General features: G+C 42.3%; 1 protein-coding gene and 1 pseudogene across 2 annotated transcripts; both read right to left on the bottom strand.

Annotated features, from left to right (window-relative positions):
• Positions 1 to 13,644: 13,644 nt before the first annotated feature.
• Positions 13,645 to 14,474, bottom strand: LOC145535508 (heterogeneous nuclear ribonucleoprotein A/B pseudogene; annotated as a pseudogene).
• A 13,123-nt stretch (positions 14,475 to 27,597) lies between these two features.
• LOC145535888 (uncharacterized) lies at positions 27,598 to 47,768 on the bottom strand. Of its 2 annotated transcripts, XR_014075526.1 has the most exons (5): positions 47,457 to 47,768; positions 46,902 to 47,292; positions 31,398 to 31,443; positions 30,071 to 30,229; positions 27,598 to 28,175 (listed from the first exon to the last, which is right to left on the bottom strand). XR_014075526.1 is itself a non-coding variant. In XM_081564232.1 (4 exons), exons 1-4 carry the CDS (start codon positions 47,560 to 47,562, stop codon positions 27,771 to 27,773), a joined length of 948 nt encoding a protein of 315 aa, XP_081420358.1. In that variant the 5' UTR covers positions 47,563 to 47,768; the 3' UTR covers positions 27,598 to 27,770. The 2 variants fall into 2 exon arrangements, 1 of the variants encoding a protein (XP_081420358.1); XM_081564232.1 differs by lacking the exon at positions 30,071 to 30,229.
• Between the last annotated feature and the right edge of the window lie 9,901 nt (positions 47,769 to 57,669).

Below are 57,669 nucleotides of genomic sequence, written 5' to 3'. Positions count from 1 at the left end.
GAGCGCCGAAGAATTGATGCTTTTGAACTGTGGTGTTGGAGAAGACTGTTGAAAGTCCCTTGGACTGCAGGGAGATTCAACCAGTCCATCCTAAAGGAAATCAGTCCTGAATGTACATTGGAAGGAACGATGTTGAAGCTGAAACTCTAATGCTTTGGCCACCTGATGTGAAGAGCTGACTCACTTGAAAAGACGCTGATGCTGGGCAAGATGGAAGACAGGAGGAAAAAGGGACGACAGAGGATGAGATGGTTGGATGCCATCACTAATTCAGTGGACACGAGTTTGGGTGAACTCCAGGAGTTGGTGATGGACAGGGAAGCCTGGCGTGCTTCAGTCCATGGGGCCGCAAAGAGTCACACAGGACTGAGCGACTGAACTGAACTGAACTGATTGATAAAAATGCTCACCAAAAAGCATCTCTTTCCCTTAGTAGTAACTTCACTAAGGACTCTAGCCTCAGTTTCTCCATCTATAAAATGGGAATGTTGACAACACCTTCCTAGTTGATTTTTTTTTTGATTAAATGAAGCAGAGCATGTAAAAACCCAGGACATTGCTTAGTAGATCTAAATAAATATTTATTTTTTAAATATATAGATATGAAAGCAGGTCTATTCCCCCAATAATCTAGATAGAAAGTGCCCTTTCCCCCAGAGTTTTCTACATATAGACAAATACGCTCAACAAAAAGCATCTCTTTCACTTGCTATTAACTTCATTAATGCCTTTGTGCCTCAGTTTCCTCATCTTTAAATTGAGAGCATTGATAACACATTCCTCATTTATTTTCTGTTCAATTAACTGAAGCAGAGCATGTAAAACACCCAGGACATTGTTTAGGGGATCTAAGTAACATACTTAATTCTTTTCTTTTAAAGAGTGAATTGAAGTCAAGTTTTATATCACCCTCAATCTAGATAGTTAATTCCCTTTACCACAAATTTACAGTTTCCATAAATATGCTCACCTAAAAGCTTCTCATTCACTTTGGTAACTTCATTAATGCCTCTGTGCCTCAGTTTCCTCATTTATGTAATGGGAATGTTGATAGCACCTTCCTTGTCAATATTTATTTAATTAAATGAAGCAAAGCATGTGAAACATCCAGGGCATTGCTTCATAAATCTAAGTAACACACTGAATTTTTCTTTTTTTCATATAGAATTGAAATCAAGTGCATTTACCCAACAATCTAGATTGACAGTGCTCTTTCCTACAAAGTTTACTAAGTATAGATAAATACACTCACCAAGAAGCATCTCTGGCACTTACTAGGAAATCATTAATGCCTCTGTGCCTCAGTTTCCTCATCTATAAAATGGGAATGTTGATAACACATTCTTCATAGATTTTTTTAAAAATTAAATGTAGCATAGCATCCAGCCAGTCCATGCTAAAGGATATCAGTGCTGAATATTCACTGGAAGGACTGATGCTGAAGTTGAAACTCCAGTACTTTGGTCACCTGATGCGAAGAAATGCCTCTTTGGAAAAGACCCCGATGCTGGGAAAGATTGAAGGCAGGAGGAGAAGGGGACCAGAGAGGATGAGATGATTGGATAGCATCACTGACTCGATGGGACATGAATTTGAGCAAGCTCCGGGAGTTGGTGATGGACAGGGAGGCCTGGCGTGCTGCAGTCCAAGGGGTCGCAAAGAATTGGACACGACCGAGCGTTTGAACTGAACTGAGTGTGTAAAATACCCAGGGCATTGCTTACTAGATCTAAATGAATTGCTTTTTCTTTTTATTAGACAAAATTGAAATCGAGTATTTTCCCCCAACAATCTAAATGAACAGTGGCTTTTCCTACAAAATTTGCTAAGTATACATAAATACGCTCACCAAGAAGCATGTCTGTCACTAGTGAATTCACTAATGCCTCTGTGGCTCAGTTTCCTCATCTCTAAAATGGGAATGTTGATAACACCGCCAAGTAAATGTTTCCTTTAATTAAACGAAGCAGAGCATGTAAAACACCCAGGGTAAGCTTAGTAGATATAAGTAACATACTTAGTTTTGATTTTTTTAAAATATACACCTGAAATCGAGTAGTTTCCCCCAACAAACTAGATACACAATGCCCTTTCCCGCAAAGTTTACTAATTATAAATACGTTCACCAAAAAGCACCTCTTTCAGTTACTAGTAATTTCATTAATGCCCCTGTGCTTAGTTTCCTCATCCATAAATGAGAATGTTGATAACACTTTCCTTGTAGATTTTCTTTTAAGTTAAATGAAGATGAGCATGTAAAACACCTGGACATTGCTTAGATTTAGGTAACATAAATCATTTTTTTTTGTACAAAGAATTGAAAGCAAGTATATCCCCCCACCAATAATCTAGATAGATGATGCCCTTTCCCACAAAATTTACTGAGTATAGACAAATACACTGTCCAAAAAGCATCTTTCAGTAACTTGTAACTTTAATAATGTCTCTGTGCCTCAGTTTCCTCATTTATAAAATGGGAATGTTGATCAAACCTTCCTTGTAGATTTCCTTTTTAATTAAATGAAGGAGCACATGTATACACCAAGAACATTGCTTAATAGATATAGCAACATATTTAATTTTTTGTAATCGATAGAATTGAAGTCGAGATTTTTTCCTCCAACAGTCTAGATAGACAAGGCCCTTTCCTGCAAAGTTTACAAAGTATAGATGAATACGCTCACCAAGAAGCATCTGTGTCACTTACTACTAAGTTCACTACTCCCTCTGTGCCTCAGTATTCTCATCCATATAATGGGAATGTTGATAACACCTTCCTAGTCGATTTTTTTAAATTAAACAAAACAGAGCAAGTAAAACACCCAGGACATGGCTTAGTAGATCCAAGTAACATACTTAATTTGATTTCTTTTAATATAGACCTGAAATCGAGTGTTTTTCTGAAAAAAGCTACATACAGAATGCCCTCTCCCACAAATTTTACTAAGTATAAATAAATACGCTCACCAAAAACATCTCTTTCACTAACTAGTGACTTTATTAATGCCTCTGTGCCTCAGTTTCCTCATCTATACCTGGGAATTTCATTTTAATTGAATGAAGCAGAGCTCGTAAACCACAGTCCATTGCTTAGTAGATTTAACAGGCATACTTCATTTTTCTTTTATAAGAGAGAGTTGAAATGATGTTCTGTCCCTAAACAATCTAGATAGACACTGCCCTTTCCCAGAAAGTTTATTAAATAAAGATAATTACGCTCAGCAAAAAGCACCTCTTTCACTAACTAGTAACTTCGTTAACAACTCTGTGCCTCAGTTTCCTCTTCTATAAAATGGGAATGTTGATAACACCTTCCTCGTAGATTTTCTTTTTAATTAAATGAAGCAGAACATGTAAAACACCCAGGACATTGCTTAGTAGATCTAGGAAGCATACTTAATTTTTTTTTAATAGAATTGAAATAGAGTTGTTTTTCCCCATTAATCTAGATAGACGGTGCAGTTTCCCACAAAGTTTACTAGGTATCCATGCATGTGCTCACCAAAACACATCTCTTTCAGTTACTAGTAACTTCATTAAGGCCTCTGTGCCTCAGTATCATCATCTATAAAATGGGAATCTTGATAACACCTTCCCTGTAGATTTTCTTTTTAATTAAATGAAGCAAAGCACGTAAAACACCCAGAACATTGCTTAGTAGATCTAACTAACATACTTAATTTTGTTTTTTTAAACAGAATTGAAATCGAGATTTATTTTGCTCACAATCGAGGTAGTTAATGTCCTTTCCCAAGAATTTTACTAACTATCGACAAATATGCTCAACAAAAAGCATCTCTTTCAGATACTAATAAGTTCATTAAGGACTCTGGGCTTAGTTTCCCCATCTATAAAATGGGAATGTTGATAACACCATTTTTGTGGATTTTCTTTTTAATTAAATGAAATATTGTGGGTAAAACACCCAGGATATGTTTAGTAGATCTAAGTGACATACTTAAATTTGTTTTTGTTTTTAATAAAGATAAATGAAATCCAGTTTTATATCACCTGCAATCTAGATAGTCAATACCCTTTACCACAAAATATACAAAGTTCGGATAAATACACTCACCGAAAGCTTCTCATTTACGTTGACAACTTCATGAATGCCTCTGTGCCTCAGTTTCCTCATCTATGAAATGGGAATGTTGATAGGACCTTCCTTGTTGATATTTATCTCATTAAGTGAATCAGAGCGTGTAAAACACCCAGGGCAAACTTAGTAGATCTAAGTAACATACTTAGTTTTGATTATTTTTAAATATAGAACTGAAATCGAGTATTTTTCCCAAACTAGATACACAATGCCCTTTCCCACAAAGTTTACTAAGTCTAGATAAATACGATCACTAAAAAGCATCTCTTTTCACTAACTAGTAAGTTCATGAATGCCTCTGTGCCTCCCTTTCCTAATCTATAAACTGGGAGTGTTGAGAACATCTTCATCGTATGTTTTCTTTTTAATTAAGTGAAGCAGAGCATCTACCACACCCAGGACATGGATTAGTAGAACTAACATACTTAATTTTGGTTTTTTTAATAGAGAGTATCGAGACAATTTTTTTCCCAACAATGTAGATAGATAATGCTTTTCCAATAACATTTACTTGTATATATGGTTATGCTCACAAAAACGTATATCTTTCACTTCCTAGTAACTTCATTCATGCATTGTGCCTCAGTTTTCTCATCTATAAAATGGGAATGTTGATGGCACCTTCCTCATAGAATTTTTAAACTAAGTTAAGCAGAGCATGGAAAACACCCAGGACATTGCTTTGTAGATCTCAATAGCATACTTAATTCTGTTTTTTTAATAGGCAGATTGGAAATCAAGTTTTTTTCCCTGATCATCTAGATAGACAATGCCCTTTCCACAAGCTTTACAATGTATACATAAATTCACTGACCAAAAGAACCTCTTTCACTTCTTATTAACTTTTTAATCCCTCTGTGCCTCAGTTTCCTCATCTACAAAATGGGACTCTTGATAACACCTTCCTCATATGTATTTTTAAATTAAATGGACCCAATCATGTGGAACACTAAGGACATTGCATAGTAGGTCTATGTAGCATATTTTATTTTTTACATTGAATTGAATGTTTGTTTTTTTCACCATCAATCTAGATAGTGACATTCTGTGAAAATTTTACTAAATATCCATAAATACATTCACCAAATAGCATCTCTTTCACTTATTAGTAAATTCACTAATGCCCTTGTGCCTCAGTTTCTTCGTCTATAATTCAGGAATGTTGATAACACATTCCTAGTTGATTTTTTGTAATTAAATGAAGCAGAGCATGTAAAACACCCAGGACATTGCTTAGTAGATGTAAAGAACATATTTACTTTTTTTAAAATAGAATTGAAAGCGGGTTTTGTCCCCCAGCAATCTAGGTAGAAAATGCCCTTTCCCATGAAGCTTTCTAAGTATAGATACATAGGCTCACTAAAAAGCATCTCTTTGAAGCACTATTAACTTAATTCATGTCTCTGTGCTTCAGTTGTGTCCTCTTTAAAATGGGCACTTTGAAGAGAATTTACTTGTAGATTTTTTTCCTTTCAGTTAAATGAAGCAAGCATGTAAAACATCCAGGACATTGCTTAGTAGAGCTAAGCAATATATTTCATTTAGGTTTTTTTTTTTAAAAGAGAATTGAAATCGAGTTTTATATCCCCCACAATCTAGATGGTTAATGCCCTTTCCAACCAAGTTTAAAAAGTTCCAATAAATATGCTCACCAAAAAGCATCTCGTTCACTTTGGCAACTTCATTAATGCCTCTATGCCTCAGTTTCCTCATCTATGAAATGGGAATGCTGATAACACTTTCCTCATCTATTTTTATTTAATTGACTGAACCAGAGCACGTAAAACACACAGGACATTGCTTCATAGATCCAAATACTGCACTTAATTTTGATTTTTTAAAATACAGAATCGAAATCGAGTATTTCAATGTGTGAAACTTCCTGCAATAATCTAGATACTAAGTATAGATAAAAACGCTCCCCCAAAAGTATCTCTTTCACTTATTGGTAACGTTATTAATGCCTCAGTGCCTCAGTTTCCTCCTCTATAAATTGGGAACGTTGATAACACCTCCTTCTAAATTTTCTATTTAATTAATTAAAGCAGAGCATGTTAAACACCCAGGACACTTCTTATTAGAACTAAGTAACATACTTAAGTTTTTAAAGTTGAATAGTAGTCAATATTTTTCCCCAAGAATCTAAGGAGACAATCCCCTTCCAACAATATTTACTTGTATAGATAAATACGCTCACCAAAATGCATCTCTTTGAATTACTAGTAATTTCATTAATGCCTCTGTGCCTCAGTTTCCTCATCTATGAAATGGGAATGTTGAGAACACATTCCTCGTAGATTTTGTTTTTAATTAAATGAAGCAGAGTATGTGAAACACCCAAGACATTGTTTAGCAGATCTAAGTAACATACTTAATTCTGTTTTCTTTTTAATAGAATTGAAATCGAGTTTTTTTGCGCACAATCTAGGTAGTTAACGCCCTTTACCACAAAGTTTACAAAGTTCCAATAAATACGCTCACCTAAAAGCTTCTCATTCACTTTGGTAACTTCATTAATGCCTCTGTGCCTCAGTTTCCTCAACTATGAAATGGGAATGTTGATAGTATCTTCCTTGTCGACATTTATTTAATTTTATGAACCAGAGCATGTAAAACACACAGGACATTGCTTTGTAGATCTAAGTAACATACAGAAATTTGATTTTTTTAAAATATATAAAGGAAATCAAGTATATTTACCCAACAATCTAGATAGACAATGCTCTTTCCTACAAAGTTTACTAAGTACAGATAAGTACGCTCACCAAGAACCATGTCTGTCCCTTACTACTGAATTCAATAATGCCTCTGTGCCTCAGTTTCCTCATATATAAAATGGGAATGTTGATAACACCTTCCTGGTAGATTTTTTAAAGTAAATTAAACAGAGCATGGAAAGCACCCAGGACATGCTTCGTAGATCTAAGTAACATACTTAATACTTTTTTTTTAATAGATGGATTAGAAATCGAGTATTTTCCCACCAACAATCTAGATAGACAATGCCCCTTCCACAAACTTTAAAATGTATACATAAATTTGCTGACCAAAAAGACTCTCTTTCACTTATTAACTTTTTAATCCCTCTATGCCTCAGTTTCCTCATATATAAAATGGGAATATTGATAACACCTTCCTCATATATATTTTTTAATTAAATGGACCCAAACATGTGAAACACTAAGGACATTGAATAGTATATCTAAGTGACATAGTTGATTTTTTTATATTGAATTGAAATTGAGTTTCTTTCATGAACACCCTAGATAGTCAATAACCTTTTGTGAAAATTTTACTAAATGTCTATAAATATGTTCATCAAATAGCATCTCTTTCACTTATTAGTAAATTCATTAATGCCCCTTTGCCTCAAAGTCCTCATCTATAATTTGGGAATGTTGATAACACCCTCCTAATTGATATTTTAATTAAATGAAACAGAGCAATTAAAACACTGAGATTATTGTTTAGAGGAGCTAAGTAACGTACTTAATTTTGGGTTTTTTTAAATAGAATTCAAATTGAGTTTTATATAGCCCACAATCTAGACAGTTAATGCCCATTACCACAAAGTTTCCAAAGTTCCGATAAATACACTCATCAAAAGCATCTCATTCACTTTGGTAACTTCATTAATGCCTCTGTGCCTCAGTTTCCTCATCTATGAAATGGGAATTTTGATATACCTTCCTTGTCTATTTTTATTTAATTGACTGAACCAGAGCATGTAAAACACACAGGACATTGCTTAGTAGATCTAAATAGCATACTTAATTTGATTTTTTTTTGGAATGGAATTGAAATCGAGTAACTTTCCCCAGAAATCTAGATACACAATGCCCTTTCCCACAAAGTTTAATAAATATAGATTAAAGATGTTCACCGAAAAGCATCGCTTTCACTTACTGGTAAGCTCGTTAATGCCTCAGTGCCTCAGTTTCCTCATGTGTAATATGGGAATGTTGATAACACTTTCTCTGTAGATTTTTGTTAACTAAATTAAGCAGAGCATGTAAAACACTGAGTACATTGCTTCAGAGATCTAAGCAACAAACTTAATTCTGTTTTTTTAAATAGATTGGAAATCGAGTTTTATTTCTCTGACAATCTATGTACCAGTGCCGTTTCCACGAAGTTTACTAAGTATACATAAATTTACTGATGAAAAAGTATCTCCTTCACTTACTATTAACTTCTTTAATACCTCTGTGCCTCAGTTTCCTCATCTATAAAATGGGAATGTTGATAAAACCTTCTTCATAGATTTTCTTTTCTATTAAATGGACCAAATCATGTAAAACACCAAGGACATTGCTTTGATCTAAGTAACACACTTAGTTTTGTTGTTTTTTTTCAATACAGAATATTGAAAATGAGTTTTTCCCCAAGAATCTAGATAGATAATGCCCTTTCCCACGATGTTTACTAAGTAGAGATTAATACGCTTTCCAAAAAGCATCTCTTTCAGTAACTTGTCACTTTAATAATGCCTATTTCTCAGTTTCCTCATTTGTAAAATGGGAATGTTGATAACACCTTCTTCGTAGATTTTCTTTTTTTTTTAAATTAAATGAAGCAGAGCATGTAAAACACCCATAACATTGCTTAGTAGATCTAAGTGAAATACTTAATTCTTTTTTTAATAGATAGAATTGAAATCGAGTTTTTATCCCCCCAAATCTACATAGGCAACTCAACCTTGAAGAGTGGGGCAAGGGGCCGTTCCTTTGACGGTGAAGGTAACTGTGGAGCTCTGCATACAGGGCTGGACTCAGCTCCGCACCTCTGGCTACAGGCACCCTACAATGGGGCATGTTTGCCCTTTACTTGGGCCTGTGTTGTAGATCAGGAAGAGTTTCCATCTTCCCCATTGCTGCCCTTCTCTCCTGCACCTCATCTCCCTCCCCTCCCTGCTCTCCACCCCACCCCTCCTCTCCCCTCCCCTCCCCCTCTGTCTCTCCTCTAACTTCTGGAATTCCCTTTCTCCACTGAGAAGTGCCACACGAAAGCCAGGCCAGACTGAGGGTTTAATGGTTGTACAAGAGCTGTTTACAGGTGTCTTGGGGCACGTGAATATCCTGAATATTAAGAAGAGCTCCCAACCATGAGTGCTGTACTTGAGGTTGTACTTGATTTATCCTGTTTCTACCTGCTCCCTCATCACTATCATCATCCCCCTTTTAAAAGAAGTCAAACCGGGGTGGAATTGCTCAGTGTCACTCCGTGACAAGCTCTGCGCTGGCCTGATGATGAAGTGGTTCCACTCACTGCGCTTTCACATGTGGCCCCTCTTCTACCACTGGGTTGGAATAGAGAAGGAGGAGCAGGTAGACAGAGCTGGGGCTGCTCTATCAGCCAGCCTGCCTTTGAGGGGGATGGGGATTTGGTCAGACAGCCTCTTAGGTACCTTAATCCTGGAGGACATTAATCATTTTTGTCATTAATTCTCTTGATAATTCTTTAAACCTCTCTTTATGTCTCTCTCTCTCTGTCTCTCTCTCTCTCTTTTTCCATGCTGCATGGCATGTGGGATCTTAGCTTCCGCCACCAGGGATTGAACCGGTGTTCCCTGCAGTGGAAGTACAGAGCTTAACCACTGGACTGCCAAGGAAGTCCCTCAAGTATGTCATTCTTAATGACACTTTAGTGCAGGTGTGGGGGAGAGGAGGTGACATTTGTGTGCACATCACTAATGCGCTCTTTGGAAGCTTGTCTTTGGGAGGAGTAGTTCCTTATATTGTGGGCAGTAACGCTTTGGCATTGAAGATTCCCAATAAAACTTTATTTATATTTTATGCAGAAGAAAACAAGAAAAAAAGAAGTCTGGTCATTCAAAAGAAAGATCCAAGGAAAGGAAGAAGAAAAAGTCATCTAAAAGAAAACACAAGAAGCATTGTGACGATAGTGACAGCGACTCTGATTCTGACAGACTCCAGTGGTGAGAAAGCCAATATCATTCTGCCCACCTTGCTTTCAAGAAGTAAAACTTAATATTAGAAGAAGGTTCTTAATAATAGCCAAGAGTTTTGTTTTTTTTTTTCTTTTTTTAATAGCCAAGGGTTTTGAACACGCACTGACTTTCTGTCAGGGACCCTGCTAGGTGCCTGATATCACCATTGCTGTGTGCTCCACACAGTCACTGTAGGACGCATCTTAGAGTTGGGGAGACAGAGGGCCCGAGCAGGTTATAAGTACCGCCCGAACCCAAGGTCACACAGGTGGGATTCAGAGCTAAGCGGTGTGACTCCAGAGTGGTGGTGTGTAGCTGCACAAGGCCTGTGGCACCCAACCAATTGGGGTCAGTCCGTGAGACGTGTGGTGCCAAACCAGGCCATAGGGGGCTGCATCAGCCCAGTGGAGCGGCTCTTTTGAGAGATTCTCACATTCAGTGGGCAGCTTTGTGCGATTTTCAAAGAGGCACAACATAGGGGACCCTTCAGGCCAGCAGCTGATTTCTGGAAGACACTTCCTATGGGGCTGCATCACAACAAAGCCCCCTTTTTGTGCCCTCCCCTGGCTGGCGATCGACAGAGGGTGCCTCCTCTGGGGACACATTACAGACAGACCCCCTTCCCCTGATGTTACCTTTCTTCCTTCCTGCTGGAAGACTGAGTTTTCCTGAAGCACAGATCTCAGCATGGCAGTCCCTCTTAAAATCCTCCCATAGCTCTCCTTGGCCTCAGGGTCAAGTCAGACCCCTGTTGATCGGTGGATCTCTCATCACACGTACACTGTCGCTCTCCTGAGAGTGACTTTCGTCTCCTCATCTTGCACGTCCTTTCTCCTGACTCTGCCATGTGGTACAGAGTCCGGCTGCCTACAGTGCCGGTCTCTGCTTGCACAAGGCTTGGCTACTCACTGCATGGATGGACACGCATTACTTTTGTAATAAAACTGACTTTAGAAAGAACTGGCTTAAGAGTCACCTTTTCATGGTCAACCATTCCTCACCCACCCTCCCCAAATCAGCCTGATGGTGAGACTCCTCTTGTACCCAGAGCACCCCCTCCCTCCCTACTTCCCTGTCACTCAGATTCTCCTGACCCCCTTCCCTCTGTCTCCTCCACTAGATTGAGCTCCTGGAAAGCATCCCCCCAATCACACACAGCATGAAGATACTCAAACATCCCTGAAAGTGAAGGGAGTAGTGTCATTAATGCCATCTACAGTGCTTGTCACTCACTCAGGTATAACATCTGTTAGCATTTTGACATTTGCTTCAGATAGGGATTTTTTCTTGTCCTTGAGATATTCCAGGTAAAATACACTAAGTATTTCAGTATGCAACTCATTAAAAAATGGCATTTTCATAACTACAATAGCATTAACTCAGCCAATAAGTTAATAATCCCTTATATCATCTAATACCCAGTGTAACTTTAATTTCTATGCTTCCACTGCCTAGCACGTTTCATGATGTAAATGTTTGAATGAAAGAATCTCTGTGATATAACAAATTGGGCAGCAAAAGCATATCTATCAGGTCAAAGATATTAACGTTTTAGAGCTAAACGTTTTATCAATTGTAATGTGTTTAAATTTTCAGGTCAAGATACAAAAGGAAGGCAAAAAAAAAAAGCCCAACAAAAGAAAAGGAAACACAATGACCAGGTTTTTTTCTTTAAGTTTTATTATGGAAAAGGTCAAATATATATACAAGCATGGAGAATAGCGTAATGGTCTACCATGTACATACCACCAACTTGAACAATTATCAGTTTACGGGAAGTTGTCAGCATTCCCCATTTATTGTGAAACAAAACCCACGTATCATTTCATGTGTAAACAACTCACTATGTTTCTCTAAAAGATAGACATTTCTTTTTTCAACATAAACTTATTACCATTACTGTGCCCAAAAATTTGAAGGTAACTCCTCAGTTCATTTTTCTTTTTGTTTGTAGCCTGGCAGTGTCACATGAGGAAGACGGCATGAAGAAAGCCGAGGTCTCGTTGCTTCTTTTCAATAATCCATTCATCTGGACTATTAAGCAGGGCCACCCTCTTGCTTCCCGCAGCACTGAATGGAAAGGTTCCCTTTCAGCGTTTAATCGTCAGGCACTGGGGTCCTCTCAGTGATTCTGAATGAGACAGAATACCTTTGAAGGCATGATTGTCACTCCTGAGCCAGGGATGACACAATAATATGGCTCCTGTGGTGGGGGCAGGGGAGAAAAGGGAGAAGAGCCTTTCTGGGCTTGATGGAGTCTCCTGTGCTTCCTTTGAAGCAGCAGTTCCTTTGGGCCAGAATGGTTTGTTCCCTTCTATCCTCCACATAAAGGAAGAGCAGTGAACAGAATTTGGAGCATCTAGAACAAAAGTAGGGGAATGTTAGGATACTGCCTTCCCAGAAAATCCTATGAACAGTAGTTTCTTAGGAAGATTCCTTTAGAGTCCAGGCTCGTGCCTGAACTCTTCATCAGGAATGGAGCTCGGCCCCGTTTTGCAGCACAGCGTTCTCTCACTCGAGACTTTCCCCACCCCATCTTTCACCTGCATGTGTCTGAGAAGTGACGGCCTAGTGATAGTGACTCAGGGATGTCACCTCATGAAAAGGGACCAGGTTGACATTCCTTACCAATTCTTTTTTTTTTCTTTTTGACAACAGTTTTATTTATTAACTTTTGGCTGGGCTTGGTCTTCATTAGTTCTCATGGGCTTTCTCTAGATGCAGCAAGCAGGGGCTACTCTCTAGTTGTGGTGTGGAGGCTTCTCATATGATGGCTTCTAATTGCGGAGCATGGGCCCTAGAGCATGCAGGCTGCAGTAGTTGCAGCCCTCAGGCTCAGTCGTTGTAGCACATGGGACTTGTTACTCTGTGGCACGTGGGATCTTCCCAGACAAGGGATCGAACCCGTGTACACTGCATTGGCAGGCCAATTCTTAACCACTGGGCCACCAGGGAAGCCCTCAGCAACTCTTATCCATACAGTACTAACTCCATTTGGCAAATAGAAATAGGTAAACAAGAGAATTCACATCTTTTCTGAAAATACCCCCAAAACGGCCTATAAAAACACAGTGTTCTTTTTTTGTTGTTTTTTTTTGGTTTTTAAATTTTTATTTCAAAAGCTTGGATAGCTTCAATATCCAGGTCGTGGCAAAATCAGGACATGTATAAAATACCTTACAATACGTTAGATTCCCAAAAGGTACCAAAAAGTACAGTAAAATTAACACTTCCATTATAGGAAATGTATGACACAAATAATATAAAACTAAAAGGTGAAAAAAAGGTGACACTGGTTTTCTAAGGTACAATTTACTCTTTACAACCAGGGTCCACAGGTCCAGGCTGCAGAGCGGCAGCAGGAAGCAGACCCTCCAATCTGGTTCTGGGTAACCCGGTAATAAAAATCAGCCCATAATGCCGCTCTGGCCTCTTGAGAAACCACACGCTGCCTAAACAACTAGAGCTCTGGAAATACTCAACAGGAGAGTGATTTCCAGGGAGGAAATTTTAAATAAGATGCACATGGGATAGAAAGTTTGCCAAGTTAAATTTGGTATATAATCTTGTTCACTCGATACCAAAACAAAGCGTGTGTGGTCAGTCAGGCACTCCTGCTGAAGCCTCAGTATGGCTTGTAGTTATTCTGATGGCCACCGCGTCGCTGGCTCTTCCCGTAATTTGTACTATCCTGACCTCCACTTCTGCCGCCGCCACCACTGCCTCGGTTCCCTCGATTGCGATTCCCACCACCCCCAGAGCCATACTGCTGCTGTTGATACACCTCTTTGGGCTGAGCCACCTTGATTTCACACTTACTTCCACTGATGGTGTGGAACTTTTCCTCCAGAACTTTCTTCACAGGTTCTGCTTCTTTAAAGGTGATGAAAACAAAGCCTCGTCTTTTGTTCGACTTTGGATCCATTGGAAGCTCAATGGCTTCAATCTCCCCAAACTCGCCGAAGTACTCCCTTATCTTCTCCTCAGTGGCTTCAGGATTCAGACCCCTTACAAAAATTTCCTTTACTGGGTCTTTCTTGATGGCCATGGCTTTTTTGGGGTCAATGACACGGCCATCCAGCCTGTGCTCCTTCTGGTCTAGAACCTTCTCTACGCTGGCTGCACCTTTGAAGAGGATAAATCCAAACCCTCTTGACCGGCCAGTGTTGGGATCCATTTTTATTGTACAGTCAACGACCTCTCCAAATTTGGTAAAATAATCTTTTAGATCCTTTTTGCTGGTATCCCAGCTCAGGCCACCAACGAACATTGTTCCCGCGTCCTCCTCATTCTGGCTGGCGTTGGTCTGGTCGCCCTCGGCGCCGTTCTGGTTGCTGGCCGGCGACTCGCCTTCAGGGGCAGCCTCATGTCCGTTCTCCATGGCTCCATCGTCTCCATGGGCTGCTCTTTACCCGCTTCCCACATTCTAGGCCGAGGCACGCGGCTCCTCGAAATTGCCAAAATGTGACACAGGCAAGAAGTGAGCAAGTGCTCTTGGACAAATGGCACCAGTACACTTGCTAGATACAAGAGGGCCACAAACCTCAATGTGTAAAAAAGAAACACATTATCTGCAAAGTGCTGTAAGTCAAGCACAATAAGTGAAATATGCCTGTATACGCAATGAAATACATCCAGCCACAAAAAAGAAATCTTGAATATGCTACAACATGGATGAACCTTGAGGGCATTATGCTAAGTGAAATAAGTCATAAAGATAGATACTGTATGACCTCACTATTACATGGACAACTATGAAAACAATCTGCCAAAAAAAAAAAGGAAAAACTCACACAAAAGAAGAGATTGGTGGTTGCCAGAGGTGGGAGAAATGGTCAAGGGGCTCAAAGGTACAAACTTAAGTCACAGGGGGAATGTGTAATGTACAGAGTGGTAACTACAGGTAATAATATTTGTATTTTCTATTTGAAAGTTGTTAAGCGAGTAGCTATTAAAAGTTCTCATTATAAGAAAAATTTTGGTGTGGTGACGATGTTAACTAGACTTCTTGTGATCATTTCACAGTATATAAGATAACTGAATCACTGTGTTATACACCTGAAACTAATGTATGTCAATTCCATTCATTACAGTCGCTCAGGCATGACCGACTTTTGTGACCCATGGACTGCAGCACGCCAGGCTTCCCTGTCTATCACCAACTCCCAAAGTTTCCTCAAACTCAGTCCATTGAGTCGGTGATGCCATCCAACCATTTCATCCTCTGTCGTCTACTTCTCCTCCCTTCAATCTTTCCCATCATCAGGGTCTTTTCCAATGAGTCAGGTCTTCCCTTCAGGTGGCCAAAGTATTGGAGCTTCAGCTTCAACATCAGTCCTTCCAATGAATAATCAGTACTGATTTCCTTAGGATTGACTGGTTTGATCTTCTTGAACCCCAAGGGACTCTCAAGAGTCTTCTCCAACACCACAAAAGGATTAATTCTTCTGCTCTCTGCTGTCTTTATGGTCCAAATCTCACATCCATCCATGACTACTGGAAAAACCATAGATTTGACTAGACGGATCTGTGTTGGCAAAGTAACGACTCTGCTTTTTAATAGGCTGTCTAGGTCGGTCTTAGCTTTTCTTCCAAGGAGCAAGTGTCTTTTCATTTCATGGCTGCAGTCACCATCTGCAGTGATTTTGGAACCCTAGAAAATAATGTATGTCAATTGTACCTCAATAAAAAAAAATTATTATAACTGTGGAGGTGGGGGTCACACGAAAGCCTTTTCCCAGGATGTCTGGCAACTATTACCAAAACCATGACAATTAAACCACACCATCTACTCAGCATCTTAGTTACTGGTGTTTACATTGCATTTAATCATTTGGAAGTTTCCAGACCACAAATTGTGACAGTATAGCCTCCTCTGCTTTCCTGACTCCTCATTTTTGCTCTGTAATTTTAGGATTTAGGATCCTTCCTCTACATGAGTACATAAAGACCAGTGTAATAGAGCTCGTTTTGAAACAAAGTGTTAGTCACTCAGTCGTGTCCAAATCTTTGCAATTCTGTGGACTGTAGCCCACCAGGGTCCTCCGTCCATGGAACTTTTTAGGCGAGAATAGTGGAGTGGGGTGCCATTTCCTCCTCCAGGGCATCTTCTCAACCCAGGGATTGAACCCAGGACTCCTGCATTGCACAAAGATTCTTTAGCTTCTGATCCAACAGGAAAGCCCAATTGAGCTCATTTTCAGTTCAGGTCATTCGCTCAGTTGTGTCCGACTCCTTGCGACCCCATGGACTGCAGCACACCAGGACTCCATGTCCATTTTGGGAGAATTCAAACGGACCACGGTACCTCCCTAACAACAAAATGTACCTCCCTAAACAACCAGAGCCCACAGTGGGCTATTGGGCCAGCATTAGGTCTCTATTCCCAGTAGTGGTTACAGAAAGCAAGTCTATTATATTTGCAAAAGAGAAAGGGAAAAGCACATATTAAGTGTTTCTTCTTGGGAGTTCCCTGGTGGTCTAGTGGCTAGGATTCTGATCTTTCACTGCCATGACCCAATTTCAATACCTGGTCAGGGAACTGAGATCATGAAAAGCATGAAGTGTAGACCAAAAAAACCCCAAAAGCCATCAGTACAAAAAATGAATTTCTTCTCATCAGTGGAAATAATCATCTGTAACTATGTGGTGATGGACAATAACTACACTTGTGGTAATCATTTTGTAATGTATGCAAATAACAAATACTATGTTATACACCTGAAACTAATGTATGTCAGTTATACCTCAATTAAAAAAAAACAGAGAAAAGGAAGTTCTTGCGTATTCATGCTGTAGCTTGGAAATAGATGAGAACATTTTCTCGTTTCCCTTGTTTCTTGTGGCTCTTTCACACTTCAGATGTCCACTAACAGATCACTATGTAAACCAGGTGAAGCAAGTCACCAAAATGTCAGGTTTTCTTTCCCTGTGAGCTTCCTTTGCCTGTGTGACAGAGCAGAGGCCTGGGCTTCCCAAGCCCTGGCCAGACCTGACTGTGAGCCCAGCCTCCGGCCTTAGGCTCCCAGCCCTGCTTTCTAGACCCTTCACCTCAGCCCCAACCAGGTCTGCAGCCCAAGTCCATCACAACCCTCACACAGAGTTTCTGCAGCAAAGGTAATGAAAAACCTTTCCTGATTTTTCCTCCTATCAATGCTTCTTTGATACAACTTAAGGTTTTCTATGGTCTCAGGTATTCACCTCTTGATCCCATGACCTAGAAATAAGTCATCATTGCTGCTGCTGCTGCTGCTGCTGCTGCTAAGCCGCTTTAGTCGTGGCCACCTCTGTGCGACCCCACAGATGGAAGCCCACCAGGCTCCCCCATCCCTGGGATTCTCCAGGCAAGGACACTGGAGTGGGTTGCCATTTCCTTCTCCAATGCGTGAAAGTCAAAAGTGAAAGTGAGGTCGCTCAGTCATGTCCGACTCTCAGCGACCCCATAGACGGCAGCCCACCAGGCTCCCCTGTCCCTGGGATTCTCCAGGCAAGTATACTGGAGTGGGTTGCCATTTCCTTCTCCAGTGCATGAAAGGGAAAAGTGAAAGTGAAGTCGCTCAGTCGTGCCCGACTCTTAGCGACCCCATGGACTGTAGTCTACCAGGCTTCTGCGTCCATGGGATTTTCCAGGCAAGAGTACTGGAGTTCGGTGCCATTGCCTTCTCCGGAATGGATGAATAAATCTCCTTTATTCACTCATTCCACCTGTGTCAACCGAGCACCTACTCCATTTGGGCCCTGGGCTAGGTGCTGGGAAGAACTCAGGGAGAAAGACAGATGTTTTCTTTCCTGTCATGAAATTTGCCTCCTAACTAGGGATCCAGGCAGTAAACCAAGAAATACACAAACGGTGATGTGTCCATGTAAGGAACGTGGTAGAAGGAGAGAGAATACATGGTTTCTGACTTGGGTTGTGAGGTCAAGGAAGGCCACTCCAGGAAGGGACACAAAAGCTTAAAATGAAGGACACCTAAGCCGGATGAAAGTTGTTGGGCAAAAATCCTGAATTCGGAAGGTTTCATATGTTCTAGGAAAGGCCTAGGAGTGGCTAGGTATCAGGAGTGAGGAGGAAAGAGGCTCCAAAGGAGTCTGGAGAAGTAACCAGGGGGCCGTTGGTGTTGTACGTTCCATGTATGTGGACAAATGTATTAATGACGTGTATCCATCATTATAGTATCAAACAGTATTTTCGCCACCTCCCAAATCCTCTGTTTTCTTCCTACTCCTCCCTCCTCCTGGCAGCCACTGATCTTTTTTCTGTTTTTTGCCTGTCTCCATACTTCTGCCTTTTCCACAATGTTATATAAATGGACTCATACAGCATGTAGCCTTTTGAAACTGGCTTCTTTCACTTACTAATAATGCATTTAAGGTTCTTCCATGTGTTTTAGTAGACTTTTTTCAGATATATTAATGTATCCAAGTGTGGAGAAGTGAAAGTCGCTCAGTCACGTCCAACTCTTTGTGACCCCATGGACTATAGAGTCCATGGAATTCTCCAGGCCAGAATACTGGAGTGGGTAGCCTTTTCCTTCTCCAGGGGATCTTCCCAACCCAGGGATCAAACCCAGGTCTCCTGCATTGCAAGTAGATTCTTTACCCCTGAGCCACAAGGGAAGCCCTAATGTATCCGAAGAGCTAAACAAAAGAATGTCTAAAATCTAAAGAAAAGATTCCACTCCAATAAGAGTTTGCAAGTCATCATTCCCACCCTCACAAGAAAAAAACATGAACGGATTAAAAATCAATGACTATTCTTGGCTCCATCACAGAATTGAAGTCATGGGACCAATTGTAATCCCCAAACTGGAGAAAGAGGTGCTTCTCGAGATTACAGATTATAATGAACACAGATCAGCACACCTGAGGCAGAAAATGCTGAAATCTAAAAAACCGGAACTTGAAAGGTAGCTTCAATGAATTGCTGGTGACTGAGTGTGGACTAACTTGAGAATTAAAAATTCCTAGGGACCTAATCGAAGCAACCCACAATCATAGTGTTTACCCCTAGGATCCTCAACAGGTTTTCTTGGTAAAGATCAGAGAAAAATTGCCTCCTGTTTGACCAAGAAAAAGGGGAGAAGTAACCATTTGAAAACAAGCCAAGAGCATTCTTCGTAACAATGGCCTATGCAGCAAGGGAGAAGACTTCACCGGAGCCTTCTTGGACTTGGGGTGAGGGAAATTTCCAAACTTCAAACCCCCTGGACGTTCACCCTCACAGAAGAGAAGAAAAAAGCTGAGAAGTACTTGTGAAGGTCATAGTCCAGGGGGTCAGGGACACTAAACAACTGAGCCCAAACCATCAGATTATAGAACGTGTCTCCTCAACCCAGACGTGACCAAACATCAGAAAGGGCTCATAATACAGTGGGTCACAGCTGAAAGAACGGAAGGCTCAGACTCTATTTAAGAAGCAGTTTCTATGGGAAACGAAAGACGCCAGCAGACAAACACAAAACACACGTGGAAATTGACTCCTGTGATACTACAGATGCAGACAACAGTCAACACAGCATATCTCTTGGCCAGATAAAAACAAGATGTCATACAGAGGCCTGTGTGCTTCCAAATACCTGATCATTACTGGCTTTCAACAAAAAAAATCACATAGCATGATAAAAGGAAAGAAGAAATAGTCTGAAGAGACAAAGCAAGTGTCAGAAGTGGATTCAGGTATAGCAGAAATTATCAGACTGAGAATTTGAAATAAATATGATCGATATGCTAAGGGCTCTAGTGGAAAAGGTGGGCAAACAACTTGCAAGAACAGATGGATAATGGAAACAGAGAGACAGAAACCCTTAGAAAGAATATACAGGCAATAGTAGAATCAATACTTGTAAAGAAATTAAGAATACATTTAATGGACCCATCAGATGATTGCAAAGGGCTGGGATTAGAATCAGAGAGTTTGACGACATATCAATAGAAACCCCCCCAAACTGAAATGTAAAGAGAAAAAGATTAATAAAACATGGAATAGAAAATCTTCCAATCATTGTGGGACAATTACAAAAGGTATAGCATGTATAATGGGACTGCTCAAAGCAGAAGTCAGAAAAGGAACAGAGGAAATATTTGAAGTAATGAGAGCTGGGGTTTTTCTAAAATTAATGACAGGTCAACACATCTATGAAGTTCAGAGAACACCAAGCAATATCAATGTCAAAAGGAAAAAAAAAGAAAAAAAGAAAACACCTAGGCACATCTTATTCAAACTGCAGAAAACTAAACAGAGAAAATCTTGAAAAAAGTAGAGAATAAAAACACCTTACCTAGAGAGGAACAGAGGTGGTCCCCACAGGGAGTCTTGCTCTATATGCCAGTCTGAGTCTTGCCAGAAGCCTGACCGAATGGCAAGGCCATTAGCCACATCCACGGTTCAGTGAAGATACAGCAAGCCTTCCTGTTGAAGTGACCCGGACAGACATCCACACTGCATGAGGCTCTGCCCGTTGCAATGAGCATCCCTCGCCACACTCAGTAAGGGAAAGGGCCACCTCAGATTCGACGGCAGCTGTGCCCCATTCCTGCTTGTTAGTAGTAGTTGACCGGAGGAGCCATCAGGTGTGCTGATCAGGCCCATTTATGGTCCAAGACCGGGGTCCCCAACCTCCGGGATCTAATGCCTGATGATCTAAGTGGAGATGATGTCATGATAATAAAAACAAAGTGCACAATAAATGTAACATGCTTGAATCGTCCTGAAACCACCATGATCCCCGCCCCATCTGTGGAAAAATTGTCTTCCACAAAACTGGTTCCTGGTGCTAAAAGTATTGGGGATTGGTGATCCAGGAGGTCTTTGTACCTAGACCCTCACAGGGCCAGTGGAAGCAGTGGCTCTTTGGGCAGTATGCCAGGGAGCCAAACACCCCCTGAGAAACTTTCAGGGAGTTGTGAGACCCCATCTGTTCTCCATTTTGCTCGTTCCTGTATGTACCATTTCTTTAGAAGATTCCTGAACCACCTCCACCAGGTGAGTTGAGACATCTGCTTGGATCATGCCACAGTTGGAATTTAGGGTCTTAAGATTACTATAGGGGCTTCTCTGGTGGTCCGGGGAGAAGGCAATGGCACCCCATTCCAGTACTTGCCTGGAACATCCCATGGACGGAGGAGCCTGGTAGGCTGCAGTCCATGGGGTCGCTAAGAGTCAGACACGACTGAGCAACTTCACTTTCACTTTTCCCTTTCAGGCACTGGAGAAGGAAATGGCAACCCACTCCAGTGTTCTTGCCTGGAGAATCCCAGGGACGGCGGAGCCTGGTGGGCTGCCGTCTATGCTGTCACACAAGAGTCGGACACGACTGAAGTGACTTAGCAGCAGCAGCAGCTGGTGGTACGGTGGTTAAGAATCCACCTTCCAACGCAGGGGATGCAGGTTTGATCTCTGGTCAGGGAACTAAGATCCTACATGGCTCGGAGCTACTTAGCCACTCGCACCCACAACTACAGAGCCCATGTGCCTTAATGAATTATCCCACATGAAGCAACGGAGGTCCCACGTGCTGCAACTAAGACCTGGCATAGCCAAATAAATAATTTTTTTTTTTAAATTATTTCACAGCCATGAATCATGTGCACAGTATCGACCAAGGGCCAATTAGAGGCTAATAACAGTGTCCTGAGCTGACCGAAGACACTGGGGCTCCCTGATTCATCTCCAGATTCACCAACAAAGGTGAAATCCAGGGCCGTCACCATGCAGACTCTAGTGGGACTCCGTGTCAGGTTCCTCATAATCTGGTCCTGGCCCCAGATTAGAGTTCCTTATCCAGGATAGCCCATGAATTTCCCTTGACGCCCCAGGATTGCATGAGTAGACCCAGGGATGTCTTTGGGAAAACCCTTGCCCAGAATGTCCAGAAGAGAGCACCTGAATATCATTTTTACATTATTCTTTCCGTTGGTAGGTGCTGTGCTGAGTCCCTCAGTCTGGCCCTTTGCAAGCCTGCCTGGCTCCTCTGTCCATGGGGATTCTCCAGACAAGAATACAGGAGTGGGTTGCCATGCCTTGCTCCAGGGGATCGTCCCAACCCAGGGATCAAACCCAGGCCTCCCACATTGCAGATGGATTCTTTACCGTCTGAGCCACCAGGGAAGCCCATGAATACTGGCGTGGGCAGCCTATCCCTTCTCCAGGGGATCATCCCGACCCAGAAATCGATCTTGGGTCTCCTGCACTGCAGGTGGATTTTTTACCAACTGAGCTACCAGGGAAGCCCCAACTTTTGCTACTTCTGCAATGACTATTTTTTTTCCTTCTGTGCCCAGGAAGAGGGGAGAATTGTGCTTTGGGGCCTGCTGTGGCACCAGAGATTCATAGCAGTTGATCTGACGGGCTTTGTGGGATTCAGGCAAGTGAGCAGAACTGAGGCCAGTCTCCAGCATCAGCAGTATTCATAGCTCTGGAGCATGTGTGCTCATCAGTGAGGGGCCATACAAATCCTCCTTCTGTCTTGGCTGAGGGGCATTGACCCTACTGAGGGAGAACTCAAGACACATCAGTCCTTGCGGCACTGAGAAAATTCTCCCCACTTCTGGGAAGCAGTGGGCTCTTTTTGACTCCTCCACCTTTTTGTTCTGTCTGCCTTATTAGTGTCTTCATCATCTTCGTGGTAGCAAATGTTTCTTGAACACCTACAGCTTGCCAGGTTTTCTTCTGAGTGCTCCACGTGAATCTCTTCATCTTCTTTTCAGTTCTATGAAGTACTATTAAGATCTCGTTGTAGGGATGAGGCTCAGAAAGCTGAAACAGTCTGTTCAAAGTGACAGAGATCTGATTTGAATCCGAGTCCAGTTCCTCTTCTTGCTATAAGGCCTCGCTGCCTCTCACACTTCCTCCTCCCCACCCGCATGCGTCTCCCTCTCCAGGTCGTCTGAGCAGCATAGTCTCTGTGTGGGTCCTGGGTTTCTGTGCTGTTCTCCAGGCAGTGAGCTCAGAGATGGCACTCAGCTAAGCGCTTCCCTTTCTTTGTTGGGGCTGAGACGTTGTCTTAACAGGAGAAACCAGCCACTCCGTATGCAAGCACCATGGTTAAGGGCAGGTGCTCCAAGCATTGGAGATTTCCTAGACTAGTAATATTAGTAAAATAAAACTGGGTTTGGACATGGGTCATAATCTTTTCATTTTACCAATTAAGACCTTGTCATACTCCTCCTACTGCTAATATTAATAACAGAAATAATATCTAAAAAAAGCTTATAGAGAATGATTCCCATGTACTATTTTCAGTCTTTCAAAGAACTACCTGATGTAGTCCTCACAAAAAGCATATTCAATAGGCATTATGTTTATCCCCATTTTGGAGGCAAGGAAATTGACAAAGAGAAACGTTTTGTAAATTACTCCTGACTCTGCTGATAACCATTATGGTAGACTGTGTTTACTCTCTCATCTGTGTTTCATAAAAGATATTTTTAAAAGAAACCATCAAAGGACTTCCCTGGTGGTCCAGTGGTTAAGACTTTGCACTTCCACTGCAGGGGGCATGGGTGCAATTCCAGGTTGGGGAACTAAGATCCTGAGTGCCACAGGGTGTGGCCAAAAAAATATAAGAAAAGAAAAAAAGCAACCATCAAGCACAACCAGAGGCCCTGATCTCAGAATTTAGGAAAATCAACTAAAAGCACGGATGGTTCAGGGTTTGTCTTGAACAAAGTAAATGCTGTGTCTCTGTTTTGTTCTTTGATTTTGTAATTTAATGTGAAAATACTACTATGTGCTTGGAAAATTAAATGACTTCATACATCAGTTCAGTCCCTCAGTCGTGTCCGGCTCTTTGCGACCCCATGAACTGCAGCACGCCAGGCCTCCCGGTCCATCACCAACTCCCAGAGTTCACCCAAACTCATGTCTATTGGGTCGGTGATGCCATCCAACCATCTCAACCTCTGTTGTCCCCTTCTCCTCCTGCCCTCAATCTTTCCCAACATCAGGGTCTTTTCAAATGAGTCAGCTCTTCTCCTCCAACACCACAGTTCAAAGACATCAATTCTTCGGTGCTCAGCTTTCTTTGCAGTCCAACTCTCACACCCATACATGACTACTGGAAAACCCAGAGCTTTGAGTAGACGGGCCTTTGTCAGCAAAGTAATGGCTCTGCTTTTTGATATGCTGTCTGGGTGGGTCATAGCTTTTCTTCCAAGGAGCAAGCGCCTTTTAATTTCATGGCTGCAGTCACCATCTGCAGTATTTTGGAGTCCAAAAAGATAAGTCTGTTACTGTTTCCACTGTTTCCCCATCTATTTGCCATGAAGTGATGGCATGGTCTTCCTTTTTTGAGTGTTGAGTTTTAAGCCAGCTTTTTCACTCTCCTCTTTCATGTTCATCAAGAGGCTCTTTAGTTCCTCTTTGTTTTCAGCCATAGGGGTGGTGTCATCTGCATATCTGAGGTTATTGATATTTCTCCTGGCAATCTTGATTCCAGCTTGTGATTCATCCAGCCTGGCATTTCACACGATGTACTCTGCGTATAAGGTCAATAAGCAGGGTGACAACCTACAACCCTCATGTACCCCGTTACCAATTTGGAACCAGTTCATTGTTCCGTGTCTGGTTCTAACTGTTGCTTCTTGACCTGCCTACAGATTTCTCTGGAGGCAGGTAAGGTGGTCTGATATTCCCATCTCTTGAAGAATTTTCCAGTTTGATGTGATCCACACAAAGGCTTTGGTGTAGCCAATAAAGCAGAAGTAGATGTTTGTCTGGAATTCTCTTGCTTTTTCTATGATCCAACGGATGTCAGCAATTTGATCTCTAGTTCCTCTGCCTTTTCTAAATCCAGCTTGAACATCTGGAGGTTCTCGGTTCACATACTGTTGAAGCCTAACTTGGGGAATTTTGAGAAACACATTGCTAGCATGTGAGATGAGTGCAACTGAGTGGTAGTTGGGACATTCTTTTGCATTGCCTTTCTTTGAGATTGGAATGAAAACCGACCTGTTCCAGTCCTGTGGCCACTGCCGAGTCTTCCAAATTTGCTGGTGTATTGAGTGTAGCACTTTCACAGCAGCATCTTTAGGCTTTGAAATAGCTCAGCTGTTGCCATAGCAGCACTCAAACTTTCCTTCTGAAAACCCTGAGGAAGAGGGACTCATAAACTTCTTCTGAGGCTTCTGCCGCAGCTGCTCACAGGTTGGATGGCCACTCAGGTAATTATTTATTTTTCATTGAAGGATAATTGCTTTACAGCATTCTGTTGGTTTCCGCCCAACATCAACATGAATCAGCCATAGGTGTACATATGTCCCCTCCCTCCCACCTCCCTCCCCATCCCACCCCTCTAGGTTGTTACAATGCCCCTGTTTGAGTTCCCTGAGTCATTCAGCAAATTCCCAATGGCTATCTATTTTACATATGGTACCATATGGTTCCATGTTCCTCTCTCCATGCATCCTACCTTCACTAAGGTATTGAGGGTTAGTAAGGGGGGACTCTTAAAAAATCATCTGCAGTGGTTCTCCCCATTCATCACCCAGAGCCCAAACTTGACCGTGCTCCTGACCTTGCACAGCCATTCAGCCAAATAGCCTCTCCTCAGGAAGATAAAGGGAGAAAAGGAACTAGGAAAGGACAGGGCATGTTGCTGTGCTAAGTCGATTGAGTCCTGTCCAACTCTCTGTGACCCCATGGACTGTAGCCCAGCAGGCTCCTCTGTCCATGGGATTCTCCAGGCAAGAATACTGGAGTGGGTTGCCATGCCTTCCTCCAGGGGATCTTCCTGAGCCAGGGATGGAAACCGAGTCTCTTGTGTCTCTGGGAGTGTTCTTTACCCCTAGTGCCACCTGGGAAAGGCCCTTAGGAGAGAGGGTCAAGAATGATCTGTCTCAGTCATATGTGAGAAAAAAATCCCAGCATTTTCCTTCTCATGTTGGAGCCTGGGCTCCATGAGGGAGTTCTAAATAAGACCTTTCCATAAATAAACACCCTGCCTCATTGGCTTGGCCTTAGACATCTTGGATTTGGCTCCAAGTCAATTCATCAAAAGCCATCGTTTTACCAAAAGTCAAGACACAGAATGACCCAGTGAACAAGTAGGTCATTCTTTGAAGGATTAAGTTACTATATGACTAATGTGCCAGGGCTTACCAAACTTACCAACTTACCGAAACCTTTACTGTGGTTTTGTGTATTTACTTCAGCTTGTTGTTACTTAATATATAAAAATGCACATATTTAATATATACATTTCGATGCGTTTGGACATATATACAAAACCATGAAACCATCACAATGTTGTTATTTGTTTTAAGAGAAGAAATAATCTGGTTTTTCTAAAGATTCTATTTATTTATTTGTCTGCACTGGGTCTTTGTTGCGGCAGGGCAGATCTTCCATCTTCATTGCAGTATGTGGGCTCTTTAGTTGCAGCATGTGAACTCTTAGCTGCTGTGTGTGGCATCCAGCTCCTTGACCAGGGTTCCAACCCGGGCCCCCAGCATTGGGAGTGCAGAGTCCCAGCCACTGAACCACCAGAGAAGTCCCAATGCTGGTATTTTTAAATCCAGAGTTTACTGCGGTTTTCTTTGGGCACAGTGGCATGGCCAAGGGCTGGGGAGAGCCAGTTCCATAAGGTTCTGTGCCTGGATGCTCCCCCTCCCCATTCTTCAGTCCCTCCTTCCTCTGGGATAGGCAACTGGAGAAGACTCTCTTCCTCTGCCAGCAAATGACCCCCTCCTCCACCCCAACCCCCAGCTACAAGGGGAACTTGGCTGAGGGCCTTCTCCTTCTCCTCACAAACCCTTTCCTGGGTGGTTTCTACCTGGGAATTCCATTTGAAGAAGAAAGGCAAGGTCTTCCTGCTTCTTTTAAATAATGTGATTATCCTGCATCAGTGCTCAGGGACCACTCCTCCTGGCTTCAGGCAGCACTCAACCAAGAGCCTTCTTTGCAGTAGTAAATTAGCTGGAACCCAGGTTCTCTCCAGGATGTTGAAGGTGACAGGATATATCTGAAGGCCACATGATCAGCTCTGAGCTGGGGAGGGAGGGCTATGGTTTCCACCTCTGGGAGAGGGGAGGGAGAGGGAAGAGTCTTACACTGGCCTAGACAGAGTCTCCTCTTGCATTTCCTCTACAGAGCCAGGAACTCCCCCTCCCACTAGAGTGGTTTCTATCTGCGCCGCCCCCAACCCCACATACCCTCCACAAAAGGGAAAGCGGGGAACAGAACTATGAGAGAATCAGGTTAACACCCAGCTCCCTCTTCTCCATAAAGCCCTATGAGCTGCCCCTGTAGAAGTGGCCCTTGGGGTCCTTGCCTCTGACCTCGTCACCATGAATGTGGCTCAGGCCTGCCTGGGAACACACTCTCCTCCCTTGGAGACTCACGCCACCCGTCTTGCACATCTCGGTGGTCCCAGTGGGGCAGAGAGGGGGGAGGATGGGTGTTGGAGATGAGGGTGGAAGAGAACGGATGCGTCTGTGTACACTCCTCCTGGGCACCTGGGAAACGTCGGAGATGTGCGTGGCCTACTGATGGTGACTGTGGCTCAGCAGTTTCCATCAGATGCACTAACCCATGTGACACACAGAACAAATATGCAGAGAATTCACAACTTTATTGAAAATACAGAAAACGTGCCCTAAAACAGTGGGTCAATGACTCAGCATTTGTATTTAACACACTTGGCAGGCACTGTGTGCCTGATGGTGAGGTATCAGAACTTCATTCTGGCTCAAAGGCACTTTCGCCAAAGCTGTCAGAGAGACCATTCAAGAGGAACCGGGGCTACAGAAAGGCCACTGGTGGTAGGGGACCAGGAAAGGCCCTGTGGGGGCGGCCGGAGTGAACGGAGGGTGGTGGAATCCAGGGCAGAGGAGGCAGAAACAGAGGGGGTAAGGTTGGCATGGGCAGCAAGAGCAGCATGGGGGGCATGGGCGGCATGGGGGCATGGGGGCCATGGGCAGCATGGGGGGCATGGGCAGCATGGGCATCAGCTCCAGGGGCATCGGCTCCAGAAGGACCCAGTCCCAATTTGGCTCCTGAATGAGGATGGTGATGCAGGGTCCACCCCAGTTGCTGACCACAGGGTAGGCCGGGAGCCGAAGGGGTGCACCTCTGAACCTCAGTGCTCTCTGGCATTTCTTCCACATGGTCCTTCTATGCTTAAACCACACCTCCAATCAGAGAGAAAAACGGGCTGCGTTAGTACATGGAGCATTTAATGTCAGACAGGAAAAAACAGAGCGGGGAAATCTTGGTGACTTGAAGATGGGAAACTGCACCAGGAGAAGAAGCTATTTCCTTCTGGTTAAAAGTTTTTAGGACATTTACTTAAAGGCCCTGCCATCAGTCCCCCACCCCACCCCCAGCAAATGAGCACCGACGATGTGCCTGGCTCTGGACTGGCTTATGGCCTCGTCTGTCCCCCCACCTATTACTATTCCTGCCCCTAACCCCACTCACTAGGCAGGTGCGCCTTCGTGATGGGGGAAGTTGAGCACAGGATAAAGTGGGTGCCTTTTAAAATCATACTGAGAGGAACGGGACCCATTTTGAATGACCCATCTTTGGTGCACAGTAAATAATCAATAGGCGCGGGCTGGATTTGTAAATAAAAGCTGTCCTCGGGGACCGATGCGACGGTCATAGAGACAGAGCTGGTGTTGCCAGGGAGGTTTGGTCGTGGGGGCCCAGGCACTCTGTGGCTCGTCTGCTGACACCAGTGGAGCTGAAGCCCTGGACACCGCCTTAGTACTAGACTGCAGATCAGAGAGGTTTAGACTGCTGCTGCTGCTGCTGCTGCTTAGTGGCTTCAGTCCTGTCCGACTCTGGGCGACCCCATGGACTGCAGCCTGCCAGCCTCCTCTGTCCATGGAACAAACTTCGCCCAAATTGACCGACATTCTTAAATCTTGGCCAGCCAAGAGATGGGGGCGGGGGGAGGAGGCAACCACTGTTGTCTTTCTCAGTTCTGCACTCTCCAGCCTGTCCCACCCTCCAAACCTGCCTGCGCTCAGGACCCAGTCAGCTCCCTCTGCTCTGGGTGTGGCTGCAAGGCCTTGGACCAGAGTCTCTGGTTCCCAGCATGGCCCTGCTCTCTAGGCACTGCCACTCAACCAGCAGGGCCCCATCGTCCCCTCATGCTTAAGGCAAGAGGGTGCAACCTGCATATTAGGAAGATAATCGACAACCACCCGGGTCAGGATTCACAAAATGGCTCCTTCTGAAATATGAGCCAACTCTTAACAACTGAAAGAAAAACCTGTGCTGTGGGTGCCACTGCTCCCTCAGCATCCCACTTATTGGAATTACATCATATTTAATAGTTTTGCATGTTTTCACACCGCAAATTTTACATGAAACCAAGGGCCTCCTGCTCTCTACCGCCTCATTTTTCCTCTCCCATCCTTAGTATCTGGGCTCTTCTGATGCATGAATATGTAGTCTTAAGGAGCCAGATTAATAGAGCTCCTTTTGAAGGGGGAGATAAGAGTGTACCAGGGATCAAATCTGCATAAAGATAAGCAAAATGCAAAACTGGCTAACTGAAGTTCTGGCGGCTACTACTTCCATATTCCCAGTACTGCTTTCATAGAGTAACTCTTGCTGTGTGTGAAAACAAGGGGAGATGTCTATTAAATATTTCTTTGGGAAATTCGTGCCATAGAATTTGGAAATAGGTGGGAACATTCTCTCTTTTCCCTTAGTTGTTTCCTGTGGGTCCTTTTCCCTTCAGAGCTCCACTAAGAGACCACTATGTAAACCCAGGAGAAGCATGTCACCAAAACTTCAGGTTTTCTTTCCCAGTGAGCTTGCTTTGCCTGCATGAAAGAGCAGAGGCCCGGGCCTCCCAAGCCCTGGCCAGACCTGACTGTGATCCTAGTCCCTGGCCTTAGGCTCCCAGCCTTGCTTTCCAGACCTCCCCACCCCAACCAGGTCTGCAGCCCGCATCCATCACCACCCTCACACAAGGGCTCTGCAGCAAAGTGAATAATAATACCTTCCTGATTTTTCTTCCTTCCTTCCTTAATTTTCTACTTTAAAAAAATATTCCCTTGATACAACTTACTCTGTTCTAAAAACAACTATTCAGTTTCTGTGCCTTGAGGTACCGAGTAGTCATTACCATCTAAGTAAATGGGCAAGTACTTCGAGTTAACACAAGGAAGCTACTGGCTTGGAGCCATGGACCGTGGGCCATCAGAGAGAGATTCTTCAAAACCAATCCCTGAAAATAGTACGAAAAGGGCAGAAAAAAATCCTTAGCCATTAGAAATTGCTCAAAATAATATTCACTGATACATCTGGCAGTTTCATAATGTTGCATATATGCAGTATCTCCAATAAATATATTGATAGTGTCCAATTTTCTCAAACTCACCTTTCTAGGTCAGTGGAAATTTATTCAACTTATTTTAATATATATATTTAGACAAATTCCTAAGGGTCGCACATCTTTCCTCCATCTCCATCATAATGCACAACCGACTATGTTAGCAAAGTTTTCAGACTGCACATCAAACAATTTCAGAAAATTAAAATTTACAGCTGAAACTCTACACTGCTCTGAGTGAGTGTGAGTATGTGTCTGCTCAGTTGTGTCCGCCTCTTTGCGACCCCAGAGAGCCTGCCAGGCTCCTCTGTCCATGGTATTTTCCAGGCAAGAATACTAAAGCAGGTTGCCATTTCCTTCTCCAGGAGGTCTTCCTAAAACAGGGATGGAACCCCCGTCTCTTGTGTCTCCTGCGTTGCTCTACCAAACACACAAAAACAACAGCAGGAGGATCGGGCACTTGGAATTGTAAATTATCCCCCTCCCCATCAGTCTCAGCTAAACTAAACGTACATTTGTTGCTCATATGTTGCGTCCTGAGGTGAATTATTCCCTTACCCAAATGCCTGAATACTTGAAAATTCACTCCTTGCAGAAAGAGCTGATGCCTGGCTTACGTATTTTAGATAATTTAGTATACTTGGACCCCCTTTGTGTGCTGAGTCACTCAGTCGTGTCCAACTCTTTGTGACCTCGTGGACTGTAGCCCACCAGGCTCCTCTGTCCATGGGGATTCTCCGGGCAAGAATACTGGAGTGAGTTGCCACTCAAGGGGTGGACCCCCTTATAACCCAGCTATTTGGTGCATTAATTTGAATAATTCCTAAGTCAGACTCAGTCCCAACATGAGTCCACAGAGAATTGCCCCTAAAGGATATCAGTGTTAGAAGGAGTTTACTTTACTGAAGTTCCCAAAGCCCCAGAAGTTCCAATCTTACTTCCCAAACATAGTGAAGGCTACAAAAACAAACCAACGTGAGAATGTCCAGGACAAGGTATCCAGTTCCTGAAGTGGGTTTTAGAAGAGCTGTTACGCCAAAGTGCTTTTTCCCAGTTTATTCACCTGCATTCTATCTTCAGTCACTCCCATGCGTCTTGCAAGCTCCTGTCTGAGGGGGAATAATTACAAACATTCAGCATTTGACATTATGCATGAAATGAAATGTATGTTGTACATTTCTCACTATTTAAAATATTTATTCAGAGTAGCCAAGATAACAGCATAGGAAAACTCTGAGCTCACTTCCTCCCTTGGGCACACCAAAATTACAACTATATACAGAGAAGCTCTTGATGAGAATGACCTGAAAGGTGAGCAGACAAGATCTTCCACAACTACAGCTATAAAGAAGGAAACACGATAAGATGGACAGGAAGGGTGGAGAAGGGGTATAGTCAAGACTCACACCCACAGGTCGGAAACCCATATGTGCAGTGCTTAGTCGCTCACCGGTGTCCCACTCTTTGCGATGCCATGGACTGTAGCCCACCAGGCTCCTCTGCCATGGGGATTCTCCAGGCAAGAAAACTGGAGTGGATTGCCAAGCCCTCTTCCAGGGGATCTTCCCAACCCAGGAGTCGAACCCAGGTCTCCCGCATTGCAGGGGGACTCTTAACCATCTGAGCCACCAGGCAACCCATATACAGGAAGATAATTATAATTGAAGAGATTTACCACAAGAAGCAAGGGGTCTGAGCACACTAGATTTCCTAGCCTGGGGTCCTGAGCCGGGAAGATAAGCTCTCGGAACATTTGGCTTTGAAGGCCAGCAGGGCTTCCTTTCAGGAGACCCGGGGGCTGTGAGAAATTGAGACTCCACTCGGAAAGGATGAACCCCAAATCTCACATGCTCCAGGACCCAGGGCAGAAGCAGTGATTTGAAAGGAGCCTCGGTCAGACCTGCCTGTGGATCCGGAGAATCTCCTGAAGAGGCAGGAAACAACTACCGCTCACCCTGGGGACAAAGACGCTGGCAGCAGCCAGTTTAAGGTGCTCGTTGGACCGTGAGGACTCTGCTGCTGGCAAGGGCCATTTTGAAATCTTCCCTCTAGACTATTAGTACTGTGACCCAGCCCTCCCACCAGTCTATTGGCACTAATCCCGACACACCCCAAACCAAGCAGCTAGCCAGGCAGGGACACAGCCTCACTCACCAACAAGTCAGTTGCCATAGGACCTCCTGAGTCCCCAGTCACCCAAGAACCAGACTTGCCCGCCAGAGGTCCCAGGACCCAGCCCCAAACACCAGTGGGGCCAGCAGCCTCTGCACTAGGCAACGCCTGGTAACCAACAGACCTGGGGTCCACCCATGGTAGTCAGCCCACCACAACAGAAGGGCTCATGCAGCCCATACAGAAAGCACCCCTGGAGCATATAGCTCTCTCTGACGACCGGAGGAAGTGACACAGTATATTTAATGTGATCAAAGGAAAAAATCTACAACAAAGAATACTCTACCTGGAAAAGCTATCATTCAGAGTTCAAGAAGAGATAAAGACTTTTAGAGACAAGCAAAAGCAAAGTGTTCGACACCACAAAACATGCTTTAAAAGAAATGTTAAAGGAACTTCTCTAAGCAAAAAAGAAAAAGGCTATTAATACAAATAAGAAAAGAGTAAAAAGTAAAGTTATAAGCTTTTACACAGCAAAGGAAGCCATAAAGAAAACGAAAGTCCATAGGGTTTACGAAATAGTAGAAAATATTTGTGAATGATGCAATCGACATGAGCTTAACTTTCAAACACTTCATACAACTCAATAACAGCAACAAAAAACAACCCAATCAAAAAATGAGAAGACTAAATAGACATTTCTCCAAAGAAGACATGTATGTGTGTGTGTGCACACATGTGCTCTACTGTGTCCAACTCATTGTGAATGTGTGGGACTGGAGCCTGTCAGGCTTCTCTGTCCATGGAATTTCCAAGCCAAGAATCCATGGGGTCACAAAGAGTTGGACACAACTGCGCGCGCGTGTGCCCGCACACACACACACACGCACACACACACACACGCGTCTTCTTTGGAGAAATCTCTCCTTTGGTCTTCTGTCCATTTTTTGATTGGGTTGGGTTTTTGTTGTTGTTTTTATTAAGTTGTATGAGCTATTTCTGTATTTTGGAAATTAAGCCCGCCCAGACATTTCTTCAAAGAAGACATATAGATGGCCATCAGGCACGTGAAAAGATTCTCAACACTGCTCATCCCACATCTGGGCATATATCTAGAAAAGAGAAAAACTCTAATTAGAAAAGATACACAGACACCGATGTTCATAGTGGCACTGTTGACAACAGCTAAAACATGGAAGCACCCTAAGTGTTCATCAACAGATGAATGGATAAAGATGTGGTATGTATATGCAATGGAATATTACTCAGCCATAAAAAGAATGAAATTCTGCCTTTTGTAACCATGTGGATGCACCTGGATAGTATTAGGCTAAGTGAATTAATTCCAATAAAGACAAACACCGTAAGATATCACTTACATGCAGAATTCAAAAAAAACAGTACACATGAACTTTTTTACAAACAGAAACAGATTCACAGACGTAGAAAACATATTTCTGGTAACCGAGGAGGGGGAATGAATTGGGAGTATGAGATTAACAGATGCACACTACCATATATAAAATAGATAAACAACAAGGATTTACTGTATAGCACAGGGAAGGTTATTCACTATCTTATGATAAACTGTCAAGGAAAAGAATCTGAAAAAGAATACATATACACAACATGTATACGTAAGTATAACCAAAAACACTATCTATATAAACCTCATGGTAGCCACAAACCAAAAATCTATAATGGACACACATACAACAAAAGAGAAAGCAATCCAAACATAACACTAAAGAAAGCCATCAAATCACAAAGGAAGAGCGCAAAGAAGAAGAAAAGAACAAAAAGAAAAGAATTAACAAAATGGCAGTAAATATATACTTACCAATAATTACTTTAAATATAAATGGAATAAACGCTTCAATTAAAAGACACAGAGTGGCTGACTGGACACAGAAACAAAACCCACGTACATGCTGCCTACAGGAGTCTCCCTTCAGATCTAAAGACTCAGACAAAAAGAGAGAGGATGGAAAAAGGTATTCATGCAAATGTCAATCAAAAGAAAGCTGGGGTAGCAACACTTGTATCAGATAAACTTGTCTTTCAAACAGAGACCATAACAAGAGACAAAGAAAGACTACATAATGAACATGCAATCAGCTCAAGAAGATGTAACAACTGTAAATATATAGGCAGCCAACATAAGAGCACCTAAAATACATACAGTACATACAAACAAACATAAAGGAGAAACTGACAGTAAGCATCACATTCAGGACTTTGCCACCCCACTTACATCAACGGACAGATCATCCAACAGAAAATCCATAAGGAAACACTGACCTCAAGTGACATATTAGACTTAATGGACTCATAGAGCATCCCATCCAAAAGCAGCAGAATACACGTTCACATTTTAGGAATGTCGACATTTTAGGAATCAGTGAACTAAGGTGGACTGGAATGGGTGAATTTAGCTTGGATGGCCATTATATATACTACTGTGGGCAGGAATCCCTTAGAAGAAATGGAGTGGCCATCATAGTCAACAAAGGAGTCCAAAATGAAGTACTTGGATGCAATCTCAAAACCGACAGAATGATCTCTGTTCATTTCCAAGGCAAACCATTCACCATCACAGTAATCCAAGTCTACGCCCCGACCAGTAACGCTGAAGAAGCTGAAGTTGAACGGTTCTATGAAGACCTATAAGACCTTCTAGAACTAACACCCCCCAAAAGATGTCCTTTTCATTATAGGGGACTGCAATGCAAGAGTAGAAAGTCAAGAGATATCTGGAGTAACAGGCAAATTTGGCCTTGGAGTACAGAATGAAGCAGGGCAAAGACTAATAGAGTTTTGCCAAGAGAACGCACTGGTCATAGCAAACACCCTCTTCCAACAACACAAGAGAAGACTCTACACATGGACATCACCAGATGGTCAACACCGAAATCAGATTGGTTATATTCTTTGCAGCCAAAGATGGAGAAGCTCTATACAGTCCGCAAAAACAAGACCAGGAGCGGACTGTGGCTCAGATCATGAACTCCTTATTGCCAAATTCAGACTTAAATTGAAGAAAGTAGGGAAAACTACTACACCATTCAGATATGACCTAAATTAAATCCCTTAGGATTATACAGTGGAAGTGACAAATAGATTGAAGGGATTAGGTCTGATAGACAGAGTACCTGATGAACTATGGACAGAGGTTCATGACATTGTACAAGAGGCAAGGATCAAGATCATCCCCAAGGAAAAGAAATGCAAAAAGGCAAAATGGCTGTCTGAGGAGGCCTTAGAAACAGCTATGAAGAGAAGAGAAGCGAAAGGCAAAAGAGAAAAGGAAAGATATACCCATTTGAATGCAGAGTTCCAGAGAATAGCAAGGAGAGATAAGAAAGACATCCTCAGCAATGAATGCAAAGAAATAGAGGAAAACAGCAGAATGGGAAAGACTAGCGATCTCTTCAAGAAAATTAGAGCCCGGCGGCCTCTAGGTTGCGGCGGGGAGGGGCCGCGGCGGCGGGCGGAGCCCTCGGAGCCAGCCTCCAGGGCGCGGGTGTCCGCGCCGCCGCCTGGCCCGCCGCCCGGGTCGGGTGAGGTGGGGGCCGTGCACGGCTCTGGTCCCCCCCGGCCCGTCCCCCTCCGGACCGGGGCGCGCCGCCCGGTGGCTCTCCGTCCGCTCCTCGCTCCTCACGCAGCCCCTCCGCACGACCCCGAGCGGAGGCGCCGAGAGAAAGTGAGGAAGAGCAGGCTGCGGGAGGGCCTGGATTTGCTAGTGGAACTAGGTTTTTCCCGAAAGAGGTGACAGAATAACTGAGAAGAATCTGCTGGACTGTGGAGTCCAGTCCTGAGCTCAGTAGGGAAATAGCAAGCTCATCTATAACCAGATCTACAGCATATACTTTTTTTAAGAATCAACATTGAGCAATTTTCTGAAAGTAAACCATGAAAGCCCTCTTGGAGGCCGCACACCTGTCTGCGAACTTGAACCTGAGAAATGGACGTTTTTTCCATCAGGGTGATCTCCTTCTTCAGCTGAATCATCAGAAGTGGTGAGAAGAAGAGACCCCCTACCCAACCAAACTGCTTCAGACAAATTCAATCAGTCTATCAAGGAATGGAGCTGTGCAGCGTGGCCAGATCACCATCTGCCTGCACCACCACTGAGCTGTCTCTCTAGGACTGCCACCTACATGTAGGCTGCACCCAGTGCAGGGCATCTGGCTGAGGCAGGGGTTGGGAGTGAAATCCTGCTCCATTCACCAAGCCAAGTTTATTGGTGCCTGGCCAAATGATGTGGCTTCTTTTTCTGATTTGCAGCAGTGCACCCTGTACGGTCTAGTGGCATGTCTGACCATCCCCATCCCATACCCCAGTCCTATCTGAGATTCTCTTCCTTACCTCAGATGGATTCAAGATTTTCATGAACAAATTAGGTGTCTTGCAAAAGATGAAACGTTTGACCCCAATTGAAATTAATTTCATAGGTGAAGCTCAAAATATTACCATATGTAGGAATTATGTATATATTTATACATGTATGCATATACAGTTAAGTAGATACCATTGTCTATGTATCAGAAGTTAGCACAGTTTAAATGGGTAAATGTTTAAAATAAAACTATTTGGGGTATTTGAAAAAAAAAAAAAGAAAGAAAATTAGAGATACCAAGGGAACATTTCATGCAAAGATGGGCTCGATAAAGGACAGAAATGGTATGGACCTAACAGAAGCAGAAGATATTAAGAAGAGGTGGCAAGACTACACAGAAGAGCTATACAAAAAAGTTCTTCATGACCCAGATAACCACGATGGTGTGGATCACTCACCTACAGCCAGACATCCCGGAATTCGAAGTCAAATGGGCCTTAGGAAGCACCACTACAAACAAAGCTAGGGGAGGTGATGGAATTCCAGTTGAGCTATTTCAAATCTTAACAGATGATGCTGTGAAAGTGCTGCACTCAATATGCCAGTAAATTTGGAAAACTCAGCAGTGGCCACAGGACTGGAAAAGGTCAGTTTTCATTCCAATCCCAACGAAAGGGAATGACAAAGAATGCTCAAACTACCACACAATTGCACTCCCCTCTCACGCTAGGAAAGTAATACTCATAATTCTCCAAGCCAGGCTTCAACAGTACGTGAACAATGAACTTCCAGATGTTCAAGCTGGATTCAGAAAAGGCAGAGGAACCAGAGATCAAATAGCGAACATCCGTTGTATCATCGAAAAAGCAAGAGAGGTCCAGAAAAACATCTATTTCTGCTTTAATGACTATGCCAAAGCCTTTGACTGTGTGGACCACAGCAACTCTGGAAAATTCTTAAAAAGATGGGAATACCAGACCACCTGACCTGCTTCCTGAGAAATCTGTATGCACGTCAGGAAGCAACAGTTAGAACTGGACATGGAACAACAGACTGGTTCCAAATCGGGAAAGGAGTAAGTCAAGGCTGTTTACTGTCACCCTGCTTATTTAACTTATATGCAGAGTACATCATGAGAAACGCTGGGCTGGAGGAAGCACACGCTGGAATCAAGATTGCCAGGAGAAATATCAATAACCTCAGATATGCAGATGACACCACCTTTATGGCAGAAAGTGAAGAAGAAATAAAGAGCCTCCTGATGAAAGTGAAAGAGTAGAGTGAAAAAGTTGGCTTAAAGCTCAGCGTTCAGAAAACTGAGTTCATGGCATCTGGTCCCATCACTTCATGGCAAATAGATGGGGAAACAGTGGAAACGGTGGCAGACTTTATTTTTGGGGGCTCCAAAATCACTGCAGATGGTGACTGCAGCCATGAAATTAAAAGATGCTTGCTCCTTGGAAGAAAACTTATGACCAACCTAGACAGCATATTAAAAAGCAGAGACATTACTTTGCCAACAAAGGTCCGTCTAGTCAAAGCTATGGTTTTTCCAGTAGTCACGTATGGATGTGAGAGTTGGACTATAAAGAAAGCTGAGCGCTGAAGAATTGATGCTTTTGAACTGTGGTGCTGGAGAAGACTCTTGAGTCCCTTGGACTGCAAGGAGATCCAACCAGTCCATCCTAAAGGAAATCGGTCCTGAACGTTCATTGGAAGGACTGATGCTGAAGCTGAAACTCCAATACTTTGGCCACCTGATGGGAAGAACTGACTCATTGGAAAAGACCCTGTTGCTGGGGAAGATTGAAGGCAGGAGGAGAAGGGGATGAAAGAGGATGAAATGGGTGGATGGCATCGCTGACTCAATGGACATAAGTTTGAGTAAACTCCGGGCGTTGGCGCTGGACGGGGAGGCCTGGCATACTGCAGTCCACGGGATCACAAAGAGTCAGACACGACTGAGCAATTGAACTGAACTGAACTGAACGCGTTCTCAAGTGTACATGGAACATTCTCCACAAAACAAGTCTCAATAAATTTACGAAAATTTAAATGGTATCAAACATCTTTTCCAACTACAGTGCTGTGAGACTAGAAATCAACTACAAGGAAAAAAAACTTCAAAAAAACCCACAAACACATGGAGGCTAAACAAAATGCTACCGAACAATGAATAAGTCATTGAAGAAATCAAAGATGAAATAAAGAAAAAATCCAGCAACAAATGAAAATGAAAACACAATAATCCAAAGTCTATGGGATACACTAAAAGCAGTTTTCAGAGGGAGGTTTGTAGTAATTCAAGCTTACTTCAGGAAATAAGAAAAATCTCACATAAGCAACCTAACCGCACACCTAAAGGAACTAGAAAAAGGAGAACCAGCAAAACCCAAAGTTAGTACAAGGGAGAAATCATAAAGATCAGAGAAGAAATAAATGAAATAGATTTTAAAATATATAAAATAGCAATGCAAATAAGAGTTGATTCTTTGAAAAGGTAAATAAAATTAATAAATGTTTAGCCAGACTCATCAAGAAAAAAGAGGGTCCAAATCGATAAAATCAGAAATGAAAAAGAAGTTACAATCAACACCACAGAAATACAAAAGATCATAAGAGACTACTATGAGCAATTATTTAGACATCAATAAAATGGATAACCTAGAAGAAATTAACAAATTCCTAGACATGTACAGTCTCCCAAGGCTGAAGCAAGAAGAAATAGAAAATTTGAACAGATCAATTACTAGTGATGAAACTGAATTGGAAAATTAAAAAGGATGTATTTATTTTACAGCAGCAGGAATATAGCCAATATCTTATAATAACTTCAAATGAAGGATAATCTATAAACATTTTCAGTCAGTATGTTGCACATCTGAAACTCATAGAATATTTGAAATCAACTACACCTCAATGAAACAGACATCAGTAATCACGAGAGCAATGCAAACCCAAACTACAATGAGATGTCACCTCACACAGGTCAGAATGGCTCTCAAGAAGAAGACTCCAAATACCACATGTTGGAGAGCACGCGGGGAAAGAGAGCGCTTGCGCACTGTTGGCGGGAGTGTAAACCGGTGCAGCCACCGCGGGGAACAGTATGAGGTTCCTCACAAAATTAAAACCAGAACCACCGCATGACCCAGAAATTCCAATCCTGCGCATATATCTGGAAACAAAACAAAACACTACCTCAGAAAGCTACACGCACCCCAGTGTTCATGCAGCATTACTCACAACAGCCAAGATATGGAGGAAACGTAAGTGTCCATCATCATGCTGCTGCTGCTGCTGCTAAGTCGCTTCAGTCGTGTCTGACTCTGTGCGACCCCATAGACGGCAGCCCACCAGGCTCCACCGTCCCTGGGAGTCTCCAGGCAAGAACACTGGAGTGGGTTGCCATTTCCTTCTCCAGTGCATGAAAGGGAAAAGTGAAAGTGAAGTCGCTCAGTCGTGTCCGACTCTTAGCGACCCCACAGCCGGCGGCAGCCCGCCAGGCTCCTCCATCCATGGGATTTTCCAGGCAACAGTACTGGAGTGGGCTGCCATTGCCTTCGGAACGGATTAAGAAGATATGGTATAGACATACAATAGAATACTACTCAACGTGACAAAGAATGAAATTTTGCCATCTGCAACAACACAGATGGACTGGGAGGGTATTATGCTTAATGAAATAAATAAGTAGGACAGAGAAAGGCAAATAGTGTATGATATCACTTATATGTGAAATCTAAAAATGAAAACAAACTATTGAATATAACAAAAAAGAAACAAGTCTCATAGATATAGAGAATAAAGTAGTTGTTACCAGTGAGGAGAGACAGGAGAGAGGGACAAGATAGGGGTAGTGGATTAATAAGTACAAACTGCCATCTATAAAATAAATAAACTACAAGGATATATTGCACAATCCAGGGAATATAGCCAATATTTCATAAGAACTATAGTGGAGTACAACCTTTAAAAATTGTGACCTCGCCTTCTCCCACGGAGTCCAGGAGTCTGTTCTTTATGTCTGTGTCTCTTTTGCTGTGTCAGAGAAATCGTGACATCTTTAATCTACCACAGATCCCAATATTCGATGTGTATAATCCTAATCATTGTAACATGTTTTTTTTTAAAGCAGAAAAAATTGGAAATAACCTGAACATCCATCACTGGAATTAAATAAGTTTAAATTATCTTAGTAAGTTAGTTTAAATTTATAAAATTAAATACTATGCACCCATTAAAAACAATGGGGATATTTTTAATAAAATATTATAAAAATATTACCATGAGATATTTTGAGTAAAAAAAGCACAGGTTAGTATGTGTGTAGTATGGTACCATCTGTGTGAAAGGAGGAAAATAAAATGCATTTGTATTTACTTGTATTTGCACGAAACAGCTATGGAATATGCATTCTTGTTGGGGGTGATATCACCACTGAAGGGGTAAAAATTGGTTCTTGTGTGGGAGGAATCTGAATATTTTTATGTAAGGAGCACAGTTATATGTAGAGTACAAAAACAGATACACAGTATACCTGTGTATTCAAATTAAAGGAGGAGCCAATAATCAGGAAGAAATGTCTTCAAAGCCTCCTCAGGAGAGTGACGATGCAAAAAGGTTTGCGGGAAAAAAGGATGAGAGACATCCTTTTCTAGAAGGATGTAAAGAAATGAGTCCAGATGGCTGTCTGAGAGAGCAGAAATGAGTTACTGGGAAAAGGAAGGGACAAGAATAAGGATGTTCAGTGTGTTCTCGTTCATATTTTTAGTGTTGGAATCATGGGACAATAGCATCTATCTAACTTTAAAAAACTGTTGTGTGAAAATTGTATAAATCTTAATTATGCTGAATTGGGTAAAAAAAAGATACAAGCTTTTGGTTATAAGAAGAATAAGTACTAGTGATGTAGTATACACATGATGACTATAGTTAATACTCCCCTATGATGTATATGAAAATTAAGAGAATAAATCCTGAGTTCTCATTACAAGGAGGAAAATACTTTTTGATATCTACGTGAGATGATGAATGTTCACTACATTTATTGTGAACATGTAATCATTTCATGATGTGTATAAGTGAAAGCATTATGCTGTGTACCTTAAACCTGTACAGTGATATATGTCAATTTTATCCTAATATATCTGGAAGGAAAAAATTGAAAAAAAAATAAAATAAAATAAAATAAACAGTAACTCTTTCATGAAATTGTAAGAGATATTAAATTACAAGATATAACATATAGTATAATGGTGCTAGATTCATATGACAACTATGTAATATAAATTATATCTGATTATAATGATCATAATCTGGTTACAATCATTGATTATATCTGGCTTTGTTATCAATGTTATTTTCACATGCTATGTGAGTACCATATTTCTGAGAGTTTCTCTAAATTATCTCTTTTGTCTTTCCATTAATATCCACTACAATATTGTCACCTAAATCTTAAATAATTCTCAAATATGTCCTCTCCTCCATATCAGAGTTGCTGCTGCCTTTGTGTAGGCTATAATCTTCCAATGGTATTATAAAAATAAGCTCCTAATTCTATTTTGCAATTATCTAAACTTGATATAGAGTTTTATGTCTTCATATCTTTGCCCTAGAAGCATCTTTAGACATCATCATCAACTCTGTTGTATGGTTATATATTGATTCTGCCCAATATGTAGCAGTAAATATAAAAACAGAAATGATAGTTTAACTGGCTTGTATATACAACTGTTCATTTTTTTAATGCAGAAATTTTCTTCACAAAGATAAATATATTATTGTGATATTCTGATACTATTGTTTTTATTAAAAAACACAATTCTAAATAAATACTTTGAAATCAAAAAAAAATTGTGAATCACTATGTTGTACGCCTAAAACTTACGTAATATTGTATATCAACTATTCTTCAATTTTTTAAAAAAGATAACTTTCAAGTCTCCACCAAAAGTCTATTAGAACTAATAAATGAATTCAGTAAAGTTTCAGGATTCAAGATTAATATATAGAAATGTGTTGCTTTTCTATACACTTAATAATAAGCTATCAGAGAAAGCAAGAAAACAATCCCATTTAAAATAGCATTAAAAAGAATAAAATACCGAAGAATAATCGTAACCAAGGAGGTTTGGTTTCACCAAAGGAAGCGCAATACACTTTCACCAAGTGAAAGACCTATACTCTGAAAACCATCAAACCCTGCTGAAGGCATTTAAAAATTATACCAAGAAATGCAAAGATAATCTATGTTCTTGGACTGGAAGAACTAATATCGCTAAAATGTCCATAAAACCCAAAGCAATCTACAGATTTAATGCAATTCCTATCAAAATACATGGCAGGGAAGGAAATCAAAAAAAAGAGGGGCTGTGTATATGTATAGCTCACTCATTTTGCTATACTGCAGAAACTAATACAACATTGTAAAGCAACTATACTCCAATGAAAATTAACTAAAAAACAAAAAGTACCTACAAAAAAGTGGAATATATGACATTGTTCACCCTACAATAAATTCACCCAAAAAAGAAATAATCCTGAAATTTATATGAAACCCTCATAAGACCCCCAAATGGCCAAAGTAATCTTGAGAAAAAAGAACAAAGCTAGAGGTCTCACACTCCCTGGCTTCAGACTATACCACAAAGCTATAGTCATCAATGCACTTCCCTGACAGTCTAGTGGTTAAGACACCTGACACCGCCCTTTCACTACAGGGGGCTTGGGTTCCATCCCTGGACAGAGAAGATTCTGAATGCCATGGGGTGCGGCCAAAAAAAAAAAAAACAACACCTCAGTATGGTACTGGCATTAAAAACACATACACTAGAACAGACTAGAGAGTCCAGAAATAAACCCAAGTACTTACCGTCAATTACTCTATGACAAAGCAGGTAAGAACATACAATAGGGAAAAGAGTCACTTTAATAAGTGGTGCTAAGAATACTGGACAGCTGCGTGTAAAAGAAATTAGAACATTTTCTCACAGAACATTAAAAAATAAACTCAAAATGGATCAATGACCTAAAGGTAAGACCAGATACTATAAAACTCCTAGAGGAAAACATAGGCAGAACACTCTTTGACATAAATCACAGCGATAATTTTTGGGATCTGTCTCCTAAGGCAAAAGAAATAAAAGCAAAAACAAACCAATGAGACCTAATTAAACTTAAAGGCTTCTGCACAGCAAAGGAAACGATATACAAAGCAAAAGGACAACCTACTGGACGGGAGAAAATTTTTGCAAAGGATATTACTGACAAGGGGTTAATATCCAATATTTATAAAAACAGGTCAGGCTTCCCTCATAGCTCAGTTGGTAAAGAATCCACCTGCAATGCAGGAGACCCTGGTTCTATTCCTGGGTCGGGAAGATCTGCTGGAAAAGGGATAGGCTACCCACTTCAGTATTCTTAGGCTTCCCTTGTGTGGCTCAGCTGGTAAAGAATCCGCCTGCAATGCAGAAGACCTGGATTCGAGCCCTGGATTGGGAAGATCCCCTGGAGGAGGCAAAGGCTACCCACTCCAGTATTCTGGCCTGGAGAATTCCATGGACTGTAGAGTCCATGGGGTCACAGAGTCGGACACAACTGGGTGACTTTCACGCCACTTCATACAACTCAGTATCAAAAAACAAAGAACCTAACGCAAAAATGGGCAAAGACCTGAATAGACATTTTGCCAAAGAAGATACACAGATGGCCAACGGACATATGAAAAAAAAAAATGCTCAACACTGTTAATCGTCAGAGAAACGCAAATCAAAACCACAATGAGATCACCTCATACCTGTCAAATGGCTATCATCAAAAGGATAACAAATGTTGGCAAGGATGTGGAGAAAAGGGAATCCTACACTGTGGGAATGTAAACTGGTGCAGCCACTATGGAAAACAGTATGGAAGTTTCTCAGGAAAACTCAAATTAGAACTACCATACGATCCAGCGATTCCACTCTTGGGTAAATATCAAAGAAAATGAAAACAGTAATTCAAAATGATATCTGCACCTCAATGTTCATAGCAGCATTATTTACAACAGCCAAAAGATGAAAGCAACCTAAGTGCCCAGTAACAGATAAATGGATAAAGAAGATGTGATATATATATATATATATATATATATACAATGGAATACTTCTCAGTCATAAAAATGAATGAAATTCTGCTATTTGTAACAATGTGGATGGACCTAGAGAGTACTATATTTAGTGAAATAAATCAGAGGCAGAAAGACAAACACTGTATGATTTCACTTACACGTGGAATCTAATAAGTGAAACAAATGAAAAAACGTAGCTAAACAGAGACAAAATTATAGATACAGAGGAAAAAAACAGGTGGTTGTCTGAAAGGAGGGGTGGGGGGAGGAGAGAAATAGGGGAAGGAGATTAAGAGGTAAAAACTTCCAGTTACAAAATCAATAACTGGTATGAAATGTACGGTGTGGGGAATATAGTCAATAATTATATAATATCTTTTATGGTGACAGACTTATGGTGATCATTTTTAAATGTATAGAAATAATGGTACACCCATGGCGGATTCATGTCAATGTATGGCAAAACCAATACAATATTGTAAAGTAAAAAAATAGATAAATAAATAAATTTAGAAATAATGAATCACTAGGTTGCATAACAGGAACTAACATATTGTTGTAGGTCAGCTACACTTCAAAAGTAATCAAACTGAAAAAAAAGAGATTAGATTGGTGGTTACCAGAGGGAGTCAGGTGGGGGAACTGGGTGAAGGCAGTCAAAAGGTATAAATGAGATATAGGCAGTTCTGGACACCCAAATCAAGGGGCATCTTGAGTTTGACACTTGAGAAAGGGAGAAATTGGGCTGATTCTTAGAATTATCACACAGCAAAAGCCAACCGAACTTGGAGTAATCAAACTGAACAGAAAATACTGAGCCAAAGTTGATGCTATTTACCATCCTTTCTCATTAACTCATCTCCTACCACCATGGAGGTTTCCATGAAACGGTTTGCCTACAGCCTCTCCAATCAGTCCTCCTCTGTCTCTTGCAAGCTTCTGTCACTCTTTCAATATTCCCTAGCTCATTGAGTATTCCACCAGCCATTCAGTTGGGCAAATCAGAAATTCAGATATTTTTCTTAATCATTTCCCTTTACTCCTATGTCCAAATTACCATGAATCGCTATCAATTTTACCTGCTAAATACCTCTTCAATCTGTTCACTTCTATCCATTACCACACCATCACCTCTGGCCTTGCCTACTGAACAGCCTCCTAGGATCAAATCTCAGCCACATTCGAGCTGTGTGGATCTTGGGCAAGTCTCTTCACGTCTCTGGGCTTCAGTTTTTCTAACAGGTCAAGCAGGGATAAAAAAAACAATAGCTGCCACATTCACATAGGGTTGTGAAGATTCAATGACAATCTGTAGGAAACCCTTTAGGGCAAGTGCTTAACACAGTAAGTACAATGTAAATGATAGCTTTTAAAATCTTTTCTGCATTCAGACACTCAGCAATCCATTCATTCTCCCCTCTGTGGCTTGCCTTAGGGACAATTCTACCTCCGGCACAAACTTTAAGGGTAACTAAAAATTCAGTAATTAAGACAAAGGATGTTCTAATGTAGTATTTGGGCTTCCCGGGGGCTCAGCTGGTAAAGCTTCCTCTTGCAATGCCGGAGACCTGGGTTCGATCCCTGGGTTGGGAAGATCCCCTGGAGAAGCAAACTGCTATCCACTCCAGTATTCTGGCCCGGAGAATTCCATGGACTATACAGTCCGTGGGGTCTCAAAGAGTCTGACACGACTGAGCGACTTTCACTTTCACATTCAATGTAGTATCTACATTAACGCAAATATAATCCATGAATAACTGATGACCAATATTTTAAATCAAAGTAGAATCCAACCGCACACGTGCTCCACCATACCTCCAGCGACTCATTTGTTAACTATGGGCCGACAGTTTCCCGACATGACTTATTCAAACTCCCCACCTTAACACTGACTCGATTCCCACCGGGCAGAGCCCCCGCCCCAGGCCCTGGGGTTTTCAACTCCAGAGCTGAGGACAGGGACCCGCTCGCCTCAGCCCGCGCCCCCGGAGCCGCCCGCTTACCGCATGGCCACGCTGAGATACGGAGTGTCTTGGAAAGTTCTCTCCAGCTCCCGCATCTGCTCCAGCGTGAAGGTGGGCCGGGAGACTCGGTGGCGCCTGCCTGCCCCCCTCCAAACCTCGATGGCGGCTCCCCGGCGCTGCTCCTCCCCGCCCTTCTCTCCGCCCTCGCCGCCGCCCGCGCCCGCCTCAGCGTCTATCTCAGCCTTGGCGTAGCGGCTTCCCCCGTCTGGGGGGCCCGCATCTCCCGCGGCCACATTGCCGCCTTCCTTTTCTTCTCCTTCTTCGTATCCCGCCTCTTTCCCCTCCGCGGCTGCTCCCTGCTCAGGTTTGGACTGAGCCTTCGGCTCCTCTCCCTCTTCTCCAGGAAGCGAGATCTTCGCGGGCTCAGCCTCTGCAAGAGAAGAAACCCGAAGACAAAGGTCAGGCCGTCGAGCGAGCCCGCTGAGGAAGAGGAGGGAACCCGCCGCGTCTGAGGAGGAATCCTCCTGCTCGCCCCTCCCTAGGGAAATTCGTTTCCCGGTATCCTCTGAACCGAGTGCCCAGCCTGCCACTGACCGTGCACTTCTTCCCAATTGTCCTTGACCCGCAGCCTGAGGAAGCCCGCAACGACCGCGTCGGTGTCGCTATGGGCACTGTGGCCACGCTGCGGCTGAGGCTTCATGTTCCGACCGCTGTCCAGGAGGCTGTGCCTTCAGCGGAGGCTGTCCTGGGTCTCCCGAGATCCCGGCTCTAGACTCAGGGCTAGAAGCGGCGGCCCGCGATTCGGCACCGTTAGGGCTACACTGGCGTCGGGTCAGGACTAGAGTCCGGATAGACGCCCTCCGGGGGTTTATCGTCGGCTGCTGGGGGTTGGGTCGGCTGAAGTGCGCATGCGGCAGGAGCTTGGCGGTCCTGGCGGCGGGGGGAGGGAGGGGGGAGGAGGTATGGGGGGCAATTCTAGGTGCGCACCACAGGGGGCGCTGGTAGGGAGCATGAGTGAGAGCAGAACTCAGGCCCCCAAGTTGCAACTTAGCTGACCAAGTACTGCGCACTTGGTCCGGCGTCTTCCCAGACCAAGGGCCTGTGCCTGATTTGTGGATGGGAAGAACGGGCCCTCACCCTCGCTCCGTAGACCTTGGAGAAACGTTTGGGGACTAGCTCCTGGCTCAGCCCGCCATATCCAGCAGCCAGTACTAAGCAAGGAGAAGCAATCAAACTAATATGTTCACCCCGTGGTGTCGCCGGGGATTGGTTCTGGGACCCGCCGAGGATACCAAAATCTGCGGATGCTCGAGTCCCATAGCGGGCCCTCCGCATCTGCAGATGTGAAACCCACGGATATGGAGGGCCGTCTGTGTGTCTACAGAAAAAAACCCGTGTATAAGTGGACCAGCTAGGCCTTTGCTTGCTCTGAGTTTTTGCAGTGAGGCTGAAGTCCGAGTCTGCCATACTCCAGCGGTCTCCAGGAGCAGGAGTTCAGGGCTGGGTTTTCTGAGCAGGTGGGGTGCTCAGATGCGCTATGAAAACAAAACAAAACCCCAGCCCACTCCCTTAAGAAAGGCCCTTAGCCTATTTTAGTAACGAATCCACATCAAATATCAAGTGTGGAAACCTGCACAGTGTTTAGAACACTCAAGGGGTACAGAGAGCACCCCTTCCTTTTGTTTTTGCCTTTGTTGCAACTATGGATTGTGCTACATCTTTATAAACAGCCCCTATTGCTTCTGGCTGTAAATCCTCTAGAGGTATACATGTACCCTGGGGTGGACTCCTGTGGACGTGGCTAAATTACCTGCTTTCTTGCAGCTGCCTCCCCCACCCCCTTATCTCGCCTCATCATGTTTTCTAGAAACCTTCCTGAGCCCTTTCTGAGGAATAAATAAATTTTATTCATTGTCAAATAAAAGAGAGCCAGGCTAGATTGCAGGCTCTATGATTTTTCCTTGAAGAAGTGTTTTATGGATGCCCCAAGGCTTGTTAATATCCTAAATACTGAAAATAACTTCTAACAATGGGCCCTATACTTGACCATGTACTTATCTTGTGTTATCTTACACAACTGTTTTTGTCAACCCCATTTGAGATCAGAAACCAAATCATTTTTGTGGGCTCCTGAATGTATCATGGGACCAGGTCATCTCACCTACAGTGCCTAACGCATAATACCTTTTGCTTCATGTTTCTGGAGAGTGGCTAAGAAATTAACTAAAAAAGGGGTTGGTGACCAATTCTTTTTCAAAAAGATGGTAAGAGTTGGCAATCTGATACCTCTTCCTGATTTTAACCAAGACGTTTCCTCCTCATGTTGGCCCTGGTTGAGTTCAGCAAGCCTCTGCCTCTCTTGGCTGGATATCCTATGCACAATTTTGTCTTAATATTAGTTATCTCATGAGAGACCTATTAGAGTTTTCATCATGATTTGCATTAGACTAGCTAAGAATTCTATGAGAGCTCAGGAAGTGTGTCCCTTTACAGCTCAGATTTCCACAGTGAATTTGTGTTTTCCCAACTGTAGTAACCCATGTGACCCTTGACAAACGTTGCCTTACTTTGGCATCAGTCATGATAGTGTTTTTCTTTAAATTTTACTTAACTTCACACTTTTAAAACCTTAAATACTGAATGGAGCCTCAAGTAATAACCACGAATCATGGTTTGATGTATTAGATTGATGGGAGTGAAGGGCCCTGGAGCCAGATTGTTGGCCTATAAATCCTGGCTGTGCTAACCACTTGCTAGCTAGCTAAATTGTTAGGTTACTCATTCTCACTTAATCTTGGTCTCTACATCTGTGAAACGAGGATAGCAATAGTAACTACCTCACCAGGTTATTGTGAGAATTAACCGAGGTGATAAAAACAAAGTGCTACCAATAGCCATCCTATGCTGCCTTACATTTCTTTTTTTTTTTTTTTAATATTTATTTATTATTTATTTTGGCTGCACCAGGTCTTAGTTGCAGCACATAGGATCTTCAGTCTTCACTGCAGCATGTAAACCCTTAGTTGCAGTATGCAAGATCTTTAGTTGCAGCATATGGGATCTAGTTCCCTGACCAGGGATTGAACCCGGGCCCCCTACATAGGGAACACGAAGTCTTAGCCACTGGACCACCAGGGAAGTCCCTGTCTTACACTTCTGACTTTAGTCAATTGTATGGTTTATTTATTTATTCACAAAGGTCCATGAGAGAAGAGAGATGATGGTTATTCTCTGGCAGTTGGCAATGAGGACAGAGAGTTTTCTTGAGAACGTGTCGCTGCCATGTTTTTTGTCCCTATGTATGCTTCAGTCAGTAATCCTTTGTTGGCTGCTGTGTTTACAAGGCCCTACCTCAGGCAGTGTGGAGAATGTCATGATTCCAGACACAGCTATTGTGCCATGGGTTCTCACAGTCTGGAGAGAGAGAGATCAGTCCATGTGAGAGAAAGAAGCTGAAAATTCTGGAGACAGAGTGTCCAGCCCTACCATCACTAACTTGCTGTGTGGCTAGAGGTAAATTAACTGACCTCTCTGTGCCTCAGATACCACCTTTGTAGGGGGAGGATCATGATGGTAGCTGCTGGACAGTGTTGTGACATTTACATGAAGGAATACAAGAAAGGTCCATGGTGAGGGCTCAGATAACTTCCGCTGATGCTGAGTTAAGGGGTCGGGACTGACTGGGGGCCTGCACCACGACTGAAGATGCTGGACATGGAGTATCACCCCTGCTCCTGAATGGATATGAGAGTTGGTAAGAATGCCACATGGCCATGCTTGTTCATGCTGGTGACACCGTATGGGAGCTCACTGTGCACCCGGGCCTGACTAATCGATCTTATTGGCCCGAGGAGGGGGCCATCATTCTCTTTAGTTCCTAACCAAGGTAATGGAGGCTCTGAGAGGTTCAGTGACTTTCCCAGGGTTGCACAGCCCAAAGGTAGGGCCAAGATTCACACCTTTGAAAAGACTATTCTTAGCAGCCCGTGGTAGAAGCGGGTTTGGTGTTTGTGGGAAGGGTGTTGTTTGTACCCCACGGGATGGATCAGATACTGGCAGATGCTGAGCAGGTTGTGCTGAGAATCCCAGGGAAAACAGATAGCATGAAAAATAAAATAAAATAATAAAACAGGGAGCTTGATGTTGTAAATCAACTACACTTAAAAAAAAAAAAAAAGGTAGCACGAGCAGCCCCAGGAGGCATGAGTGCAAGCTTGTCTCAGGGAACCCCAACACAGCCAGATGTGGCCAGGTGAGTACAGATAAAGGGTGACTTTTTTTTTAAATTGGCTGTGCTGGGTCTTCAGTGCTGCACGGGCTTTTCTCTAGTTACAGTGCATGGACTTCTCATTGTGGTGGCTTCTCTTGTTGGGAAGCACGGGCTCTAGGGCGAACAGGCTTCAGCAGGTGTGGCACGTAGGGTTCAGTAGCTGCAGCTCCCGGGTTCTAGAGCACAAGCTCAATATTTGTGGCGCACGGGTTTAGTTGCTCCGAAGCATGTGGGATCTTCCTAGACCAGGGATTGAACCCATGTCTCCTGCATCGGCAGGCGGATTCTTTACACTGAGCCACCAGGGAAGACCGAAAGTGTGGCTTTGAGAGGGAGTCGGAAGGAGAGCCTGAAGGTAACACTACCGTGGGTGAGAAATAAAGTTTAAAAGGTAGATTGAGGTCAGAATTATGAAAGGAGTCAGAATGCCAGCATCTGGACACGGATCAGTGTAGTGGTTTTGGTCAGGGGCAGTGATAATGAAATCAGGGTCTTAGGATGTGGAGGAGAGGGGGAGAGTCTCTAACTTGGCTCCCAGCTCAGCTCACTGCATTTATTGCGCTCAGCCACAAGGATGGACACAGCTTCCTGACTTGGAGGCCATGGTTGGCCATCAGGGAAATCATGGGCCTTCTTGAACTTGAATGTAAATTGTTTAATGATATATTTTTCCTTTTTAAAAGATTTTTTAAAGTAAAATTTTCTGGTGTACGTATTTTTTTAATATGTATTTATTTAGTTTTATTTGGCTGTGCCAGGTCTTAGTTGCAGCACACGGGATTTTTAGTTGCAGCACGTGAACTCTTAGTTGCAGTATGTGGGATCTAGTTCCCTGACCAGGGATCGAACCCAGAGCCCCCTGCATTGGGCACATGAATTCTTAGCCACTGGACCACCAGGGAAGTCCCTGAACTTGAATGTAAATTTTAAGAGTGTGTGCACCTTTCATCAGATAAGTAAGGGGGTGCATGATGACACTAACTATCCCCTCCCCAAACACAGACCAGAGTTTTGAGTAAAGATGCCAGGCTTTAGAGTTGGAACACTTGAATCTGGTTTCAGCACACAGCATTGTTCTTTAGTTGCCTTCACACAACCAGAACTTTGGCCCCAAGTTCTTGTCACATGACACTGAGCACGCCTTGTATCTCTCTGAGAGTCGTGTAAAATAGGGTGACTATTGTTATGACTACTACTAGCTAAAATAAAAATCAATCACCTTACAGAATGCTTTTTCTTTTTTCTTTTAATTTTTTAGTTTCTCTCTGTCTGTATTTCACTTAGCATAATGTCCTCTAGATTCATCCATGTTGTGGCAAATGGCAAGATTTCCATCTCTCTCATGACTGAATAATACCCCACTGTATATGTATACCACATCTTTATCCACTCAACCATCAATGCATGCTTAGGTTGTTTGTATGTCTTGCTATTTTCAGAATTCTTGTGATGCGAGATGAAGTATGGAAAGATACTTTATTAATATTAACTGACTAAAAATGTAAAGAGTGATTTCTATTACTGTCGTTTGTCTTAAGCAATTTGACTTTTTATTTTTTTAAATAACTTTTATCATGAAATTTTCAAACATACACAAAGGTAGAAAGAATACAGTAATTCAATAATGAACCCTCATAGAAATCATCGTCCAGATTCAATATTTATCAGGATTTTGCTAAACGTGCTTCATCTATCCTGTTTTTTCTTCCCTCTTCTTTGTTCCCTCCCTTCTTCTTTCTGTCCTTTTCTCCTCCTCCCCTCCCCACTCACTCTCCTCTTCTGGCGGTGCTAATTTGAGAGGAACTCAAGACATGTATTTTCATCCTTATATCTTTATGTGTACTTTCTTTAAAAATACAGGCTTTTTCCTACATAACCACAGAGCCATCCGGGCACCTCAATGGTACTAATAATCTCTTGGTGTCATCACCCAGTCGCTTGTATTCAGAATTACCTGATTGCCTCAAAAGTGACTTTTTATGGTTGGTTTTTAAAAAGATATTATTTTTTTTTTTTACTTTGCTGGGTCTTAGTTGCCGCACGTGGGATCTAGTTCCCTGACCAGGGATAGAACTCAGGCTTCTGCATTGGGAACACAAAGCCAGGGAAGCCCCTATGGTTGGTTTTTATAGGATATAAGTTTTTCTGTATCTACACTGATACAGTAAGAGGAAAACTCCAGGGGAGGGGGTTTTTGTGTATCTAATTCCTGCCTTAGAAAGGGGAAGAAGAAATAAAGACAGACTTGGATATCTACTACTACTGGTGGTTTTATGTGGCAATAAAAGTGATTCTGTTTTTGCATTCACTGCCCTATCTCAGGACACCATGGGCCCTTCGGGTTTGTTCCGAGTCACTGTGGCCGAGTCATCCCAGTCCAGACGGTGGGATAGAGCATCTCTTTGCTCTAACCAGGCCTTAAGCGTAAAATTTCATGATTTTTCTTTAAATTCTGCCTGACCTATTAGGCCATTATGACAAGCAAGCTTGATGAAGCAGGAACCAGGCACCTCACTAAGGATATATTACCCTAAGACAGCCTGGGCTCAAGCCTCAAAGGATTGCTCTCTACAGCCGCATTCTCTGCGAGCATCCTTCAGGGGGAAACCTCAAATGACATTTTTGGTCCTTGCCAGGAGTAGGAAAAACTATTTGCTTTTAGTCTACTCGATGGAAAGAAATGCAATTTGCCAATCCCATTGACTTTCAGATGTTTCAGGTTCTAGGTCAATCTCTATCTCTTGGAAGAAGCCTTCCCAGCTCACAGTACTCTTGTCTTCTGAGCTTTTACTGCTCTTAAAATGGGACCAATTCATCGGATCCCAATCACACATTACTTCCAGTGCAAGTCACTGTTAAATATATGGAAGTAAGATGGTGGGACACATGTACACCAATGGCTGATTCATGTCAATGTATGGCAAAAACCACCACAATATTGTAAAGTAATTAGCCTCCAATTAAAATAAAAAAATTATATATATATATATATATGTATATATATGAAAGGATGACCAGTGTGTGTGTGTGTGTGTGTGTACATGGGTGAATGTGGTATGTGTGTAGGTATATGTGTATTTTGTGATTTCTCAATTAGATGGTAAACTCCTTACACTTTACACACTTCTTAGTATTTCCCATGTAGTTCCCCAGAGCAGTGCTGAGGGATTTGGGAGTGAAGCGAAGGTGGAAGAGTTGCTCTGGCTGAGCCCTGAGACACACCTCTGGCTAGGCCACACCAAATTCCAGGAAAGCAAGAAAGAAGGTAGAGAGATGACCTTTTCATCGTCGTTTTTAAGTTTCTGATCCAAACAATCAGTACTGAGAGGAAATCTTTAGCAATAAAGGCTTCGAGGTCATGGAAGGAAAATTCAACTAATGCCCCCCCCCCCCCCGAAAATAAAATAGGAGCCTTAGCTGATAGCCAGTGAGAAGAGGAAACATTACAAAAAGAGACTTGTCGATTGGTTGGTGAATACAAAAGAAGACCGGATGGCTTTGATCAAGGCTACTGAGCCTGGAGACTTTTATTAGCTGAGCTTGTCCAGTGTTGGCTCCATCCTCTTATTTTCCTTCCAGCCCGTTTGGCAGACTCTGAGGTAGCAAAGATCTTCCCAGAAGGGGTCTAGCACTTACTTAGTGGTCTTCCATGTGGGTGGAGAAATGGGTGAGCAACATGATCTCCTCTCCGTCTGAAACACTGTGTGCAGAGCCACCCTGGGAGTCTCATCTGAACTACAAAGGCTCTTCTTTCCTGTTACGTTCTCTTTCTTCATAGTTGTCATCCTTTTCCTCCCTGTCATTTGTGTGTGCGCGTGTGCATAATTGTTTAATTCCGTGTCCATGTACTGTAAACAAGGGCCAACGGCATAAGTAAGTCATGGAGTAACAGAAAATACATGAGTTAAAGTCAAATGTAATCTGGAACAAGGAACTGAATAGCCACAAGCAGAAAATAAAATTAAACCCTTATCTTATACCATATACAAAAATCTCAACTCAAAATGCACCAAAAATTTATAGACGGTTCCCTTATCGACAAAGTTTATTAAGTATAGATAAGTATGCTCACCAGTACATCATCTTTCACTTACTAATAACTTTCTTAATGTCTCTGTGCCTCAGTTTCCTCATCTCTAAAATGGGAATGTTGATAACACCACCAAGTAGATGTTTCTTTTAATTAAACGAAGCAGAGCATGTAAAACACCCAGGGTAAGCTTAGTAGATATAAGTAACATACTTAGTTTTGATTTTTTTAAAATATTCACCTGAAATCGAGTAGTTTCCCCCAACAAACTAGATACACAATGCCCTTTCCCGCAAAGTTTACTAATTATAAATACGTTCACCAAAAAGCACCTCTTTCAGTTACTAGTAATTTCATTAATGCCCCTGTGCTTAGTTTCCTCATCCATAAATGAGAATGTTGATAACACTTTCCTTGTAGATTTTCTTTTAAGTTAAATGAAGATGAGCATGTAAAACACCTGGACATTGCTTAGATTTAGGTAACATAAATACTTTTTTTTTTGTACAAAGAATTGAAAGCAAGTATATCCCCCCCACCAATAATCTAGATAGATGATGCCCTTTCCCACAAAATTTACTGAGTATAGACAAATACACTGTCCAAGAAGCATCTTTCAGTAACTTGTAACTTTAATAATGTCTCTGTGCCTCAGTTTCCTCATTTATAAAATGGGAATGTTGATCAAACCTTCCTTGTAGATTTCCTTTTTAATTAAATGAAGGAGCGCATGTATACACCAAGAACATTGCTTAATAGATATAGCAACATATTTAATTTTTTGTAATCGATAGAATTGAAGTCGAGATTTTTTCCTCCAACAGTCTAGATAGACAAGGCCCTTTCCTGCAAAGTTTACAAAGTATAGATGAATACGCTCACCAAGAAGCATCTGTGTCACTTACTACTAAGCTCACTACTCCCTCTGTGCCTCAGTAGTCTCATCTATATAATGGGAATGTTGATAACACCTTCCTAGTCGATTTTTTAAAATTAAACAAAACAGAGCATGTAAAACACCCAGGACATGGCTTAGTAGATCTAAGTAACATACTTAATTTGATTTCTTTTAATATAGACCTGAAATCGAGTGTTTTTCTGAAAAAAACTACATACAGAATGTCCTCTCCCACAAATTTTAGTAAGTATAAATAAATACGCTCACCAAAAACATCTCTTTCACTAACTAGTGACTTTATTAATGCCTCTGTGCCTCAGTTTCCTCATCTATACCTGGGAATTTCATTTTAATTGAATGAAGCAGAGCTCGTAAACCACAGTCCATTGCTTAGTAGATTTAACAGGCATACTTCATTTTTCTTTTATAAGAGAGAGTTGAAATGATGTTCTGTCCCTAAACAATCTAGATAGACACTGCCCTTTCCCAGAAAGTTTATTAAATAAAGATAATTACGCTCAGCAAAAAGCACCTCTTTCACTAACTAGTAACTTCGTTAACAACTCTGTGCCTCAGTTTCCTCTTCTATAAAATGGGAATGTTGATAACACCTTCCTCGTAGATTTTCTTTTTAATTAAATGAAGCAGAACATGTAAAACACCCAGGACATTGCTTAGTAGATCTAGGAAGCATACTTAATTTTTTTTTTAATAGAATTGAAATAGAGTTGTTTTTCCCCATTAATCTAGATAGACGGTGCAGTTTCCCACAAAGTTTACTAGGTATCCATGCGTGTGCTCACCAAAACGCATCTCTTTCAGTTACTAGTAACTTCATTAAGGCCTCTGTGCCTCAGTATCATCATCTATAAAATGGGAATCTTGATAACACCTTCCCTGTAGATTTTCTTTTTAATTAAATGAAGCAAAGCACGTAAAACACCCAGAACATTGCTTAGTAGATCTAACTAACATACTTAATTTTGTTTTTTTAAACAGAATTGAAATCGAGATTTATTTTGCTCACAATCGAGGTAGTTAATGTCCTTTCCCAAGAATTTTACTAACTATCGATAAATATGCTCAACAAAAAGCATCTCTTTCAGAAACTAATAAGTTCATTAAGGACTCTAGGCTTAGTTTCCCCATCTATAAAATGGGAATGTTGATAACACCATTTTTGTGGATTTTCTTTTTAATTAAATGAAATATTGTGGGTAAAACACCCAGGATATGTTTAGTAGATCTAAGTGACATACTTAAATTTGTTTTTGTTTTTAATAAAGATAAATGAAATCCAGTTTTATATCACCTGCAATCTAGATAGTCAATACCCTTTACCACAAAATATACAAAGTTCGGATAAATACACTCACCGAAAGCTTCTCATTTACGTTGACAACTTCATGAATGCCTCTGTGCCTCAGTTTCCTCATCTATGAAATGGGAATGTTGATAGGACCTTCCTTGTTGATATTTATCTCATTAAGTGAATCAGAGCGTGTAAAACACCCAGGGCAAACTTAGTAGATCTAAGTAACATACTTAGTTTTGATTATTTTTAAATATAGAACTGAAATCGAGTATTTTTCCCAAACTAGATACACAA

Source organism: Giraffa tippelskirchi, chromosome X (genome assembly GCF_054371585.1).
Source record: "Giraffa tippelskirchi isolate mGirTip1 chromosome X, T2T-mGirTip1v1.2.pri, whole genome shotgun sequence".
NCBI classification, from domain to species: domain Eukaryota; kingdom Metazoa; phylum Chordata; class Mammalia; order Artiodactyla; family Giraffidae; genus Giraffa; species Giraffa tippelskirchi.
This window is presented reverse-complemented; position numbering and strand designations above follow the sequence as displayed.

Bases quoted from the DNA above. Each gene is read 5' to 3' on its own strand.
- LOC145535888 (XM_081564232.1), bottom strand. From the start codon at position 47,562: ATGAAGCCTCAGCCGCAGCGTGGCCACAGTGCCCATAGCGACACCGAC. The intron at 47,293-47,456 runs GTCAGTGGCAGG...CTTCTCTTGCAG, and splicing joins CAATTGGGAAGAAGTGCACG to AGGCTGAGCCCGCGAAGATC. The intron at 28,176-31,397 runs GTGAATAAACTG...CTCTGATTGGAG, and splicing joins TGACTGAAGATAGAATGCAG to GTGTGGTTTAAGCATAGAAG.